This window comes from Lycium barbarum, chromosome 7 (genome assembly GCF_019175385.1).
Source record: "Lycium barbarum isolate Lr01 chromosome 7, ASM1917538v2, whole genome shotgun sequence".
Taxonomy (NCBI): Eukaryota; Viridiplantae; Streptophyta; class Magnoliopsida; order Solanales; family Solanaceae; genus Lycium; species Lycium barbarum.
This window is the reverse complement of record NC_083343.1, coordinates 11,059,661-11,131,749: the sequence shown is the minus strand read 5'-3', so window position 1 is coordinate 11,131,749 and position 72,089 is coordinate 11,059,661. Positions and strand designations below refer to the sequence as shown.

Below are 72,089 nucleotides of genomic sequence, written 5' to 3'. Positions count from 1 at the left end.
ATGGTCCAAGGACCTCAACCTTGGTCCTCGAATATCTAGTGGGGTGACTTGCCCTATATCTGACGGCCACAATTTGTTTTCTTATTTATTATTTAATATGAAAATTTTCCTATAATTACCTTATAATATATGTGATTTTATAAATTCAATATTTGATCACCTTGATTTATTTAATTTTTTTTTAAAAATTAACCTAATAGTCGCCTTCCTAACCGCTTAAACTAAACATAGCCGGCATTGAATATACCATATATTGAATTTGGCCCGCTATTTATGTATAAATTCCTTTAATTTTTACTCATTGATCACCATAAATCTTCTAGATAATTTGAAATTTGGGAATACATTTTTAAAAGGTGGCCCACAGTAATATAAAACGATTCAAGGTAATGTGTACGTGAAGTGAACCATCACGAAAAGATAGATCACCAGTGAATCCAAAAGTAATACTAAATGAATGACAGCAAAAAAAGAACAAATTCTATGTTCTCATGGCTTATAAATCAAATCGTTTGTGACTAATTGACATAATGTTCATAGTTTCCAAACAAAAGGTAAATTTTTCTTTTCTTAATAAGTATGGTGTCAATGTCAGTTTGCACACACTTCGATTGATTTTACGAAATATACGCTATCTCCCACCAACACATGGATCGAATAACTCTGTCTTTAAAGGCTTCGACAAATGAAAAGATATCACATAATATTTTTGTCTCTGTTGAGATTTGAACTTGAGACCTTATAATTCTTAACTTATTTTTTTGACCACTACGTCACACTTTGGGTGCATGTAACTCTGAGCTTCTGGAATTCAACATGATAAATTACACAATTAGTAGAATCTAAATTAAGTTGTCAGCACTCACATAAATGTAAACGGTATCTAAAAATGCTCAACCACATAGACCTAGATTTTCTGTGAACACCTAGACAATGACTAGGAAATCAAAAAACAAGGGGTAGAAAAGTTACACTGCTGTGTTTGTTCCTTTGATTTGGAGAGATTTTCTCCTTTAAAAGTGTTGACTATTGAGAGATGCTGTGGATGCTTAATTCATCAGCTAATGAAATAGGGACTGACAATATTAAAATTGAGATTAAAGCCTAATAAACGAAATGGAATACAAGACTGTGCAACTCAACAATATCTAATAATATCGAACCAACATGATGCTTACACCAACTCATCATACCGAACACAAGCAACAATAACAAATACAGATAGACAATCAGAGCATTCTATTACATAGACAGATGACAAATTTCATATTATCCATCATGTAAGTGCTAACTGAAATGCCATGTTCAATTCATCAAATCAGATATAAATCATGTTGTGATATCTTAAAACTATCATGCCAAAGACAATAGAAGCATGTAATACAGGCTTAAAGAAGATATACTCAAAAAGCATAAAATTTAATTAACAAAACAGTAAACAAATTATAACACGCGCTCGCTCTACAAATATTAAGTAGTTTAAAGGCAATTATGCAAGTTCCAAATCATGCTTTTAAAAAATTAAGCACTCGAGAGGTTAAATGTCTCACTTACCTTAGAACCGACAAGTTTCCTAATTCCGAATGTCAAGTTTACCTCTTAATTGAGCTCCAATAGCCTCAATCTTTGCAAAATATCAATTAACGACATCAATTATACTAGTCGAAGTCAATCTCATATTTTTAAGCAAATTCAAAGTCAACGGGAAGTCAACTCTTTCTCAAACTAATCAAAGCTCAGAATAAATTATAGATTTGTATATCCATAAGCTCCCGATCCGAAATCTACAATAAAATTTCGGTTTTGTCTTAGATTGTTAGATCAAATTCTTAGTTTTCAATTCAAAAACTATGAAAATTTTAGACACTTAAATCTCACAATTCTATGGTTCAAATCTAACCAAAATCAAGTTTATTCATAAAACAATGTTATAGAATTGTTACCGTATATTTGTAGGTCAAATTCACTCCATTATAAATTAGCCACGAGCTCTACTTTTAAAAAAATCAAGTATGATTTTGTTATTGTCAGATTGTATGTTGTCCAGGTAACTAGTGATTTTGTTATTGTCAGATTGTATATTGTTTAGGTAACTGGCGTGATCACAGTCATTCATGGGTCGGGCCTTAAGCACGATTGCGACGCCAACGCTATCGCAATGTTGGGCCTGCCGAGCCAACTGTGTCATGGTTCCTCTATCGCTATCATTTTTTTAGTTATAGGGTGGAGAGAGGGAAACAACTGAAACATAATCGAATTTATGGTTTTTCCTCTTCTTTTGATAAGTTTTTTGTAGTTGTTGTACCCCTGTAAAGGAATTCACTTTTGAGATTGGGAGACTCCGTGGATGCATATGACCTTTTCAAGGTTGAAAGAAGAAGTAAGTGCAATTATGGGACTTCTTTGTGGCATATGACCGTAGTAGCAAAGAAAGACGTTGCTTACTTTGCTTTAGAAAATGGAGCAGTGAGAAAGGTGTGACTATCATGATCCTAGTCAACTTTGACCTTGACCATGATCGCGATCCTCTAGGCTAAAATAACCGTAAAATAATAAAAAAAAAACTTAATCAATAGTAGTAAACTTAATTGCAAATTAAAATAAATTTTACTCAATAAAACCTAATTGAAAGTTTGAATATTAAAACATACTTAAAAGGACAAAGGGTTAAATTTATCCCTGAACTATGATAATTAAATTGAACCGATTTATCCTCCGTTAATAGTTGGGATCAAAAATCAATTCATTAATGATATTGTCTGTTTTGGACCTGTGCACTATAACCTTAAAACGTGTCACTAGAGATTAATAGTTGCTTTGTTAGATTACCCAATATCTTCGTCGTGCTTTACTAATGTGAGATTGCTCTAAGCTCAATTAAACACTAAGGTTTATCCTACCATTGACCAATACTGCACCCAGGGTAACTCTTATGCCATGTAAAAGTCTGATTCATTAATGATATTGTCCCAACTTCGACTCATCAAATTTTTAACGCGTCATAAGATCTAATACTCTCTCCGTTCGTTTTTACTTATCCACTATACTAAAAATAAACTTTCACTTTTATTTGTCTAGTTAAAAAACTAAGACTTAATTTATCGCTTAGTTTCTTGTTTACTCTTATTATTAACTATAGCCATTTCTCAATGCGTTTCCCAACGACATTAAATTTATTAAATTCAAAAGGTGAAATAGTAAAACTGTCATTTTATTTATTAGTACTCCTTAAGGGGTGTTTCAAGTCAATACTGGACAAGTAAAAATGGATGGAGGGAGTGCTTAATTTCTTATGCACCCAATATCATGTGTTGTCTATTAAATTTGCTTAGAGTAATACACTTCGGGGTGGTTTGGTACGCGGATAAAATTATCCCGGTATTATAATGTCAGGATTATGGATTATAATCCTAAGAGATGGGGGATAAATTAGTTGTTGTTATAGATGAAATGTTGTTATACAGAAGTAAAATATAACATAGAAAATCGGGTTCAAAAAAACTTGGTTGTTATAGAGAGGTGTTGTTAAATGCAGATGCCGTTATATAGAGGTCTACTGTATTTCCTATGTGATAAAAATATCTACATTTTCCTAGTTAAATATTACTCTATGTTTTTACATACTTTCTCCCTTTTCACGTAGTTATTACTCCATTTATTAACAGGATATATAGATGCTCAATGTGAAGAAGAAAAAAAAAAGAAATTAGCAAGAAATTACTGAAACTTAAACTTATAAAAATATCAATTTAGTTAGCGTCTTTTGATAACTAAATTGTTCTTATCAAAACATTATATTCCCAACTCTTAAATTTGGTAAAATATTGAAAAAATTGCTTAAACATTTACTTTTCTTTTGGCTTTTTATTTGGCAGACTGGTCCAAGATTTACCTAGATTATCTATTCATCTCCTCATTTCGGTGACTTTTCCTTTTAGAATATATATATATATATATTTTAAATGTAATCACTAGTATTTCCTAATATGGTCCAAGGACCTCAACCACGGTCCTTGAATATCTAGTGGGGTGACTTGCCCTATATCTGACGGCCACAATTTTTCTTAAGTTGTATATACTGCTCGTGAGAATATTGTTTATGCTATCAGTACAATTTAATTTGTAATAGCGAGTTAGTTATTATTTTTTCAGGTTATTTATTAATTTTAATATGAAAATTTTCCTATAATTACCTTATAATATATGTGATTTTATAAATTCAATATTTGATCACCTTGATTTATTTAATTTTTAAAAAAAAATTAACCTAAATAGTCACCTACCTAACCGCTTAAACTTAACATAGCCGGCATTGAATATACCATATATTGAATTCGGCCCGCTATTTATGTATAAATTCTTTGAATTTTACTTGTTGATCACCATATATCTTCTAGATAATTTGAAATCTGGGAATTTTTCAGGTTATTTATTAATTTTAATATGAAAATTTTCCTATAATTACCTTATAATATAGGTGAATTCAATATTTGATCACCTTGGTTTATTTATTTTTTAAGAAGAATTAACCTAAATAGTCACCTACCTAACCGCTTAAACTTAACATAGCCGGCATTGAATATACCATATATTGAATTCGGCCCGCTATTTATGTATAAATTCTTCGAATTTTACTTGTTGATCACCATATATCTTCTAGATAATTTGAAATCTGGGAATACATTTTTAAAAGGTGGCCCATAGTAATATAATAGAGTATAAAACGATTCAAGGTATGTGTACGGGAAGTGAAATATCACGAAAAGATGACCAATCAATCCAAAATTAATACTAAATGAATGACAGCAAAAAAAGAACAAATTCTATGTTCTCATGGCATTATAAATCAAATCGTTTGTGACTAATTGACATAATGTTCAAAGTTTCCAAACAAAAGGTAAATTTTTCTTTTCTTAACAAGTATGGTGTTAATGTCAGTTTGCACACAGTTCGATTGATTTTACGAAATATACGTTATCTCCCACCAACACATGGATCGAATAACTCTGTCTTTAAAGGCTTCGACAAATGGAAAGATATCACATAATATTTTTGTCTCTGTTGAGATTTGAACTTGAGATCTTATAATTCTTAACTTATTTTTTTGACCACTACGTCACACTTTGGGTGCATGTAACTCTGAGCTTCTGGAATTCAACATGATAAATTACACAATTAGTAGAATCTAAATTAAGTTGTCAGCACTCACATAAATGTAAACGGTATCTAAAAATGCTCAACCACATAGACCTAGATTTTCTGTGAACACCTAGACAATGACTAGGAAATCAAAAAACAAGGGGTATAAAAGTTACACGGCTGTGTTTGTTCCTTTGATTTGGAGAGATTTTCTCCCTAAGTGTTGACTATTGAGAGATTCTGTGGATGCTTAATTCATCAGCTAATGAAATAGGGACTGACAATATTAAAATTGAGATTAAAGCCTAATAAGCGAAATGGAATACAAGACTGTGCAACTCAACAATATCTAATAATATCGAACCAACATGATGCTAACACCAACTCATCATACCGAACACAAGCAACAATAACAAATACAGATAGACAATCAGAGCATTCTATTACATAGACAGATGACAAATTTCATATTATCCATCATGTAAGTGTTAACTGAAATGCCATGTTCAGTTTATCAAATCAGATATAAATCAAGTTGTGATATCTTAAAACTATCATGCCAAAGACAATAGAAGCATGTAATACAGTCTTAAAAGAAGATTTACTCAAAAGCATAAAATTTGATTAAAAAAACAGCATACAAATTGTAGCACGTGCTCGCTCTACAACATGTTAAGTATTTTGAAGGCAATTATGCAAGTTCCAAATCAGGCTTTTAAAAAATTAAGCATTCGAGAAGTTAAATGTCTCACTTACCTCAGAACCGACAAGTTTTCTAATTCGGAATGTCAAGTTTACCTCTTAATTGAGCTCCAATAGCCTCAATCTTTGCAAAATATCAATTAACAACATCAATTATACTAGTCGAAGTCAATCTCATACTTGTAGGTCAAATTCACTACATTATAAATTGGCCACGAGGTCTACTTTTCAAAAATCAAGTAAGATTTTGTTACTGTCAGATTGTATATTGTTTAGGTAACTAGCGTGATCACAGTCATTCATGGGTCGGGCCTTAAGCACGGTTGCAACGCCAACACGATCGCATTGTTGGGCCTGCCGAGCCAACTGTGCTATTATGGTTCCTCTATCGCTATCATTTTTTTAGTTATAGGGTGGAGAGAGTGAAACAACTAAAAACGTAATCGAGTTTATGGTTTTTCCTCTTCTTTTGACAAGGTTTTTTGTAGTTGTTGTACCTGTAACATCCCGTAAATTCGAGGTACGTGTGAATGTATGAAACTAGTATAAAGATGATATTTTAGCTATATGAATCCATTTGGGATGAATTCGGGTGATAAACAGTCGTTTTGAAGTCAAACCAAAAAGTGAAGTTCTTAAGGCCTTCTAAATCCGTCTAAGTCAGAGATAGTCTGTACTTATGTCCGGTTTTAGGGTATTTGCGATAGGAATTTGAGGAGACTCAAAACATGAAAGTTGTAGGTATTTGAAATACCTTTTCAACCATATATTATGGATCTCAAACGGAGCTCTGTGCTAGAAGTTATGCCCATTTTACTGGACACTACGCAGTCTGTGCGAAGTGCCTTTCAGGTGCGCGATCGCGCACCAAAGGTAATGTTACTGCCTTCGCTGCATGATCATCTATGTGAACTGGGCCTCCAGATACACGGTCGTGCACTGAACACGACATTTTAAAAGCCTAACTTCGTTATATTCATTCCCACTTCGTTTTAAACCAATTTTCTAAAGAAAAGAACCTTAAAGAAGTCTCTCAAGCTCTAAGGACGAAGCTCTTCTCTCCCAGCCTCCAAGATACTTTAAGGTAAGCCTATTCCAAGCCTGTTAACGTGGTGGTTATATGTCCGTTATACTAATACTCTCCCTCAAATAGTTTTAATCATGTTATATATAGGTATGTATTCATGTCCTTGCTCATGACCAGGTTTCAGTTTCAGCTCTTAACATATTATTTCATGTGCCATGCTTACTTCATTCAGTTGCTTTACATACCAGTACATTTAATGTGCTGACGTCCCCTTTCTATTGATCGGGGGCCTGCATTTCACGATGCAGGTACAGATTTACAGGACGACGCATCTGCTTAGTAGGATTTGCTCGTATTAGCTTGTTGGTGAGCCCCATCTCATTCGGGGTGTTATTTTTATTTAAATTCATGTCATGTTTAGCAAGTTATGGTATGGTGGGGGATTTGTCCTAGCAAGTATGTTTTATAGTTCAGATTCATGATAGAGGTTTCATAGACTAGTCAGTTAGCTATGTCAATACTCAGAGTTGTGTAGCCATCTTTAGCTCCACATTCACGTTTTATACAAGTACTTTGTTAAGTATTATGACGTCTCATGTTCTATTAAGGCTCATCATGTTTCATGTTATATTCCGCTCATGTTATGCCTCATGATGATTAAGCAAGCCATGTGGTTTGCTCGGTCACATGCAGTAAGGCACCGAGTGCCGTGTTACGTCCAAACCATGGTTCGGGGCATGACAGTACCCCTATAAAGGAATTCACGTCTGAGATTGAGAGAATCCTTGGATGCATATGACCTTTTCAAGGTTGAAAGAAGAAGTAAGTGCAATTATGGGACTTCTTTGTGGCATATGACCGTAGTAGCAAAGAAAGACGTTGCTCACTTTGCTTTACCGAGAAAATGGAGCAGTGACAAAGGTGTGACTATCATGATCCTAGTCAACTTTGACCTCGACCATGATTGCGATCCTCTAGGCTAAAAAAAAATAAAAATAATCAATAGTAGTAAACCTAATTGCAATTTGAAATAAATTTTACTCAATAAAACCTGATCGAAAGTTTGAATATTAAAACATACTTAAAAGGACAAAAGGTTAAATTTGTTCCTGAACTATGATAATTAAATTGAACCGATTTGCCCTACATTAATAGTTGAGGTCAAAATTCAATTCATTGATGATATTGTCTGTTTTGGACCTATACACTGTAACCTTAAAACGTGTCATTAAAGATTAATGGTTGCTTTATTATATTACCCAATATCTTCTTCGTGCTTTACTAATGTGAGATTTCTCTAAGCACAATTGAACATTAAAGTTTATCCTGCCATTGACCAATACTGCACCCAGGGTAACTCTTATGCCATGTAAAAGTCCGATTCATTTGTGATATAGTCCGAACTTCAACTCATCAATTTTTAAAACGCGTCATAAGATCTAATACTATCTTCGTTCGCTTTTACATATCCACTATGCTAAAAATAAATATTAACTTTTATTTGTTTAGTTTAAAAAATTAAGACATGATTTGTCGCTTAAGTTTCTTGTTTACTCGTATTATTAACTATAACCATTTCTCAATGCGTTTCCCAAAGACATTAAATTTATTAAATTCAAAAGGCGAAATAGTAAAACTGTCATTTTATTTACTAGTACTTCTTAAGAGGTGTTTCAAGTCAATACTGGACAAGTAAAAATGGATGGAGGGAGTGCTTAATTTCTTATGCACCCAATATCATGTGTTGTCTATTAAATGTGCTTAGAGTAATACACTTCGGGGAGGTTTGGTACGCGGATAAAATTATCCTGGTATTATAATGTCAGGATTATGGATTATAATCCTGGAACTAATTTATCCCCATCTAAGAGATGAGATAAATAATCCCAAGGTTCATGGGATAAGGTGGGATATTTCATTTCAAGTATGGGCTTCATTTTATCATTTGTTTGGTAGGAGACATAAATTTATACTATTTACTAAACATGATATAAAATTAATCTCAAAATTAGTGCTGAGATATCCACCTTATACCGTTTACCAAACGACCCCTTACGGACCTGAAATTCTAACTTTGCCTTTAGAGTTGGATCTGATGGTTAAATTAAACCGCGTACCAACCGCCAAGACACTCACCAAACTCAAATCTCCAATTTATTAAAATTATATATAGACTCACCAAATTGGCAAATCTAAAAAAATAATTGAATGTGCTGTCCCCTTGTCTTGGCAATCATATAACAACAGCAAAATTAAGAAGGTGAGTGAGATCTCGAGAGAAAGTAGCTGAGAATTATGGATCAACAATAATTATAGTGAAATATAAGTATTTTTTCATTCTTACTCGTACAATCTCGAATTTAACCCCTATATCATACGAAGTTATCTTTGCTAGAGAGTGGTTTACCTTGAATGTTACACTTCTCGATGTGGACTCAATTTTAACCGGGCCCAATTTGCATATCGAACAACAGATGAAGACCAATATTAAAAAGAAAGAAAAAAATTACTTAAAATTATGGAGTGTGGACAGTGAGTGGGGATTAAACAAAAAGGTCCAGATCAGCAACAGATGGGCATATGGGACCCAAGCAATTAGCTAACTATGACTAGTGACCAGCCATTGATTACCACATGCCTAACCTTCTCACGCACTCACCCAAATAGTCTAATGTCCTTTCCTTCAACATATGAATGTGACGACAAAACCACACAACAACATACAATATTCATATTCATCTACAACTTCATGCTTGTTCAAATCTGGAAAATAAAAAAGAGAGATTTTTTTATAGCCGAGATGTTCAGATCAGCTTATAGTACTTCGGTTGATTTTATGAGATATTTGCTATCTTGAATCGGTACAGATACTGGGAATTCAATCCGTTAATGCTTTGACAGATGGGGAAAAGTAAAATCATGTAATTTTTTACCTCAGGTGAGTTTTGACCCTGAGACCTCACAGTACTCAAACCACTTCATTGACCACTAGGTCATACACTTAAATGCATAAAAAAAAATTGTGGGTCGATGAAGTGTGCGAACATCATGGGAAATTAGGACTGAAGTCTTAACAGAGACAAAAAAATGCTAGACGATTTCTTTCTATCTGTCTAAGCTTTAACGAGCAGTGATATGTGATATTGATGTACAGTGGCGGGTACTTAAGACTGAAAGGATGACCAGTTGAACACCCTTAGTTAAAGAATTATATTATATATATATATATAGAAAGTAATATTGTGTGTATATGTCAAAAGATATCTTTTATAAATATATAATAAATCTTGAATATTTTTAACGAAATGCTTGGCTTTGCTGATGTGACAATGTTGGTAGGAGAGCAGCTATTCGATAAAACTATCGAGATACGCGTAAGTTGACCAGACACCGCAATTGTGAGAAAATAAAGAAGAAATATATTGTTACTGAATTAGACTATTATCCAGTTAGGAGGTTTGCACACCTCTAGTTGGACTCATCAAATGTTAGCAGCCTCTCAAATTAACAAATTATCTCTATGACATCCTAATTCTCCAACCCCCCCCCCCCCCCCGCCCCACCGTTCCCCCAAATTTATCTCATTGACATCCTAATTCTTCAAATTTCAGAAAGTTTTTTTTTTTTCCAATTATAATGAACCTAATAAATATAATTGTAGTACTGTCACTAAGTTGAGGTGAGATTTTTTTTTCGCATTTGTTATCAAATACTTGTCTCACTGCTCAAAATTAAAGCTAGGGAAGAACTTGTGGATATATATTATTAACATATACTGTCGGGGGCGGAGCTAGGTAGGCTCCAGGAGGTTCATCCGAACTCCCACTACAAAAAAAAGGATAATTTACGGAGGTTGAAAGTTACAATTCGTGGGGGTTTTAGTCTCCACTAATTGCTTGAGGAGGCTAAAACTCCCGCGAATTACAACTTTAACCTCCGCAAATTACCCATTTTTTTATAGTGCCCCTCGGCAAAAAATTATACTGTATATATAAGGTTAAAATTATTTACTTATGTATATATAGTAAATGTTGAACCTCCTGACTTCTTCGTATATTTACTTATTCATATTTTTGAGCCTCTAGGTAAATATACTGGCTCCGTCACTGTAATGTGTATAGTTGTAAATAGTGAAGAATATGCTGATTCCTAAAATAGTTGTCATGTCACCTATTGTCCGTACTACTGCATTTAAACTTGGTGGCCATATTTGTTTCTTGCTCCAATCGAGTACATCAGATACTAATTTAGAGGCCATTAAAAATAAGAAATTTACAAGTTAAAAGAAACTAAAATAAAGTAAGACGGACCGCTAAACAATGTGGTAGGATAGCTAATATTCCCCGACACTTAATGAAAACTTTTTGTCAAAAAGCGTTTTACCTCCTTTATATTAGATGTCCATACAAAGTTTCACTTTTATAGGTGAAAAAAAGAAACAAAAGTACATATGCTCCTAGGATCTGTTTAGTTGAAGAGATTAGGTAGGTTATTCTGATATAAATTTTGAGATTTAATTTATCCCATATTTAGTTGGAGGTATTAACTAAATCAGTATTATTTTTAAATTACGATCCTGGTAAAACTTATCTCATATAAAATATGAGATTGATTATCCAGGTTATAATCTCAGAATGTAGTCCTAGGATATCCTGATTTTGAACCAAACTACTCTTGGCCTTTTGAAAAGATTGTGTGAATTTGGCCCGGAACGGATAATATCACACTATTATGTTAAGATTATCTTTCAGTTATTTTAGGGTAACAACTGGTATAAAAGCCAATGTTCAGTAAGATGAATATGAAGAAGGCGGGTTGACGTGGGGTTCGACTGGGTGTCTTAACCCGTTTATGATCCGATTTACTATCTTTACCCCTAGCCTCGGAGATGCATATGTATGACACACATTTATTCTCTAGATAAGCTTATAAGGTGATGGGTCATGAAGAACTTAGTTCACGATATGTCATGTTGTCAACCTAGGCATTGTATCTAACTCACACCCTAAAAGCTACCTCAAAGGGAGGAGGCTTGCCCAAGCCTTATAAGGAGCTCAGGGTTCTCATTCGTCACTGATGTGGTATATTCTCTTCACCCCCCTCACGTCCAAATCCGGCCATTCTTTTTATATGGGATCCACTGTCTGGTCTAGAGCGTGCACATTCATGGACTGGGGGCATTTTCATCCCATCAATTCGGGATCTGTCAATTGGTCTGGGGTAGAGCTGGGCATAAACACAGAAAATTGAAAAGTCAGACCGAACTGAATTAATTTGGTTTTTCGGTGTTTCAGTTTGTTTTCGATTTTTTTTATAACAAATTCGGTGTTCGGTTCCGGGTCAACGGTTCTTCGATATTTCGGTTTAACCGAAGATTTTTTTTTAATTTTTTTTTTAAAGATTTACTATATGAATACAATTTTTTTTACAACACTCAGTCCACTCTCTCAGGCCCAAATTAATTTATCCAAGCCCATCCCTATAGAGTATAGACCCACCCTAATTTCATTCACTTAACCTAAGCGCTAACTTCATTTCCTCAGTTCCTCTCCTCCGTCCTCAGTTTAATGAACTGACGAATTGCAGTCAGTTTAATGATCAGCTCGACATCCATAATACAAAAGATTACATCACGAATTCAAATTTTTCAGTATTCATTCCTAAATGTGATGTCTGTCCCGAATATATCTAATATTGGTACATCTTCAGTTGTTTGGTTTATGTATATCAGAAGTTCAGAACCTTTGGTAGCTGTTCTTCATGTTGGCCTTTGATAGGCTCTGTTCATGATCCATTTTCTTGTTGCTTCTTAGCTGCTTAATTTTATTTTCTGTTTGATATCAACTTCTATGTCCTCTTAGGTGTTTTAAGTTATGTAACAAAACAACGTGGTATTGGAAGTTAACATAGAAGTCAATATTTTGGTGATGATGTTTACTTATCTATAGGACTTCGTCATTTAAATGAAGCATCTCATTTTGAAACAATCAATAAACATTCAATAATCAGTACTCTACAGTCTGCACAGAGCCACCAAATTAAATTGACCTTGCTCGATAAAACAATTATTAACTGATAAAAACGTCCACCCCTAATTTTACAAGCAGAAATTAGCCCATTTCAGGTCCATGCTAAAAAAAATCAAATTAGAAAAGCCGAAACCGTACTTAACTGAACTTAAAAAAACAGAACTGAACCGAACTAATTTGGTGTCCACTTTCAAAAACTGAAACCGAACTTTGTTAAAACCGAAACCAAAAAACCGAACTGAACTTTGAAAAAATTGAATCGAAGAACCAAAAGCCCACTCCTAGTCTGGGGGCATTCTGCCCCCTCTTTTTTTTCGGGGGCCCACATTGTACTGGGCCTGACTCTGATACCATGTCAAATTAGACATTGCACCTAACTCACACCCCAAAAGCTAGCTCAAAGAAAGGAGGATTGCCCAAGCGTTATAAGGAGTCAGGGTTCTCGTCCGTCACCAATGTTGTATATTCTCTTCACATGTGAAACTTAGTTTGAGAAGAAGATTATTGGGTCGAAAAAAGTCTCACATAGGTGATGAAAGAAAAAAAACAAACGTATAAAGGGTAGAGATACTCTTAATGGTGTGAGACATTTTGAGAAAATCGTGTGGACTGCTCAAATCGGACAATATCATATCATAGAGTATTTTGGATTGTTTTTAACCTTTTAAATTAATTGAATCGTGAATTTTAAATAGCAAATATTTTAGTAAGGGGGGGGGGGGGGGGGGGGGACCAACATGTCCTTCTCGATACGTTTGAGATATTAAGGAGTCGTTTAGACATGGTTTGAAACCATGTTTGGACATGTAACTTGAATATCTTAAGTTGTATTTTCTCTTATAGACATAAAAACCCCACAAATTGTGAAAACTATCAAAACATTCTCAATTCTTATACAATCTTACCTAATGAGCAAGTCATAGTTCATAATAAAATTAATACGATAATAGAAGGCCTTTCTGAAAAATGCAACATCAATTGATCAAACTTTAGTTCAATAAAAACGAAAACTTAACCTGAATAGTAATGTAACTACTCTTTAATATAATCCTCCACATGGTAGACATAAATAAAGGTTGGTGGAAGTTAATGAGGTTGGTAAATGGTTGGTGGGAGTAATTGTTAAAAATAATTTACCAATTTATGGGTCTTTTTTTATAAAATATAAACTTATAGATCAAATTTTATATTTAAAAATTTTGAAACCATGGTTTGAAACCATGAGATGAAATGCATGTCTAAACGTTGATTTCATCTCATGATTTCAAACAGCATGTCCAAATGCCTACTAAGTTAGAAAAAGAAAGTTGTGATGTTAATAGCAGAATATCATAATATATTAAGTAGTAAAATTTTAAACAGAAAAAGAAGGAATGTCATAACAAAGCCAAAATTACTCTCTGTGTATTTTCCTTTTCCCTATTTCTAGAGGTTGAATTAGAGCCCGTTTGGATTGGCTTACAGCTTAAAGCTGTTTGCAGCTTATAAGCTGAAAAAAATAAGTTGGGGTAGTCCAACTTATTTTTTTTGGCTTATAAGTTGTTTTCAGCTTATAAGCTGTTTTAGATAAACTAAGTCAAATGGGTTCAATTATTTTTTTGAGCTTATTTTAAGCATAAAATGACTTTAAGCTGGCCAGCCAAACACTCAAAAAAGCTGAAAACAGCTTATAAGCCAACTTATAAGCCAATCCAAACGGGCTCTTAATGTGAAAACCCATGTTCATATATAGCCATAGTGATGAATTCAAATTTGGAATGAGGCTATGCGGATTATAATAGCGTCATATGGAAAAGTATTTGTTACCAAAAGAAAAATAAAATATCTTTTTTTTTTTTTTACTCGAAGTCAAATGTAGATAAATAACTATAAACTAATATCTGTGTAAACATGGGACTTGACTTGGTCTTTGGTTTATTAATCTAAATGACACGTTTAACTAAGAAGTCGACGTGCATAGTTGATTAATACTGACACTAATTAATTACTCCTTCCACTTGGGATAGAAGGTAGATAAATTATACAGATTTTTTTTTTTTTTGACAAGATACAAAATGGGAAAGACAGAAAAAGAATATATCATCTGAGTGGATTATCTTAATTAAGTTCACAATTAAGTTGGACGGTCCATGTGAATTGTGCTATTCGATTACGTAAAGGAGTGGGATTCATATTAATTAATAATTACACAGTTATGTAAAAATTTACTACGCCGAATCATATCATATAAATTTACTGTTATTAATTGACAAATTAAGATGATATATATTATTTAGGCAGAATACATTGACAACCCTTTAAATTTGTTAGAAAATTTTATTTAAACACTCAAACTATAACATGATCCCATTAAGCACACGAACATATAATAGGGTGTTCTTATTAGACACTTTCAACTCAAAACTTTGAAAAGCTTTTGCATGTATTTTGAAGCGCTTATTACATAGATAAATTAATCACCTAAATGTGTAACATCCTTTGATTATACGCATTAACCTCAATAAGTCGTAAAACCTCATGTATGTTCCAAACTTCCAATTATATATATAAAGGAGTAGACGTATTTTATGTTATTAACTTATCTACGTAATTGTCGCTTGTAAATACAGATGGAAACTTTTCCAAAATATGAATCAAAGGTGTTTAATAAGAACACTTTATCATGTATGCAGGCGCTCAATTAAAAGACATCATATTAATTTCTTTATATGTGAGTAAATTTTTTCCTTTCATTTCACCTTCAAATAGTGTATTTTTCAAATTATTTTCGAACGAATAATACGGTGAAATTCTCAAGACCTACTCGTCAATCAAATCTCTCAAACCATACACTGCTTCATTAGATTGAGCACTTACTTAACAAGATTACGATTCCTTTCACTTTTCCTATCTCCAAATGAATGGCATTATTTAGTTAAACACTGTTTTTTTTTTCTCTAAAATATGTATAAAGAAATATTTTTTTCATCAATTTATATATTTAATTTAAAATTTAGGAAATTTGATGCCCGAATCACAACATCTATATGTTTCATTAATAGGAACTAATTTTTCAGAGGATACAGATTAATTTATTAGAACTGTTGTAAATTTATTAGCACTGTTGTATATTTGTATCCCTACCAAATATTCTTTGAATCGGAGTGGTTGGTGCACATTATTCGCATATATAGTAGCTATATTCTTGTTTTACGAATTTTTACGTGCCAAATTTTATTTTGTAGATTACCATATCAAGCGTAAATGCATAATATGACAAGTCACCTGTAATTGTACGTCAATTTTACTTGATAATGTAAAAATTACGCACAATTAACGCACATAACCTAAACTCTTTTTATAGGAACAAATTATCTAGCTAATACTTACCATTTGAATTTTTTTCTCGCGTGTGCGTAACAGTGAGAACTTAGTTATACCAAATGTTTATTCCAAGTCAATGAATATAAGACATATGTCTTGCATATGCATTGATTAAGTGATTTGCATTTTCACTTTGGCTTGTTAATTCTTAAGATTAATTGTTTATTAGGTGTAAACACTTGTTGTTACTTGTGTGTAACCTAATATAATCACTTCTAGCTAAAGGTAGTATTTCTAAACATGGTTTTCTTCCTGAGTCTAGGTTCTATGCAATGATAGTATAATTTTTTTTAAAATAATTAAATTATTTATTAGTAATCACATATAAACACTTGTTATAATATTAATTAGTTACCTAATAAAAACAAAAGTAGCATGATATAATAAATTAAATCACATTAGTAATGCAAAAAGATTAAGTTGCCGATGTATATAATTTAAATCTTTTATTTATGTTGAATGTGAAGTGAAAATTGTGAATAACCAAACTATGAATCTGCTATCTATGATTAGCACATTCAAGAAGCCAATTTCATCATAGAGAACAATATTATCATAACCTTCATCAGAGTGATGTTCCCCTCACAACCAACTCATTCTATATTTTGGCCAAACCTTAATTACGTGAATTAGTTACACTTTAAGTTTATGCAATATAACAATGATAACATTCACATCCACCAACAAGACTTGATTAATTGAAAGAAGTGGACAATAATGAGGCAGAAATTTTAAAGGTAAAAGCAACGTCCTTAGTTTTGAGAAAGATTATTTATGATATGACGAGACTGTAATCTAACAAAGATGTAATTTTATTAGCTTTTTGTTACATATTTTTTTTAAAAAGAATAGAGATGTCTTTTAACTCAGTAAAGAAGTTTAGACACTAAATAAGTTTGAAAATTAAACATACAATCAACTATGGTGGAAATATTAATATTTTTTCCCGGTAATCGAATCAATTTATGTGCAGCTTGGCTAATCGATCAAGTACCAGCCATCTTCTGGCCAACAATATAAGTATTGAGTAACCCTGCCTCTTAAAATTTAGACAAATGAAAAGAAATTATCAACCGTTTACCAATTAAAATTTAGGCAAATGAAAAGAAATTATCAACCGTTTTTTTTTATTGCCTGTATTTAAAATTTATTACCTTATCTCCTATAATCCATTTTAGCTTTATTTATCTCTAGGCCACATGCTTTCATGCAAAGCAAATATCAGATGTACATTACCCCAATTATGACTAAGTATTCTTTTACTATGTCACGTATTGTTCGTTTTGGCTCGTTTAGATCTTATGGGTCTATCTCTTGAGGGAAAATAGCCAAAAAAGTTTCTCGTAGAACGTGAGCATTGAGACTTTCATCGAAACTAAGAGAGAGGAGCGGAAAGCCTTTTGACTATAAGAAGAATCATCAAGCTCAAAAGTGTGTGTATCATGTGAATTTGTATCACGACTTATAAAACTTCTCACTTTCATGTCTCATTCAATGTTGGATTCATCTTAGGTGTATCACACTATCATGAATCATGTGCACTCATTCTTCAAAAAAACTTTCTAACTTTGAAATTCGTAAGTCCTTCTCTTTAATCCGTCCTTGTTGGTCCATCCTCCATCACGGACACACCAATTAATACATGATTCTACAACAAAAAATATATATGCTATTTATACAAATTTTATATGTTATGCTGTACTAATCTCTTACGAAAAAAGTCATATGGCTAAACTAATAACTGTAATTGACTACAAAATCAGATCTCTCTTGCTAACTCACACAACATCCCATAATTCTTTAAAGAGAAGAGAAGATAAAATTTTGCTTGATATGCCTCATCATTCCACATTTGTCAAAAGCTTGCCAGATTCATGTGGTTTCCATAATTTATGCTTTTTCTAACTTCTAAAGTTATGAGAATAAGAATCAGATCCAAGAATTTTCCTACAATTTTTTTTTTTTGCTTTTAATCACCCCACCCCACCCCCCACACGCACAAATTTGAATTTATGTCCTTTAAAAAAGAAGAAGAAAAAAAGAGGGGGTAAAAAAGAGAATAATAAAAGGGAAAAAGGAAACACGAAAAAGTGGTTAAAGAAGGTTAAAATTCAGGAAAAGGGTCAAAATGCCCCTCTACTTTGAGAAAAGAGCTAAAAATATCCTCCGAACTAATTTTGGATAAAAAAATACCCCTCCCGTCATTAAAATTTTCAAATATACCCCCGTCTTAACGGACATCAGCAACATAACCCTATTTCATTTTAAAACTCGCTCCATTTAAAACCGACCCAACTAAATAAAAAACGCATATGGGTTGCCCACTCCCGTGCCTAGTGGCTCCAGATGTAGGACTCGGGAACAAGTTGGTCGCATATGAATTTTTTATGTAGTTGGGTCGGTTTTAAATGGAGCGGATTTAAAAATAAAATCAGGTTATGTTGTAGATTTCCGTTAAGACAGGGGTATATTTGAAAACTTTAATGATGGGAGGGGTATTTTTGACCCAAAATTAATTTGGAGGATATTTTTAGCCCTTTTCCCAAATTAGAGGGGTATTTTTTACCCTTTTCCCTTAAAATTCTGTTAAAAGGAAGAAATATTTCTGTCTTTCTTTGTTTCTTTACATAATTAATACTCCGTATGTATGTAGGAAATGCTTCAATTTGTCTATAATGCCACTTGCAATAAAATGTAAGTAGTTATGCAAGTAATATTTTTTCGATATTGAACTTGATTGTTTTTCTTTAAATTTCTTAGATCAAATGGAGAAAAGGAAGGTTAAATGATACCTAAATGACAATGTGAATCAAACTAACACATATTGTACGATACCCGAAAGTCCTACGTCGATATTATTACATTATTTAAGTTTTGGCAGTTTAATTGTGAGTGTTTATGTGCAGAGGCGGATCCAGGATTTGAAGTTTTCGGGTGTCATGCGTCATTCAATTAATTTGGGCTTCGGGTCGGATTATTCGTCTTTTCGGGCTTTGATTCGGGTTATTCGTCTTTTCCGATGAAACATTTATTTATAGCAATATACATAAGAGAAAAACATAAAACTTCCAATAATATTACTAATATCATAAATATCCATCATTCATTTACAATTGTCCTCGACAAGGTTTCATCTTTTAAAAATGATCAATGATGACATCATTACTTACATTTGTAAATACATCACGCTCTATGTAACAAACTAAACAATCATTCAAATATTGATCACCAATGCTATTCCGCACTTCATTTTGGATCCGCTTCATGGATGAGAATGCTCTCTCCACAGTTGCGGTAGCAACAGATAAGATCAGAGTTAATTTCACAAGTAAATAAACAAGTGAATAAGTATCCACACGATTTGCCTCAACCAATGCTTTTGCCAAATCACGAATTCCTTGCATGTTGGAGAACTTGGGATTACCACTTCGCATATGAAATATGAAAGTATCGAGTTGGTAACTCAAATCTCTAATCTGTACTTCATGAAGAGGGTTTGTTTATTTGATGAGAATTGAGAAGAGAGGGTTTGTTTCTTTGATGAGAATTGAGAAGAGAGAGAGTTTTTTTATTTTTTATTTTTTTTGATGAGAAGGAAGAGAGGGAAACTTATGTTTTCAACTTTAAGAAATAAAAAAGTCAAATATTAAAAAATTAAATTAAGTCAACAACAATTATAGAAATAAGAAAAGAGAATATAAAGTTAATGGGAAATTGGGAATTGTTTTGTACTCACTGCCCAGTCACATTGCTGACTGCTTAACAGCCAGCAAGGTAAAAATAAAAATAAAGTGCAGCGTGCAGCCGCTGGGATTCAATCCTGCGACCAGACAGAAGAAAACAGAGCCCTTCGCCACTGGCACCAACGGGTCATTTTGTAGTGAGGGTGCCACTTTAAATATTTGTATATAGTTTCTGTATATATACATATATATACATAGGGTTTCGGGCGAAGCTTGCGGGTGGCGTGACACTCTCACGATCCTTAATGGATCCGCCCCTGTTTATGTGACTATAAAATAGGTAAGAGTTTATCCGAATATGCAACCTTTTCCTTAGAAACAGATATCCTCCTCCCATTTTAAATTATTGGTCGTGATTTTCAAGATAGTTATCTAAATTATTTATTGTTTTAGAAGTTTAAAATAAAATTAATTATGTTTTTCCCATTTCACTCGTAGTACTTATTGTTCTTGAATATTACAAACACATCAATTATGAGGGTGATGTTATGATCATTCAAATATCTATGAATAATAAAATAATTAAATACTCTTATTAATTAATAGTTCTTAAGGGACATGTAAAGAAAAATAACGACAGGTAATTTGAGACACAGAGAGTAGTGTTGCAGTCAAGAATTTATTACTAAAACTTTTAAAGATTAATATTTCTCTCTCGACGCATGATAAACGCGTGCTAACGTGCACCTTGCCGAAAAATGGGGAGGGGACGACCCAGGAAGGACAAAATTACGCCACAGGAACAAGTCCAACAAGCAATGGCACAAGTATTAGGGATGACGACTAAGGATTTGCAGATCGGTGTCGCCGCCGCAAACCCTAAAACACCGATAGGAGAGGGATCTACAAATAGGGGTAAGGAAAAGATGGATTCACCGGGAAACTGGCCAGCACTACCAGCGAGCACAACAAACACAGGAGGAAAGGGTATTGGAAATGGGAACATGAATGCTAGTAGCTCACAACAGGTAGTAACTGAGACGAGTCCACAAACAAACAATACAAACACAGAGGAAGCTGTGGGAACCCAGAGGAGATTGCAGATGGAGACGATGAAGGTAGGAGACAGACCATGGGAGAATCTATTCGAAACAAAAAAATTAGGAAGGAGAGGTGTGTCGCTTACTTTCATTCCTCCGAAATTTACTAAAGGGGAGAAGATTGTAAAACTTATACAAGATGATGTAATGTGTGAGACAATGAAATGGAAAGCTGCTGCTGTAGTGCATGTGGCGGGTGGTTCCCCAACAATTGGGGCTATGGAGAGATTCATTATGGCGCAGGGGCAATTAGATAACAAATCTAAAGTGTACTACCATAACGATGGCTATTTCGTAGTAAGATTTGCTAAGGAGGAAGAGAGAGAATTGGTAATGTGTGCTGGCCCTCATATGCTCAATAACAGACCTGTAATCATGAAACCATGGACTGAGGATTTTAATTTAATAATGAGATCCTCACAATAATTTCATTATGGATTAAATTGCCAAATTTGCCATTGAATTGCTGGGGATACACGGCTCTAAGTAAGATAGGAAGTAGCTTGGGCAAACCCCTTTATGCAGATGCATGTACAACCTTGAATAGTCGAATCACTTTTGCTAGAATACTGGTGGAGATGGACATAACAAGACCTTTACCTGATAAAGTTAAAGTTCAGGATACTAAAGGGTAGATGTATGATCAGAGAGTATGGTATGACTGGAAACCAAGTTACTGCTCCACATGTTTACAAGTAGGACATGATTGTGCAATGAAGCAAAACCACAAGCAACCAGTTGAGCCAAATAATGCCCCCCAACCAGAGCAGAAAGATAAAGTTGTCACAAAGCCCACATACCACAAACAAAGACAAGAATGGAAACCACAAGAGAACATTAATGCAAAACACCAAGAGACACATGGGAAGGGAGGCGATACAGATGTAGGAGGAACCTCTTCCACCTTAACACAACAAAATCTAATAAACCAGGAGGAGAATAACTAGCAAGTGGTAGAGGGAAAATTAGCTCAGAGAAAAAGGCAGCAACAAAGCAAGTCTGAGCAAACTAGTAAGCAAGTAGCAGGAGTGAAGGGGCCACAAGATCATACTACAGAAACAAATACTATATCAAATACACAAGGAGCTGTCAAAGCACCTAATGTAAACCAAGCAACGGTGGCACAAGATGGTAGAAACAAAGTGGGCCAGGTGGAGAAATAGGATGGGCTCCAAACCTCTCCAAACACTTAGAATGATAGTGACATGGAATTTAAGGTGGTTCAATAAAGTGGTTAAACATTAGGAGATGAAGGAGTTCATTAAGAGGAATAAAGTCAGTCATATAGATATTATAGAACATAGAGTGAAGGATAGCAATGCTGCAAGGGTACTAAATAAAGCTGCACTAGGGTGGTCTTGGTGCATAAAGGCTACTCATACAATAAGAGGAAGAATATGGGTATTATGGGACCCAAATGTTGTCCAGTTTAATATGTTGGAAAGTCACCTTCAATTCATATATGGCACTATTAACAGTCATAGAAGTGATAAAACTTTTAAGTTTATAACTGTTTATGGTCTACACACAGTGCCTGATAGAGGGGCATTATGGGAGAGGTTAAAAGAGATAAAAGGAACCACTAGTGAGCAGTGGCTGATCATGGGTGATTTTAACACAATACTTGACCAAGATGATAGGATGAATGGAAGTGAAGTACAAGAGTATGAAACAAGAGACTTCAGAAACTTCATGGAAGAATGTAACATGGTAGAATTGCCAACTATGGGAAGAACATACACATGGATAAACAATCATGTCTATTGCAGAATAGATAGGGCAATAGTCAACTCCCACTGGCTACTAAACATGCTCCCTTTGCAAGTACATATACTAGACAATGCTTTCTCAGATCACTCTCCTTTGGGACTAACAGTAGAAGCAGCAATGGAAAGTGGTTACAAGCCCTTCAGATACTACAATTGTCTAGCAGATCATCTAGACTTCTAGAGGAGGGTGCAAGAAAGTTGGACAACACATACAGGAGAGATAAGAGCAATATGGCAAAATCTCAAGAAAGTCAACTAACAACGAGAGAATTAAACAAAGCAGAGTTTATGGGAGTTACAGAGAAGGTAAAAACACTTAGAAATGAGCTGAAAGATATCTAGAGCCACATGAAGACCCCTAACACACTTGGGAGCATATTTGAAGAAGAGAAACACATCAGAGGGCAATTGACAAAATGAAGCAACATAGAAGAGAGCATTTATAAAAAAAAAAAAAAAAAACAAGGATGCAGTGGCTTAAACTGGGAGATGCAAACACTAGCTACTTTTTTGCTAGCATGAGAGGGAGGAAATCACATAACCAAGACTCACTTCTATAACTGAGAATGTAATAAGAACCACTGAGGGAATAAAAGCAGGGGTGATGGAGTACTACAAACAATAACTGGGCACTACCAATAACACAGTACCAACTATTGACTCAGCAATCATAATGAATGGGCCCAGACTGAATAGGCAGCAACAATTGCAACTTATCCAACCCTTCACCAAAGATGATGTACTTCAGGCTCTCAAGGGAATAGATGATCTAAAAGCTCAAGTGACTGATGGATTTAACTCCCACTTCTTCAAGAATACTTGGACACATATTGGGGATGAGGTCAGTACTACTGTACTCAATTTCTTTGAGGATAGCAATATGTATGCTCCTATTAATACAACTCTAGTGACACTGATCCCTAAAGTAAAACACCCTGCCACCATTAAAGAATTTAAAACTATCTCTTGCTGCACCACTTTATATAAGACCGTATCCAAAATGCTCACACTTAGGCTAAAACCAGTAATTGAAGCTTTAGTAGATACTGGGCAAACAACATTTGTACCTGGAAGAACGTTGAATGACAATGTGATTATGAGCCATGAGCTGGTAAAAGGGTATAATAGAAAGGGCACTTCTCCTAGGTGTATGATAAAGATAGACATGCAGAAAGCCTATGACTCTTTAGAGTAGGACTTTCTGGAACAAGTACTCCAAGGACTAAACTTTCCTGCTAAATTTGTCATCTGGGTAATGACATTTGTGAGGACAGTTTCTTATTCTATACTAGTCAATGGATCCCCCACTGTCCCTTTTAGTGCAAAGAGATGAGTAAGGCAAAGAGATGCACTCTCCCCTTATTTGTTTGTTTTAGCAATGGAATGCCTCACTAGACTGCTTAAGCTGCTGAAAGACAATCCAGAATTCCAGTACCACCCCAAGTGTAAGAAACTAAACATCATCCAACTCTGCTTTGCAGATGACTTACTACTATTCTGCGAAGGAGAAGTAAGATCAACTGAATAACTATACCAGACTTTCCAACAATTCTCCAATGCATCTGGGCTAGTAGCAAATCAGAGTAAAAGCTATATCTATTTTGGTGGAGTGCCTGAGAATGTACAGAATAAAATCTTACAAGTGCTTGGCTTTATTGTGGGTCAGCTGCCTTTTAGATACCTTGGAGTACCCTTAAGCTCCAAGAGATTATCTATAGCACAATGCCAACCACTGCTAGATAAAATGCTAGGCAGAGTGATTACTTGGACCACTAAATTTCTATCCTATGCAGGAAGGCTCCAACTGCTCAAGAGTGTTCTGACAACAATATAAGCCTTCTGGTCACAAATGTTTCCAATTCCAAAGAAGATCATCCAGAAAATAGAGACTATATGCAAAAGGTTTCTTTGGGTAGGTGAAGTAGAAGCAAAGAAGAAGGCACTTGTAGCATGGGAAACTCATTGTTGGCCAAAAACAACAAGGAGAATGAACAATACTGATTTATATGTGTGGATTAAGGTGGCAATTTTGAAATAGTTATGGTGCCTGAGCAAGAAAAAGGACACTCTATGGATACAATGGGTGCACACTTACTATTTAAAAGAGCAAGACCGTTGGAGTGTGAATGCTAAGCAAGCTTCTTGGATAATACGAAAAATCCTCAAAGCCTCAAAGTGCATCACTAATACACATATGAATGTAGAAAAGATTCTTACAGCTGAAAAGTACTCTATTAGAGATATGTATAATCAAATCAGAGGTGATTATCCCAAAGTGGAATGGAGCAGAATGGTGTGTATTAATCAAGGCTGTCCAAAATGGATCTTCATCACATATTTAACTATCAAACAAAGGCTATACACCAGAGATAGATTGGATAAATGGGGGATCCATACTAGCTTACTTTGCCCTTAATGTGAATTGGAGGATGAGGGACACCAGCTGTCACGACCCGACTAGGGGCCGTGACGGGTACTCGGGGCTAACCACCCAGCACTACTCATCCTGTTACTCATCATCGTCGTTATGCACTTCTTTACTACTCATATTCTCATAATCATAGGAAAAACCATTTTCATTTGGAAACATAATTACCTTATATACATAAGCCTTCTGGCTATCAAAATAATATGTACATACGAGGAGAACCCGTGAGACCATACTACCCACACATACGTATCTACGTGCCTCTACTAGAGTACTAGACATATGGACGGGACAAGACCCCGTCGTGCCCAAAATACATACATACACATATATATATATATACAAAAGGATAAACCAAATAGCACCTCCGGAGTAATGGAGTGCTCCTGTAAATCGGCTGATAACTTCTACGAGTCTGGATCACCTCCCTGTCTACCTGTAGGCATAAACACAGGGTCCAAAGAAAACGGACGTCAGTACGAATATTGTACTGAGTATGTAAACATAATAGAGAAATCATAAGTCATAAGGTGAAGATACAACCTGCATAACCCTTAAGGGTGGATACATTTCATACATATATCATATACATAATCATAGTACATGTGTCATTATAGCGCGTACATCATCGTATCGTATAAATCATCATCGTTAACCCGCGTTCGGGTAACCATCATATGCCGCCCACTAGTGGTGATCGTGTCTAGCCTTCTAGGCGCGGTGGAATCATAACCAGCCCGCCTTAGCGGTGACATGTCCGGCCAACTAGGCACGGTGGAATCACAAGCAGCCCGCCTTAGCGGTGACATGTCCGGCCAACTAGGAACGGTGGAATCGTATCGTCATATAATCAATCATAAGCTTAACATTTTTACACATCTCATAGGCATATCATAAACTTACATTATTATACTTCTCATAGACATATCATGACTTAGCATCATTATACATTTATCATCAAAATATCCACTAGAACTTGAAGGCTACTATGGCTATGTCGGGGTGACATAAGGTCGTGGACCCCCGATTATATTATGGAGTAATCATCAACATCATATCTCACCTTGAAGGGACTAACATTTTAAGGTGAGTGTACACAAGGAAAAGCATCAATGGAACCATACTTAAGATCATTAGCCTCTTGGACATCGTATGTTACTCTAGGATTCTTCATATCTATATTCATCATCATCATTATCATGCTCGTATCGTATCTCTTTTCTTTATCATATGCGTATATAGCTCTCTACTAAGATTGACTAATAATTTTTTTTGGGATGTAAGAAAGTCATGAAGAGATAGGGAATATCATGTCATAAGAATCATGCCTTAGAAAGAAGGGACTAGCCTTACATACCTCTTTGCTTGCTACTTTATCGCTTGATCGTTCTCCTTCAACGCTCACATCTCTACCTTCAAAGGAATTCGCTTCAACATTAGCTACTTGATTATATAAACGTGCTTACTAATGCTAGAGAAAATTGGGTAGCATTTCCTTTGTTTATACAACTTTCCTCATTTTACATATCAACTCCCAACATCCATCACAATATTCACAATATTATACCCAAAAATCATCATTCATTTACATTATCCGCATTTCACAATTTCACTTCAATTTCTCCATCATTGTGGTTATAGTATACTAGTACGTTTTCTCACATATATTGCTTATCCTATGTCCTTAATATCATTTATAACATACCATATCACAACACATCAAGAATCATGACTCAATTCAAGCTATCACTCAAAATGACACTATTCCCACATTCATGACCCATTTTTCTATGTTCTTCTACAATCCAAGTGTTTCAACTTCCAAATACCTTGAACAATATGAAAATACCATGAAACTTACCTTAGATGGTGTGGGAATAAGCCTTGAGTTGAAATACTTCTCTTGCACCAAAACCCTAGTTCACTTCCATTGATATTCTTTGGCTTGGATGAACTTTAATGTGTTTCTTACACTTGATTCACTTAGATTGATGTAGTTGATCACTAATATTTCTTGGATTCTTGTGGGAGAGATGTTCTAGAGAGTTCTAGAGAGAAGGGGGTGAAAAGGGAAATGAAATGAAATGAACTTGGTCCCTTATTAAATACACAAAATTCTGTCCCGACACATTTATACGGACACACATACGGTCCGTACAATTTATACGGTCCGTATGTGTGACCGTATAATGGTTCCAGCAGAGGCTCTTCTCTGGACAGGTTATATCCATACTTACGGCCCGTATCTTTTGTACGGTCCGTATAATGGACCGTACAATCCACAGTTTTCCGAAACTCATTCTCGTCGACTCGTTTGATCTCCAATCCTTATGGAACCTTCTTGACACTTGTTTAACACCTCATTAACAATCTAAGGGACGTTATAACTCTTCTCCCAAGCATCATTAAATCATCATTAACTCTTTACTCATAAATCCTTCTCAATACATAGCGTATACCTTGTCTTTCTTGGCAACTTTCTTCTCTTACTTCGAATGTCTTTGAGAGCTCATTTAGAATCATCAAATGCTATTTCTTACTTATTGAAACATCGCATACTTCGTTCCCCTCGTTAGTCTATCCACTGTGCATTAACGAGAATTTTTCTGAGGTGTAACACCAGCATCTGTTTTTCCAATGCTCGTACTCAGCTCAGGTGTGGCAGCAATTATTAGCATGGCAGGGATGTCCAAGAGGAGCAAGAGGATGGTCTGAGGAGATTGATTGGGTGGTTGGAAATGTAAAAAGAAGAAGCAGCAAAGCAGCCCTATACAGAATGGTACTAGCAGTAGCTAGATATCATCTATAGTTGGAAAGAAACTTGAGGATTTTTCAGCAGAAACAGAGGACCACAAAGGTGTTAATAAGGAAGATCATACAAGACATACATTGTCGAGGAGCTATGTGTCCAAGGCTAACTAATCTGAATTTTTACCCTTAACGCAGCTAAGTATTAGTTGTAAGTAGTAAGCTAGATTAATATATGCACTTGGTCTGAAGGTGGGGAATCTCCACTTCATAGGCTAAAAATACTTTGTACATCTTTGCTATTGGTAATAGAAACTTTCAGTTATCAAAAAAAAATAAAAAAAATTAATTTTTAGAGCTTAAGTCTTGGATCATCCCTACATTTCTTGGATGAATCTTCTTCTATACAAAAATGAATTTAGAATTTAAAGTTTATGAGTTTCGACAACAACCTCAAATTAATATAATAATAATTATTAGATCATTACCCTTATGTGTTGCTCCATTTGTTGGTATCTTGATATATTGTTGTCTTATTTCTCTTGCAATCATACATTGACTTTGTTTCTTTTGAGTCAAGAGTCTATCGGAAACGGCCTCTGTACCCATAAAGGTGGAGGTAAGATCTGCGTACATCCTAACCTCCCAACTGTACTTGTGAGATTACACTGAATATGTTGATATTGTTGTTGTATTCAAATAAAAATATTAAATTCATGTTAACTCGTAAACGAGCCTCCATATGCACCTGCTTCTCTGTCCGTTTAATTTAAGACAGATATTTTCAGAGGGTCGTTAAGACTTTTTAATTTTATTTATGTGTTAATTAATGACTACTTTCCTTTTTTACAATATATTCGGTTGAAGCTAATCTCTTTATCTTTCTCATCTCTGACGTGGATGCCTCATTTATAGTTATCCTCTACTGGCTATATTACTCGGCGTGCTATTCACACAATCTTAAATTTTTCTTACCTTTTTTTGCACCTTGCATCTTACTTAAAACAAAAAAACATTATTTGCTTGGATAATATAGTAATTGGCTTTTTGTTTTTATCTTCTATCTTCTATTCTCAATAAGATAAAAATTACAGAAAATTGAGTAAAGAAAAGTTTCATTAATCATTTAAATAATAATAGAGTCATATAAGATAAATTAAGAAAATATCTTCACCATCAACAAAGATCGTTGTCGAATGGATAGAGTCCCTTCTAAAGGCGGATTCATTGCATGATATGTGGCTTTACAGGAATAGGTAACCTTTGTCTAGATATGTATATTAATAAATTTACTAAATATTTAATTACGAACCCAATTATTATTATTGTTATATATAAATTTGAAGTTGATGTAATTAAGAATCCATAAACATGGATCCATTTTTATTTTCACCCTAAATCGAAGGTCTCAAGTTTGAGCTGTGGGTATGAAAAAAAATCATGTTACGAGGCTTCCTTCCTTAAATGGACTTTTAGCATCACGAGTTCGAATTAATCGAAGCCCCAATATAGATACTAACACTGCGAGTAAATAAAAAAAAAAGAGAATGTTTTCTTTTCTCCCTGTCTTGTTCTTTTTGTCTTTGAGCGCAATATTTTAACTAAAAGTGACCTAATGAAAAAACTTAAAAACTCCGAAAATTAGCAATTCAAAGCAAGATCAACTTTTTTTTTCTTTCAATAAATCATTATCAAAATTAGTTTTAATTGAGAATAAAACTCTAAATCTAAATAAAAAGTTACTCCATTAGACGAAAAAGTATGCACATAACTAACAAACTAATCAATATTTACCATTCTTAACTTCTTTTTTTCATGTAAAAAGATAATTGGATAAAACTTTTCATAATAAATAATCCCAAAGTTCTACCAAGTTAGTTCCTCAACTCTCTCTAGATCTATATAACCATATTCTCAACTATCAATTAAGTAGGTAAGACTCGAGATTAAAATATAACAAATTAATTATTTTAGTGTTAATTATTTTTTCTAGACGAAACTCAAGACTATAAGCTTTGTGTGTTTTTGTGTGTTTGAAGTTTACCAAAGCTGAATTTGCCATCTCAATTTTTGAATTTTGAAAAAAAGAAGTTAATTTGACTTTCTTTGTCGAAAGAAAAAGAAGTTACCTTACTTTTTTAGATTTTTCAAAACTTTCAAAAATTCAGAAGGGGTTATTTTTAATATTTGATCAATTGATTTTAAAATTGTTTAAGAGAAACTCAAATAAGACTTTTCTTGAAGAAGTCAAAAAGTGGAAAAAGCTCAAGTTTCGAGAAATTTTAAACAAACGCCCCTGACTTAAATTTCTTTACTTCCTGTACGAAAAGTAAATATCACTTTTTATTATTCAATTTGAAAAACAAGGACAATACTAATCACAATAACAACAACAACATACCCAGTGAAATCCCACAGTGTGGGATCTGAGGGGGTAAAATGTACGCAGACCTTACCTCCATCTCGAAAGATAGAGAGACTGTTTTCGGAAGATCCTCGGCTCAAGAGAAAACATGATGAGAAAAGGTCAGATAAGTAGAAACAGTTCAAAGCAATACGTAAATGAAACTAACGAAAGCGAAAAAGTCATGATAAAGCAGTATGAGAAAACAGAAACAGTAGCTACCACAGATAAATACGATAATTGTGGTACACAGACCAACATATAGTTGCATGAATCAAAGGACAAGAAAATGAAGATCCAAATTGTGACTACTAGTACGACGAGATACGTGCGACTACCTACTAGCCTTCTACCCTAATCTGAGTCCTCCAAAGCCTCCTATCTAAGGTCATGTCCTCGGTAAGCTGGAACTGCGCCATGTCTTGTCTAAGCAACTCTCCCCAATACTTTTTCGGCCTACCTCTACTTCTTCTGAAACCGTCCATAGCCAACCTTTCACACATCCGCACCGGGGCATCTCTGTCTCTCCTCCTCACATGCCCAAACCATCTCAGCCACGCTTCCCGCATCTTGTCCTCCACTGATGCCACTCCCACCTTATCTCGGATATCTTCATTCCTAATCCTATCTTTCTTGTTGTGCCCACACATCCATCGCAACATTCTCATTTCCGCAACTTTCATCTTCTGGACGTGCGAGTTCTTGACTGCCCAGCACTCCGTCCCGTACAACAAAGTCGGTCTCACTACCACTTTGTAGAACTTGCCTTTAAGCTTTGGTGGCACCTTCTTATCACACAGCACTTCTGAAGCGAGCCTCCATTTCATCCACCCTGCACCAATACGATGTGTGACATCATCGTCAATATCCCCATCTCCTTGTACAATAGACCCAAGATACTTAAAACTTCCTTTCTTTTGGATGGCCTGGGTACCCAGCCTCACTTCTACGCCAGCCTCATGTGTCTCGTCACTAAACTTGCACTCCATGTACTCTGTCTTGGTCCTACTCAACTTGAACCCTTTAGACTCCAGAGTTTGTCTCCAAATCTCCAGCTTAGTATTCACTCCGTTGCGGGTCTCATCAATCAGGACTATGTCATCCGCGAATAACATGCACCATGACACCTCACCTTGAATTTGCCGCGTCAAACCATCCATCACCAAGGCAAATAAAAACGGGCTAAGAGCTGATCCCTGATACAACCCCATCTCCACTGGGAAGTGTTCCGAGTCCCCTCTCACTGTTCTAACCCTGGTCTTGGCTCCCTCATACATGTCTTTGATTGCCTTAATGTACGCCACAGGTATACCTCTAACCTCCAAGCATCTCCATAAGACCTCTCTTGACACTTTATCGTAAGCCTTTTCTAGGTCGATGAAAACCATGTGTAAGTCTCTCCTCCTCTCCCTATACTGCTCCACCAGTCTCCTCACATGATGAATGGCTTCTGTAGTTGAGCGCCCCGCATCAATCCGAACAGATTCTCTGAAATGGACACGCCTCTCCTCACCCTCATCTCCACCTCCATTCCTCGGGCATCTTCGTCGTCTTAAAAATGACATTAAACAACCCAGTCAGCCACTCCAAACCTGCCCTGCCTGCACTCTTCAAAAACTCCCTAGGAATCTCGTCAGGCCCGGTCACTCTTCCTCTACGCATCCTACGAACAACTCCCTTAACCTCCTCTACTTTTATACTCCTACAATACCCAAAATCGCGACACCCCTCAGAGACTCCAAATCTCCTAACACAATGTCTCTGTCACCTTCTTCGTTCAAGAGTTTATGGAAGTATGACTGTCATCTCCGTCTAATGAGAGCATCCTCCACCAATACTTTGCCATCCTCGTCCTTGATGCACTTTACTTGATCCAGATCCTGTGCCTTCCTCTCCCTTACCTTGGCTAGCCTGAATAACTTCTTATCCCTACATTTATCCTCTAGTTCTGCATATAGGCATTCAAAAGCTGCCGTTTTTGCCGCCGAAACTGCCAACTTCGCTTCCTTTCTCGCAATCTTATACCTTTCCCTATTCGTCCGCTTTTCCTCCTCGTCTTTGCTATCTATCAACTTCGCATACGCCACTTTTTTTGCTTCCACCTTCCTCTGGACTTTTCCATTCCACCACCAGTCCCCTCGATGCCCACCACGATGACCTCTCGAGACCCCTAGTACATCTCTAGCTGCTTCCCTAATACAGTTGGCCGTCCTCTCGCACATACTGCTCGCGTCCCCCCTACTCTCCCAAGCCTCCATATTCATCAACTTCTCCCCCATCTCCTGGGCACTAGATAAAGTCAGACTCCCTTACCTGATCCTTTGCCGGCCATCCACGACCCTTTTTTTCTTCTTTCTCTTAATCTCCAAATCCATCACTAAGAGCTTATGCTGGGTCGTAAGGTTCTCACTCGAAATGACCTTGCAGTTTTTACAAAGACCTTTATCATCCTTCCTAAGGAGCAAAAAGTCTATCTGCGTCGCAGCCGTCGAACTACAGGAGGTTATCAGGTGCTGCTCCCGCTTCAGAAAACTCGAGTTGGCTACCACCAATCCAAAAGCTTTTGCAAAATCCAGGAGTGCGACCCCTTCTCCGTTTCTGCCCCCAAAGCCAAAACCGCCATACTCATCGTTATAGCCCCCCGAAGATGACCCAATATGTCCATTGAAATCTCCTCCAATGAATAACTTCTTGGTGATCGGTATACCTCCCACCACTTTATCCAAATCCTCCGAAAAACGCCTCTTCTCTTCCTCGTCCAAGCCTGCCTGTGGCGCGTAAGCACTAATAATATTCAATGTAAACCCTCCCACGACCAACTTAATCGCCATCATCCGATCATTGACTCTCCTAACCTCTACCACCTGGTCCCTTAGCTCACTATCTACTAAAATGCCTACCCCATTCCTATGCATCGACTTACCCGAGAACCATAACTTATACCCGTCCACCTCTTTAGCTTTAGATCCTACCCATTTGGTCTCTTGGACGCAAGCTATATTATTCCTCTTCTTCTTAAGAATCTTAACTAGCTCTATGGACTTCCCCGTTAAAGTCCAAATGTTCCAGGACCCTACTCTCAATCTAGACGCTCCCTGAGCCCACTTACCACCCCCAACCCTAGCCTCCGTCCCCGACCGAGAACATGACCCTAGTCTACCATCGCTCGCTAAAGCCACTAAGGCAAAATAAGTAGCTCAAAAATTTATCTAAAACAAATAGGAATAAACACTAAAGCAAAAGTTAGTAAGAAACTATAGGCAAGTCGGGCCACTACACCAAGAATGATAGCACTATAAGTGAGAGGAATAAAGGGAAGAATGCAAGTCAAAAGGCAAAGAGCAGCAGGCACAAAAATTCAAGGTTAAAGGACAGAATTTTTATGGGCCACTGGAGGTACCAACTCCAGCTGAAAAAAACCGTTCGCAGCAAAAAATTGTTGTTCACCGCCGAAATCACTGTTCACCCCGAGGTTACTGTTCACGCCGGAATCTGCCGAAAAAATTGGGTACCTGTGCTGAACAGACTGGAAACCTACTGGGTAGGGGTTTCCGGTTGCAGATACGAAAAAAGAAGCAAAAAAGCAAAGAGAAGAGAAGAGGGGAGGGGAGAGATCTGGCCGGAAAACCTGCTGCCGGTGCTCGTCGGTCAAAAAGAGGGGGGGGGGGGAGAGACAGGTACCTGGTCAGTAATGCCGTTAGGGGGGAGAGAGGGGGTGGGGTGGGGGTGGGGTGGGGTGGGGTAGGATGGAAATTACCGTTAGGGAGAAGGGGTACATAATTCCTAATTTATCCTTCTTATTAACTACAACAATTCCTTGTAGTTTGGCTCTTTCCCAGATTCCGCGCATAGCGAAAGCTTAATGCACTGGACTACCCTTTATTAACTATAATTGATTCCTCAATGTATTTTTCAAATTATTAAATTTATTATATTCAAAGGGTAATAGTAAATTTATCATTTTAATAATTACATACTTCTTAAAGAGTGTGCCAAATCAAATATGAACAATAAAATTGGACGAAGGGGGTAATAAATTCGCAGTAGTCAATAGAATAATAAAAGAAATAATGGTCAAAACACACCTCAAGTATCACATTTTTGTGAGTTTCCTACCTGAACTGTCAGAGATTTGCGTTTAATACCTGAACTACCACTAACCATTTATCAAAACACACCTGACCGATCAAGTGTTTGCGTTTCCTATCGAAACTATAACCGATTATTTGTCAAAACACATCTCGACTATTATTTATCAAAACACATTTCGACTAGAATCTTTAGATGTGTTTTTGACCAATTCAATTAATTTCTTTGATTATGGGCATGGAGTGTCATTTGCACCATTTTTAAACAAACAACAAAAAAGAATGTACCCCATGCATTATCAGATACTTGTCAAGTGTGTTTTAATAAGTAGTCGGTGATAATTTATGTAGGAAACGAAAATACCAAATAGTTCAAAATAAAGAATAAGGGACTGACTTCTTTCTTGCCGAAAACTCAAAAAAAAAAAAAAAAAGATACTTGACATGTATATTGACTATTATATCATAGTAGAATTAATAAAATAGAAATCCCATAGTTTTGATTTTTACAACCTAACGGAAATCCATTTAAAAGAAAAAACAGAAATTTTGATTTTTACAACCTACTAGAAACTCATTTAAAAAAATAAAACAAAAATCGATTCTATATAGGGAAAAGGGTCAAATATACGATTTTACTTTAGTTTATTAGTCAATTTTATCCTCCGTTAGCAAAAGTAGTCAACTATATCGCTCCGTTAGTCAAAGTGTACACATATACCCTTAAGTGGATAAAAATTTTCAATTTAGCCAAAATTAACCATTTAACTAAAAATACCCATGCCGCAATAGTTGATCTGCACCGACCCATCACCAAGTAAATTCACCCCACCCAAATATACCCCTCAACTTTCCCATTTATTAACTTACACTTAATCATTTCTATAATCGATTATTTATCAAAACACGATTAGAATCTTCAGATGTGTTTTTGACCGTTATTTCTTATTTTTTTTTCCAATTAATTTCTTTAATTATGGGCGTGGAGTATCATTTGGCACCATTTAAACAAACAAAAAAAGAATGTACATCACGCATCATCATATACTAGTCAAATGTGTTTTAATAAGTATTCTGTGATAAATAAGGGACTGACTTCTTTCTCGTAGAAAACTCTCCAAAAAAGATACTTGACCTGTATTTTGACTATTATATCATAATAAAATTTAAAAAATAGAAATCCCATAGTTTTGATTTTTACAACCCAACAGAAATCCATTTAAAACAACAAACAGAAAATTTGATTTTTACAACCTAACAGAAAACCCATTTAAAAATAAAAACAAAATAGAAATCGATTTATCTATATATACACCTGACTGGCTTAGCTTTACACTATAAATACACAAACACATCTATCTTTTTATCACTTCACACATTTCTATCTCTCTACTATTTCCTTCATTTATTCGCCGGAGAGCTCCGTTAATCTGCCCGTCGGAGTAAAATAAAAAAATGGGAGTGACAATTTTAACAGATCTGGGAACGGATATTTTGATTCCGTTATGTGCTGTCATAGGCATAGCTTTCTCCCTTTTCCAGTGGTTTCTCGTTTCAAAAGTTAAGGTTAGTATTGATAATAAGGAGGTTAGTGGTGGTGATGATAAGAATGGTTATGCTGAATCTTTAATTGAAGAAGAAGAAGGGATTAATGACCAAAATATTGTTCAAAAATGCGCTGAGATTCAAAACGCCATTTCTGAAGGTAATTAATATAATTACCATTTAGCCCCCCTTTGCTTTTAGTGTTAGTTAAATACGCGACGATGACGGTGTATTGTAAGTTGCAGTGTGGCCTTGCTTCCAAGATCTACTGAGATTCAGCAAATAAATTTTTACCACAGCGTCCTTGCTTTTTACTGTTTTTAAAAAAATATTTCAAACTCTTTTATGCTGTTCTGTTATAATGAATGAGAATGAGATCTAAACGTTATATAACAACATCTCACTATAGTAATCATGAATTTTTTTTTCCAGCTGTTCGGCAAAAAAAATAGATTCAAATTAAAGGCAAAATGTACATAACTTTTGCCTTTAATTTGAATCTTTTTTTTTTGCTGAACAACTGAAAATTTCATGGTCGCTATAATGAGTTGTTGTTATATATGTGATGTTTAGATCTCGTTTAGTTGTTATAAACAAAAAATAAATAAATCGTGTACTTTTTATTTTTATAAATGAAAATAAAATACTTGTTAAATTTAAAAGCTCAATTGATTTTCATGTTTCATTAATTAGAAAAGTAAATTTCTTTGTAATTTTGTTAATTTAATTGTTCGCTGTGAGTTTACTGGTTCTGTATGAATATGCTGATTTATGTTTAACATTAGTACTCCCTCCGTTTTGTTTCAAAATAAGTAGTGTCTGCTTTAATTTTTTGCTTTCAATTTTACCCCTTATTTAAATCAATGAAATTTACATAATCATTAAAGATCTACTCCCTTCATCCCAATTCTAAGTGTCTTAGTTTGACGGGTCGCAAAATTTAAGAAATAACAAGAGATTTTTAAATTTTGTGTTCTTAAATTATAGATCTGCGTAATGTATTAAAATATCAAGTTTTAATTTAAATTGTCCAATTTATTAAATATAAAAAGAGTCAGCCCGAAAAGAAAAGTTAGGCAATTAAATTAGAATAGAGTGAGTACCTTTTTTCTAAGTCATATGATTAAGGGTACTTAAAGTTGAGGGAGTCGTAAGTATTTTCTTTGCTGATTGATAAAGATCTAGCTTCTTCGTTCATTACGTGTTGTTATCATTATTAAATTAATGTTATTCTTTCTTGCTTTTCTGACACGTTTTTGTAGAGACTTAGACTTTACTGTTGGTCTTCAATTATTGTGGAAATTTCTCAGTTGTGTGATTATGAAGGGAATAATTAATTCCAAATTAGGTACTATTCCAAATTAGGTACTATTCCAAGCAACCTTTATTACCTAAATAAATAATTCCTAGTTGCTCTTAAACACTTGCTTGTCGGTGTTAAATAGATCTAAGTTGCCGTGTTAGGTTGGTAAGCAGTTATCATCACTTTCACGTGTCACCTCTATAATATTGTTGAAGGCTACCTAAATTTCAAGACTGTTGATTTTGAGATACTTTAATGCTTAAATTCTTTTTGCTAATTATACATTAAGATTAAAAATAATAATTCTTTTTTGATTATCCTATGGAGTTAAGTATTACCCGTCTCAGGTCATGTGATATATATTTTTTTTTAGTTTGTCCCAAAAAGAATCATACAACTTGAAACTTTTCCTTGCATCCTTAATTAAATGATTTGCAGCCACACAAATATCTATGATTTGTTTTAAACCAGAAGTTTCTAAAGTCTTTTTTTTCTTTTTTAAAATCCGTACCTAGTCAAACTATATCACATAATTAGGACCGAGGGAGTAGATTTGAGCATTGTCTGATACTCCCTCTGTTTTAATTTGTTTGTATGGTTTTTACTTGGCACGAAGTTTAAGACAGTAAATAATACTTTTGAATGTTGCGGTCATAAACTAAAGATATGTAGAATGTACCAAAATGCTCATTCAAGAGTTGCCAAAAAAGAAAAGAGACATTTTTTTAAAACGGACTAAAAAGGAAAGTATAGACAAATTGAAACGGAGGGAGTAACTTCATAGGAAAAGGTAAATATTGTGTTCGGAGGGATCAAAATGCACTGATTGATGGCCATTTCAGAATATTAAATCAACAAAGAAAAGATATTAGAGGGGTTTTAATATCTCAAATCAGAGAGATCTGTAATGGGACTGCATTCCTTTTGCTGTTTCATTTTTGTGGACAAGCCATTGCTTCCCTTACTAATGTGGAAAGAAAAATGGACAAAAAAACTTATTAAAAAAAAAAGAATGAAAAAGAACAAAAAATGAAGTGAAAAAAGGGGAAAATCTGGTTTCATTTGCTAGATTTTGTAAAAGGTTGAACAGTTACTTGTTTCACTTGCTAAATTTTTGTTTTAAGTTTCATTTATTTTTTAACTTTTGTAATTTGTTTTCCGGACCATTTATTTGGACCATATTTGATGGGAAACTGCAAAGCTAGATACTTATTGGTAAGTTATTTTGCCTGATTAGTTAGCGTAGATGAGGAACTATTACCTGACTATTAACTTGTGCAATGGATTCTTCGTGACCTTAACTCTTGAATCTATTTATACCACAGGATCAACCTCATTTCTCTTTACAATGTACCAGTATGTTGGTATTTTCATGGTTGCTTTTGCAATCTTGATCTTTGTTTTCCTCGGCTCTGTTGAGGGTTTCAGCACAAAGGACCAGCCTTGTACATATGACATCACCAAAACTTGCAAGCCAGCTCTTGCCACTGCTGCCTTCAGCACCGTATCCTTCTTGCTTGGTGCTGTTACCTCTGTGGTGTCCGGGTTCCTTGGAATGAAAATTGCTACATATGCAAATGCCAGAACTACCTTGGAGGCTAGAAAAGGTGTCAGCAAAGCTTTTATTGTTGCATTCAGATCTGGTGCTGTGATGGGTTTCCTTCTTGCTGCAAACGGTCTTTTGGTTTTGTTCATAACCATCCTTCTATTTAAGATGTACTACGGTGACGACTGGGAAGGTCTATTTGAGGCTATAACTGGTTATGGTCTTGGTGGATCTTCAATGGCTCTCTTTGGTAGAGTTGGTGGAGGAATTTATACCAAGGCAGCTGATGTTGGAGCTGATCTTGTGGGCAAGGTGGAGAGGAACATCCCTGAAGATGATCCTAGAAACCCAGCGGTATGGTTATTTATCTATTAGAATGTAAAGATCTACGTAGAACTGATTTTCTAGTTAGCCTTATTAAAAAGCTTCTTTTCTTGTTAGTTCTAAAGTGTAAATTGTCTCAGGTGATTGCTGACAATGTTGGTGACAATGTCGGAGATATTGCTGGTATGGGATCAGATCTGTTTGGATCATATGCAGAATCATCCTGTGCAGCTCTTGTTGTTGCTTCAATCTCCTCCTTCGGTGTCAATCATGAGTTCACAGCTATGCTATATCCCCTTCTCATCAGCTCTGTTGGCATCCTCGTATGTTTGCTTACCACCTTATTTGCTACCGATTTCTTTGAAGTCAAGGCTGTTAAGGAAATTGAGCCAGCATTGAAGAAGCAACTCGTTATCTCAACTGTCCTCATGACGATTGGAATTGCTATTGTTAGTTGGGTCGCTCTTCCATCGACCTTCACAATATTCAATTTCGGAGTTCAGAAAGAAGTACAAAGCTGGTAAGTCTAAACTTGGTCATGTGACACCTCGTGCATTGTTATATATTGGTTCGCATTATTTGGGATTTGGTTGTGAAAGAATGGAAGTTGTAAGCACTTGAATGGATAATTAAGCTGCTGTTTTGAGCTTCCTTTCCCTGTCTTTTAAAATATTTAATACTGAGGCTCACAGGTATCCAATCTGATTTTGAACTTGCAGGCAGTTGTTCTTGTGTGTCGCAGTTGGTTTGTGGGCCGGACTTGTTATTGGGTTTGTCACTGAGTACTATACCAGCAATGCGTACAGGTGGGTACCTGGTTTTTGTAGTCACTTTGTTACATTCTTTGGCTCTTGTATATCAGAAATTGAAGTTTTGTTCTTTTTCTCCTTCCCCAGCCCTGTGCAAGATGTTGCTGATTCATGCCGCACTGGTGCTGCCACTAATGTTATTTTTGGCCTTGCCTTGGGTTACAAATCAGTTATCATCCCCATTTTTGCCATTGCAATCAGTATCTTTGTTAGCTTCAGCTTTGCTGCAATGTACGGCATTGCAGTTGCTGCCCTTGGAATGCTGAGCACTATCGCCACTGGTTTGGCAATTGATGCATATGGTCCCATTAGTGACAATGCAGGAGGCATTGCTGAGATGGCTGGAATGAGCCACAGAATCAGAGAGAGAACTGATGCACTTGATGCTGCAGGAAACACTACTGCTGCTATTGGAAAGGTAAATTAAATTCACTTCTACTCTACACTAAGCATTGTGAGGTTTAGTTGGAAGTCGCTATATTACCTTGAAATGACAAACTTCCTTTGTACATATAATGATAACAGGGATTTGCCATTGGTTCTGCTGCTCTCGTATCTCTGGCCCTCTTTGGGGCATTTGTCAGCCGGGCAGCAATTTCCACTGTAGATGTCTTGACACCTAAAGTATTTATTGGTTTGCTAGTCGGTGCTATGCTTCCTTATTGGTTCTCCGCCATGACAATGAAGAGTGTTGGAAGCGCTGCTCTTAAGATGGTTGAGGAAGTGCGCAGGCAATTCAACACCATCCCTGGTCTCATGGAAGGAACAGCCAAGCCCGACTATGCCACCTGTGTCAAGATCTCCACAGATGCATCAATCAAGGAGATGATCCCACCTGGTTGTCTTGTCATGCTCACTCCATTGATTGTTGGGATCTTGTTTGGTGTCGAAACACTGTCTGGTGTGCTCGCAGGATCTCTCGTCTCCGGTGTACAGGTAAACATATCGAAAATTGAGAATGTGCTTTTAAATAACTTCAAATGGTCTAAATCTCTAATCCTGGCTGAACTTTGTTCTTGTAGATTGCCATCTCTGCATCTAACACTGGTGGTGCCTGGGATAATGCTAAGAAGTACATTGAGGTAAAATACTTTTGTTGGACCTTTCACTTGGACTGTGCTATAGAAATTATGATTCAACTCTTAGGGGTCGTTTAATACTATTCTAATACACGCTATTCAGTACTATTTGGAAAATATGCAATGCATGTTAGTTAATGCAACAAACCAATCAGTCGGTAAAAAATAATGCCAACATAACTAATCCTAGCATTACTAATACATGCTTGTGCACCCTACTAAACGACCCCTTGATGATTTTGATCTTTGAATGATAGGCTGGAGCCTCAGAACATGCAAGAACTCTTGGCCCCAAGGGATCTGATGCACACAAAGCTGCTGTTATTGGTGACACTGTTGGTGACCCTCTCAAGGACACATCTGGACCATCATTGAACATTCTTATCAAGCTGATGGCTGTCGAGTCCCTCGTGTTCGCTCCATTCTTCGCCACCCACGGTGGTCTCCTCTTCAAGTTGTTTTAAGACGAATGCAACTCCTTTTGTCACATGACTGTATCACGAATCTATCGTTCCTCTCTTTCTCTCTCCCTTTATTTCGTTCAAACTTCCTTTCAAGCAATTTTTCGTGTTTTTAATAGCTAGAATGTTGGGAATTAGCATATGATGTAGGCTATGGAGGAAGATATTCGCGAAAATGCGCGTCGATGATAATGGTGATGATGGTAAGGGTGAAATGTTTTTTGCAGAGTTCAGAAGAAACATCAATGTTCTTTCCTAGAGTAATTGTACCAGTCTTTTTTTGTCAAAAAAACCTTCTTGTCTTGCCCTTTGTGGGTGTTAAATTTTTGAATACTTCGAGTTTTATGCGCATTTATCTTTTCTTCACCACAATCTACAAGTAACATGAGGGAGAGGCACCATTCAAATCTCTAGATTCTCAATAAGTCTATTGAAAAAAAAAATCTTGTCGTATTCTATTTGAACACCACTACATAATATGTACTCTTTTTAAAAATTAATCAGCTTATACCCAGTTTTTGCAAACATGAAACGAAATACGCTTTATCTCTTCTCCCTATGAAAAAGTTGTTTAATGAAGTGGGTGTGATTGGAAAAGTTCGAAAATATTGGCAAATCATCATCATCGTTAATGAGTTTGTTATATTTGTTATTGTTTTGACAAATTGACGATTGAAGTTTTTTGTGGAATAGACTTAGGCGTTGAACCGTATGAATGGTTGGACTTCGAAGAACAAGTTGACAAAATATCTCCTTCAGATGTCGTCTATCTTTGTTAAAAAATGAGCTGACTTGTAAAATTTTATAAACTTAGACATGACTTAACTAGTAATTCGAAACTTCAAATGTGGCCGCAAAATCAATTCATTTAATTTGGACTGATTTTTAATTTTTGTCCTTCAAATGGGCTGGTTTTTAGTTTTTACCTTTCAAATAACTTATGCTTAGCGGGACATCATTCTTTAAGGGTGTGGGACATAACTTGTGAGATACCATGATGCGAAAATATAAACATATGCCCTGCGAAAAAGTAGTATTTGTTATGATAGACAAAATTAAAGACCCACACAAAATAGGGAGGAAGTGCAAATGACCAAATCAATTATGTCCCCAATCTTCCTCCCTTCATGGCCCAAGGTTTCTAATGCATTGGGCCAAGTTACTCCAATGCAAAAAGATACTATTTCATTTGAAAAAGAATCACTTATTTTAGAAAATGAATGTGATTTCTTATGATGAAGAAATAAGTATTTTTAAATAGTAAGTTGTTTTAAACTTTAAGCATAAGTTGAAAAAAGTAATTTTCCAAAATGAAGTGTGATTTTTCTAGGACAAGACATTTCTTAAAATCACTATTCTTATAAGATTTACCAAATCCAAATTACTAATCTTCCAAATTACTTTTGATAAAAAAAGAAATACTTTTCAAAATAAGTTGATTTCACTGCTTGGCCGAACATGCTTCAAAAGAATGATATCGCGTTGAATCAATAAAATATTTTAATATAAAGAGAACTCTATTTCTTGAATCAATTCATCTCTATTCACTATAAATGTATTCAACGCTATTTATGTAAAGCAAGGGGTAAAACTTCTTATTAACAAAGAAAAAAGGTACAGAGTTTAGATTCTGATATATGATAAGAGTGATTCTGGTTAATATTTAATATATAATTCATGTTCTCCATTTTAATGTATTTTAATCAATATCAGAATATCTTTTCTGCAAACGTTAAAGAAATAGAAATCACCTTATCAAATAGCGGCAGTCCACTCCGTCCAGTTGATATGGCTTATTTTTAAATTCTGGATTTGTGGACGTGAAACTCGGTCGCTGAAAACTAATCAAGCATTTTTAAATATTTTTTGCTGTGAAGATTTGTGAATCTTCTGTTTCAATTTTTTGAGATTAGAACATAAATAGAAATTGAATCAATTCCACAGTGAAAATAGATGTATAGACTAGTAACTCGAATCCTACTATTCTTTTTTGGAACAAAAATAGAAACCAGCCCATATATTACTCCCTCCGGTTCTGTCCACATATTAGTAATTTTATGGGGGAAAAAACACAATTAACCGCCCATTACCCCCTGTTTGGATGATGGTTTCCAGTAGTTTATTAATTTATGGTTTTGTATGAAATCATGTTTGTTTACATTGTTTTTAAAATTATGTGGTATGGTGTTGTAAACTCGTGATTCATCCCATGGTTATATAACTATGAAAAGTCCCAATTTTTGTAACCACGAATTTGGTGATTTTTCCGTGGTTATGTATTTCATTTTTCCATTATACCCCGCCCTCCACCATCCACCTCACCCCACCCCCACCCTACCACTCACCCCCACCCACCCTTGCTCCACTCTCCACCATCCACCCCACTCCCACCCCCACCCTACCACTCACCCCCACCCCACCCTACCACCCACCCCCACCCTTATCCCACAACCACCCACCTCACACCACTCCACCCCACAACCACTCACCCCACCCTACCACCCACTATCCCCATCCTCATCCCACAACCACCCACCTCACATCACCCACCCCTCCACCACCTACTACCCCTCACCACCACCCAACCGCACCCCCACAACCACTCACCCCCACCCTACCACCCACTACCCCTGCCCTCATCCCACAACCACCCACCCCTTCACCACTCCCGCTCACTACCTACTTATTTTTTAAAGTTCCTATTTTATTTTTTATCTGAATTTTATTAATATATATTGTCTAATTTCTAATTAAGAGTTAAGGGTATTTTGTAAACTTATAAGTTATTATACAGTACCATACAGTTAAACCAAACAATACAAATATTATTAAACCACAACAAACGATACAGTCTATCCAAACATTGTGTTCATTAATACAGTACAATACAATACAACACCATACTGTACCATATCATACTGTACATTAATGAACCATGGGAAACAACCATCCAAAGAGAGGGTTAGTGTTTCTTTCTCAGCTTAGCCATAAACTCTCATTCTAATAACCTTACACTTTTCTAGACCGATAAAAAGCGCCGCTATATTGTTCTTTACTACCACTTAACCACATCTTCAATTTAGGTGGACAAAGTAATCCATGTCTTCACAAAATTTACCTCCAGTTCCTTTGACCTTAACACCATACCAGCTTTTCATCATTTTCTCCCTCCTTGTTTTTATAAAATTAAAAAAAGAAGAATTAATCTTTCACTTCTCACATCTTTCTTTCCGGATCTTATCTTCATTTTTCTGTTTGAAATTCACCAAAAGAAAAAGAAAATACATCACCATCCTTTAGCACCCATTACATTCATATCGTCATTTAAGTGTATAATTATATACTCACTATATAAACAGCGTATAAAGATATTTATACACTGTTTATATAATATATAAAGGTATTTATACACTGTTATATTGTTGGGTTTTTAAAAGGTGCGAATGGGAAATGGAAGAGGTACCTTGAGGATTGCACCTCTTCGTCACCCTTTCACTTCTTATAAATTCAGAGGTTTGCCTAAAATTCTAAAATTTTCCCTCTTCTCTGCATTGTTTTTCCAAACCAAAATGTAACAGAGTCGTGTGATTTGCTGCCGTAATTTGAGTTCACTGAAGTTCTGCAATTTGCATTGCCGCTATCGCAGAATAGATTTCCGTTCTATTCCGGGAGGAATTAATCCACTAGCCTTGGCAACTGTGAGGGGATTAGATTTCTTAAGGACACACAAGAAACTGGTGGGCTCGGAAATTTTTTTGTTTCATCTAACTTCTGTCTTTACGTTTTTGGTTTTCAAAAATAGAAACTGGTTTTCGTAAATTACTGGAAAGATATTGATTTTAGTAAATCACCGGTTTTAGTAAAGCGACGAGCTGATTGATCAGAAAGAAAAGAAACAAAATTATTATTGAGATTCATGTGATCTAGTATCACATTTGCTGTATCCTTTTTAAGAATCTGCTTGAATCATTTGTATCTTGAAAATAATATTTCATTGAGTAAATTGCCGTTGGTTTTACTCTAAAGATTCGTTAAATGATTAATCCAAATGGATCGTTGCTCGAAGTCTGTGTAAAAAGAATTGGCGAATCAACCAATTACGGTCTTGCTATTACTTTCATGGTTTTGAGGATGGCGCGAATAAAGCAAAAATTGGAATGGAAGAGATACAAGGTTTCACTGCAATGGAGACATCTTAAGAGGAGTAATGATTTGGTCCAAATAGATATGAGATCAAAATTATTCCATTCATAATTATTCTGGGACATTCTTTTTCCTTGGAAAATTAGCGAAATGTGTGTATGAAGGATTGCTGATTTGCTTTAGTGGTTCCATTCGTGTGGACAACATGTATTTAGTGATTTTGGCAAGAAATCTGCAAATCGCACAAAGATTGAATTGGTTCTTTAGAAGGAATTATCAAAGCCATTATTAGTTGTAGGAAAAAAAATGGGAACGGATGCTTTCACGTATAACTCAGTGTTACAAATGAGAAGACTTTGAATCACATGGAAATTCATGGCTTCGTACGTTGGAAAGGATATTTCTTTCCAGGAAAGGGAAAAAATGATTGAACACATAATTTTTCACAATTATATGTGAAAGGATGCAAAATGAAAGGGTTGTGCCTCTTCAGAAGATCAGAAACGATTGACACGAAGAAAGCATCAAAATTCGGGTTCTACTTTCTTTACTCTGGTGTTTACCCTTTATGATTTCAGTTATTATAAAAGTTAGGGTAGACTTCTATTGATTGATAATCTCAAAGTATATTCTATTTGCGTGCCATAAAATTAATTAGTTGCTATATAATATGGTAGCATGCATGAAATATGTGAAATATTATTTTCAATGTAGTAAGACATGTATTAGACTTACATTAATACTTGAAATTTTTTCTTGAGATCAGAAAAATAATATGTATATATATCATTTTAGGTCAAAATGAATTTCTGTGAAAAACCTTTGTAAAACAAATTATTTTTGTTTTTGGGTGTATGCTAAATTTTTGAAATCAATCCAGAACTATTCGTTAAGATGGAAAAAAAAAAAGCATCTTCTTTGATTCCTAGAAAGTCACTACCTTTGGGTTATTGCGAATGTATCTATTGACAGAATATTTCATCACATTTAAAGAGAGTGATAAGTGATTGACGGAAGTTGAATTTGTCTGACAAAATTGCAGCGCCAATTAACAGTGAAATGAACAATATGCATTTTCTTCCATACTTATGTTAAGGCTAATTTATTTTCCATCTCTATTAAGTATATTGATAGTGGGTAATATTTTTTACCCGTACCGAATGTGTTTGGTGTGAAGGGTATTTTGACCATGAAGAATGGAAAATATTCAATGGACTTTTTAGCAAAATTTTTTACTTTAACAAGTTTCTACCTTACTTTTATCTGGGTAATCGGTAATACAAGAGTTTTCTTGAAGCCAATTGATAAAATAGAAATGTTGAATCCTAATCGGCAGAACCATAAAAAATGATGGCATGCTGCCTTTAGTAACTAATTTGTCAAGATGTTGTTTTGAACATTTGTATTGGAGAACTCAGTCACGTTATTCTTGCATATCATCTAGCAAATGAAATCAATCACGAGATAATGACACTTCAAAGGAATTGTTAAAATCACAAGCCACGTTTACAAATAAGAAGATCAGAAACGATTGACATGAAGAAAGCATCAAAATTTGGGTTCTACTTTCTTTACTCTGGTGTTTTAATGTTACTACCCTTTATGATTTCAATTATTATAAAAGTTAGGGTAGACGTCTATTGGTTGATAATCTCAAAGTATATTCTATTTGCGTGCCATAAAATTAATTAGTTGCTATATAATATGGCATCATGCATGAAATATGTGAAATATTATTTTCAATGTAGTAAGACATGTATTAGACTTACATTAATACTTGAAATTTTTTCTTGAGATCAGAAAAATAATATGTATATATATCATTTTGGGTCAAAATGAATTTCTGTGAAAAAACTTTGTAAAACAAATTATTTTTGTTTTTGGGTGTATGCTAAATTTTTGAAATCAATCCAGAACTATTCGTTAAGATGGGAAAAAAAAAAAACATCTTCTTTGATTCCTAGAAAGTCACTACCTTTGGGTTATTGCGAATGTATCTATTGACAGAATATTTTTATCACATTTAAAGAGAGTGATAAGTGATTGACAAAAGTTGAATTTGTCTGACAAAATTGCAGCGCCAATTAAAAGTGAAATGAACAATATGCATTTTCTTCCATACTTATGTTAAGGCTAATTTATTTTCCATCTCTATTAAGTATATTGATAGTGGGTAATATTTTTTACCCGTACCGAATGTGTTTGGTGTGAAGGGTATTTTGACCATGAAGAATGGAAAATATTCAATGGACTTTTTAGCAAAAATTTTTACTTTAACAAGTTTCTGCCTTACTTTTATCTGGGTAGTCGGTAATACAAGAATTTTCTTGAAGCCAATTGATAAAATAGAAATGTTGAATCCTAATTGGCAGAACCATAAAAAATGATGGCATGCTGCCTTTAGTAACTAATTTGTCAAGATGTTGTTTTGAACATTTGATATTGGAGAACTCAGTCACGTTATTCTTGCATATCATCTAGCAAATGAAATCAATCACGGGATAAAGACACTTCAAAGGAATTGCTAAAATCACAAGCCACGTTTACAAATAAGAAAATCGGTTAGTGTTGTACTTTGTGTCGTATCATTGCAGGATAACTAAAGTGGCTTGATGGAAATAGAAGTTTGGTGTTTTGTGAGGCTTTATGCAAAAATATTGACCCTAGTTAAGAATGATTGCTTAGCATGAAGTTTTGGCTAATAAGATTCTAACGTCAAAATGCTTGAGGGAATATTCTTTTTATTGTCTGATGACTTAGGTATTAATGTATTTGATTTGATGTTATGAAGAGAAATTCTTCATATGCCTTTCAATTTTGAGTTGCCCAAGAACAGGTAATGTGGGGGCTTTCTGGCTTATGGTGAAGTCAATATTAGACTTAGTGTTTAATTTGGAATAACAAAAGATATGAAAACTAATGGCATTCTTTTATTACGCCAAACCCACAAAATTTTTAATGGATATTTGATATAATGGTCGTTGACATTAACTAGTATACCAAATTGATAATTGGTTATATACTTGTTCACAAGAGTCACGTTCTTTCATAAAATGGTGTCATTAGAAAACTCTTGACTTTTAATGAAAAGACATGTCTATTAAAATATAATTATCTGTATTGACATGGATGTTGGTGCAAGGCTGCCGGATGTTATTGGTTGATAAATATGACGATCAATTAATCATTAATACTAATGAATGTCTTGTTTCCAAGTTCTGTTTACCCTAGAACTTGTGGAAGAAGCTATCCTTATGTGTCACGATCCAATTTCATAAGTCGTGAAGACATTAACTCCCACCGAGTTAGTAAGCCATCCACAATCCGCTAGAACAATTTAATAAAGGAATTAAAGCAGAAAAAGAAATCATTCAAATTATTTCAAATACTAGTTGTCCTTATTTTCATAAAACAGAATAATAGAGGTACAACCATCTCCGAATCTGGTGTCACTAGTACAAGAACTACTAAATGAAGTATAGGTCTAGGCATACATCCGAAAAGTACACATCAATAAAGATAATTGAAGAAGATCTGGTGTCGTGGATCAACTGATGGCTCATCCTAAATCGTCCAGATGACCATCACAGTGGTCGGCAGCGTCTCGAGATCCACTCGTTCCGAAAATGAAATCTGCACACGAAAAGAGTGCAACAAGTGTAGCGTGAGTACGGGGAATAATGTGTACTCAACAACATCGTCGACCAACCCTAACAAAAACGGAGACGAGGGCTGGCCTACAATTGCTACTTCCACACTTAACCGCTATTAGTTCACAATAATAATATGAATACATCAAGCCATAATAATCTCAGTTTAAGCCTATGTGAAATTCGTAATCCATAAGCACATCAGGTAACCAAATAAGCAACTAAGTCATTGGTCTATCAAGAAATCAAATAAGCACCCAAGTCCTTAAGCCGTCAATCATCCCAAGTCGAAAAAGGCTATCCAAACCACAATCAAGGCATAATAGATAATCAACTTACCCGAATCACAAGAAATCAAATAAGCACCGCTATATTGTTCTTCACTACCGCTTAACCATATCTTCAATTTAGGTGGACAAAGAAACCCATGTCTTCACAAAATTTACCTCCATTTCCTCTGACCCTAAAACCATACCTGCTTTTCATTATTTTCTCCCTCCTTGTTTTTATAAAATTAAAAAAGAAGAATAAATCTTTCACTTCTCACATCTTTCTTTCCACATCTTATCTTCATTTTTCCGTTTGAAATTCACCAAAAGAAAAAGAAAATACATCACTGTCCTTTAGAACCCATTACATTCATATCGCCATTTAAGTGTATAATTATATACACACTATATAAACAGTGTATAAAGATATTTATACACTGTTTATACAAGGTATAAAGGTATTTATACACTGTTATACAGTGTTTATATAGATGTTATACACTGTATAACAATGTATACATCTATGAACTCTTCTAAATCGCCATTTAAAGTCCTAGCCTTTATACAGTACTATACAAGGTGTATAACAACATGCATAACACGGTTATACAATACATATACAATTGTTATAAACATCTACCATTACATACCAACAGCCATTACACCTCAATCACAGTACTGAAAGCTTTTTTATTTCGATTCAAGATTTGAAAGTCTCATTTTCCTATGAGATGGGCTTACAAAACACCATACAACCGCCATTATACCATGAATAGAGAGAGAGAGAGAGGTGAAATGGTGTTAGTTTTTACTTGTTTGTTGGCTGCCATGGAGCTGTTGGAGAGGTGAAAAGGGAGCCAAAAAGGGGTGTTAGTTTTGGGATGATAAATTAAATGAAAGAGACCTGACAGGCTATTACTTGTAAGTAAAAAAGAACAGGGTTATTTTAAGTTTATTGCTATAATGGACTGTTAATTGGGTTAATTATTCAATTTTTATTTTGGTTCAAAAGTAAGTGTCCACTTACATAATCAAGAAGGAATTAATTATATTTTTTCAGATTTTTACTCTTATTAAGTATTAAGTGATCAGATTTCAATGTGTCAAGTTAATAATAATATGCAAATTTAAACCAGGGTAGTTTAGTCAATTGAGGCCATTTATGTAATAGCCCTTAATAGTTACTATAAATAGCTAAGGAGAAAAGGCCATAAATAGTCTCTTATCTATAGGAGTAGGTCTAAAATACTCTTTTAACTATATACTTACCGGTTTTAGTCCTTTAACTATCCAAAAATTTATCAAATTTGGTCTCCATTTATTTTTTTATACAAACAGCGTACAAACTCATAAACCTTCTTGAGATTAATTATTAAACCATTCCTGAGACCTATATTTCTCTCTCCCTGCTTCTTTTTCCTCAAGTTCCTCTTGTTAAAAAAAAAAAAAAAAGAGCATCCTGACACTGGTGTCCCTCTCGAGTCTCTAAAATTCGAAAAGACAAATTCAGGCACAAAATTTCTGTAACAATTCTTTTCAAACACTACTAAAAAATTGGTAAAAACCGACGGAAAAAAACCGATGGAAAAAACCGACGGAAAGATCGACAGATTCTGTCGGTTTTTTCAATAATTTTTTTAAATCTTTTTTTTAAGAAAATCGACGGACTGAGTCGATTATTTTTTGCACAAAAATGCCCAAAAAAATATAATTATTTGTTATATTATTTTCTAAAATAAACCGATGGAGTCCGTCGATTTTTTTTTATTATTTTTTTTATAAAATCCGACGGAGTCGGAGTCCGTCGGTTTTTAGAGCGAAAAAATAATATAAATTAAATCAATGTAAGTATATGAACAAAAAATAATAGTGGTCTAGTGGTGAAGCCCTTTAATGCCAAGGAACATACCCGGGTTTGACTCCAAGTTCCTACATTTCATTCTTTAATTTTCAAAAAAAACAAAACCGTCGTGAGACCGTTAGTTTTTTTTTTTTTTTTTAGCAAAACGACTGACTGGGTCAGTTTTAACCGACGCAGTCCGTCGGTTACGAAACGCGAGAGAGAACTTGAGGAAAAAAATTGAGGTTAAAGAATGAACTTGAGGAAAAAGAAGCAGGGAGAGAGAAATATAGGTCTGAGGAATGGTTTAACAATTAATCTCACGAAGGTTTATGAGTTTGTACGCTGTTTGTATAAAAAAATAGATGGAGACCAAATTTGATAAGTTTTTGGATAGTTAAAGGACTAAAATCGGTAAGTATATAGTTAAGGGACCATTTTAGACCTACTCCCATAGATAAGGGACTATTTATGGCCTTTTCTCAATAGCTAAGTGTAGGTTTATTTCTACTAAATTGTTTATGTTATTGAGTATGAACTCCTCTGTGAGGATATGAAATCCTTTATTTGTGTTTAAACTTCTAAAGGTGAAATTTTAAGAGGATTACTTTCCCTCAAGGGTTGTTCATATAAGTTTGGTCAATTAAATTTTAAATTGATACGGTGTTTTTGCTTGATTCAAGCATTTTCTTCAATTTTCTTAATTGATTCTCTACTAAATCTCTATCTTTTCTATCCTTTAGTTTATGTTCTCGTTATTTTCTACTAAATTTCTCCAATATGCATGGAACTTAAAACTATTCTAACATCCTTCTTAATTTACACATAAGTTTGAAGATATTGTTATTTTTTTCTAATATTTTTCTCTCCCAACTGATCATGATGTCATGCCTACATTGCGTCTTATAAAGATCAAGTTTGGTAAAGAAATTTAACATCAATCTCCAACCATTCTTGACTTTTCAACTCTATCTTTTTTTCAACTTTGTATTTTTGTGGGGTTGATTACATAATCTGATTTTTCATGTCATACTTAATATAAGTCAAAACGTGATCAACCCACCAAAGATAAGATAGGTATACATATATATAATTGGTATATACTAACACGTGTACTAAGAAGAGCCGTAAGGTATTAATTGAAGTTTGGAAAAAGTTTTCTCAAGTAGGAAAACTGGAAATATTGGCAAAGGTGTTTTGAGTCCTTGAGGGTTCACTAAATTTCAACTAATAGATTAGTTGTCTCCATTCCAACTCAATGACCTTTTAGATCGCTATTTTTGGATTGCGTTTAACTTATGTAATCGACATTATAAAGAAAGTTTTATATGATCAGATCAATCAAAAGATATTTATTAGGTTAACTTTTTCTCATATGAGGTGTTTTTGTCAAACTAATTAATAAATGAGATGTGTTTGTGCATACACTTTTTATCACTTAATCATAGTTAATTAATACGTATTTTTTTTATTAAATCAATTCACCATGATAAGTTAAAATGGTTAGTATAAATACGCGGTGCATAAGAAATCTTCCCTCTTTGTCTTCAATTACATCAGAAAATGACTTGTAAACTTCATTATGACCGTCGCTCATTGTTTGTCCCCGAATTCCATTATCAAGAAGTGTATTCACAGCTTCTTGTACTACTTTCTCCCAACACATTATTAATTCTCCTGACGTAGACCCAGCTCCTACGTAAGTTAGGAGTTAGATAGAATAGAATAACGATGTATAAACAAGAACCAATCCAAAAGCTAGAACTCTTCATAAAAAGTGTAATTTGCAGGATTAAAAATAAGATAAGTTACCTGCTACAGGTATAAAGATGATATGAAAATATATGATAGCTTTTCTCACTATTAGTGTATAGTATAAGTTAAATTATGTGCAACTATATATACATTCCGTACTTCTTTATTAACTATGTAAAAACAAAAAAGAAAAAGTTCAGTTGTCTTACTCTTAAGCTTGTTTGGCCAGACTTTCAAAAACTACTTATTTGAAAGATGCTTTTGTTAAAAGTATTTTCAAAAAAGTAATTCTGGAGAATAGCAATTTGTTTAGCTAATCATTTTAAAAGGCGTTTTGGTCAATTTTTACAACAACAATTGGTACTTGACCATAATTTCAAAAGTGCTTCCTGGAAAAAACTATTTTTTCAGCTTCTCACAACAACTTCTGCTACTACTCAAAGACATTTATTTTTTCCTCTAAAATCTCGATTAAACACCTTATCAATATTGAAGATCAGGGGAACAGAGTCATTTCTTATTCTGGGAAAACTACAACTTTTCAATAACAAAATGCCAAAATAGTTTCAGATGTAAATACTTTAGTTCGATTACTAAAAACGATAGCAATAAAGGACAGACAAATTTCAAAAATAAAATAAAATTGTTGCTAATTCTTTTTAGGGATGAATTAACAACATATTATAAAAAAAAATTAATAACTACGAGCAACATAGCGACAAATAAACGATGAAGTTCGTAACTAATTTTAATTTTTTTTATAGTGATAATTTCCTGCCTTACTTTGAGTAGCCTATTTCAATTTAAAGTCTAAGGCCAATTCGGTTTTGAGTACTCTATGTACCATAACCTTTTAGTCATGTAGTAGGCTACTATATAATATAAGGCCAAATACATGGAGGGCCCTTAAACTTGTCTCAAATTTTCATTTAAGACCTTAACTAGGACTTGTTCCTATTGAACACTGTAACTTCATTTAAACACTTTTGGCTGACGCGGCATAATATGTGTTTTGCACACTTTTTCAGCACGTGAGAGGTCTCTTTTCTTTCTTGCCGTGTACTGTCATAACTCATAAGACCTCCTTTAAATGCACCGGCGACTTTATTAATCTTTCCGGCTAGCACCTTCTCCTCATTCTTATTATTTTACATGGCAGAATTTCTATGGGTCTGTAAGTCCTTGGTCCAGTTGGATATTAGCAATCGAACACTGAAAAAGTTACAACTCATTTCTTCCATTTTTGCTTTTTCTGAAAAACGTTCATAGATGAAACCATGTTCGAGCATTAATATTCTAATCGCTAATTAGAAGGCATAAAGAAAACCCAGATGTGAACATTAATACTCAAATCTAACCATAAAGAAATATTAAATCTCGTCATTATTTGTTTAGAATGGAAGGGGTGGGAGGTTTTTTCTTTTTTCCCGACTCAATTCTATTTGGTCAATTAACCCAAAATCCAGCTGGCGTTTTGTCATTAGTTAATTTTGCCACATCACCGTGTTTGAAGTGCACGCACCATGTTATTTTTAGTGGCTAGTCAATTGGTACACTTTAAATGAAATTAGAGTGTTCAATGATGACAAGTCCTAATTGAGGTGCTAAAATGGAAATTTAAGCCAACTTTAAGGGACTCTCTATTATTTGGCCTATAATATATGTGTATGAAACTAAGTAGGCGTTTGGCCATAGATATTAAAAACAAATTTACTTTTTTGGGAATTTTTGAAGTTGAAGTTGGAGTTGGAGTCGGAGTTGTGTTTAGCCATAGTTTTTGAAATTGTAGTTTTTGGTGAAATGTAATTGTAAAAAGGTGAACAAAGTAAAAAAAAATTGAAAAATAAGTGGGCGTTTGGCCATAAAAATTATTCACTTTTTCCCGGAAATTTTTTTCACTTTTTTTTACTTTTAGCGTTTGGCCATAAAAATTATTCACTCTTTTCCGGAGTTGTAAAAACAAGAAAAAGTTGTTTTTCAAAAAAATTCAACTTTTTTCACTTTTTTACACTACATTTCACCAAAAACTACAATTTCAAAAACTATGGCCGAACGCAACTCCAACTCCAACTTCAAAAATTCCAAAAAAGTGAAAAAGTTTTTGATATTTATGGCCAAACGGGCCCTTAAGTTTTTTGAGTTTTTGGTATTCTGAAATACAACTTCAAGTTGTATTCTGAAATACAACTTCAAGTTGTATTCGGAATATTTATGGTCAAACGCCCAAAAGTGAAAAAAGTGGAAAAAAAAATCCAGAAAAAAGTGAATAATTTTTATGGTCAAACGGCACCTTAAATAAATTAATTAAAAAATCGTACAGCTGAAAAAATATGTTTATGATGAATGAGTTGAAACATCTACACCTCCCACTTGAAGGTGGGGTTCAAGTGACCAAATTCCTATTGTGCGTTATAAATATACAATATTTGAAGACTTGGAGAGATCTAATATAGTTTAAGAAATTATATAGACCTCTTTAAAAATCAAAGAACAAAACAGTATATTCTTTATTATGCCGTGTGTGTTTGTTGGATAAATGATATGATTAGTGTAGAATCTCTAGATTTTATATTAAACGAAATACAATAAACTCGCAGGAAGCAACTAAAGTAAAGGTGGAGAAGAGAAGTCAATAGTTTACAATGAAAAATTGACATGTTTTTAATGAAGTTTATGAAGAAGTCATGGAAGATTTAGGAAGCAAACTAGAAATCAAAAACATAAACTATTTGCAACTTGATTCTCAGATACTTTGAATTTGGGATATAAGCCAAAGGCAAATTGTAATATAAACAAAACTTGGCATAACAATGTCGATTAGCTGATTACTGACCAAATATATTGAATATAGATACATGCACCATCGTTTTTGCATATAATTCTATGCTCAATATTTTTTTATAAATATTGTTCATATAATGAATACGGACTAGAGGGACAGAGCTTCAAGTGCAGAAGCTAAGGATAAACTCCTATGCTGGAAAATTACATCGTATATAAAAAGTCAATTTGTTTTATGTGTATATATATAAATTAAATTGGATTCCATGGAGGAATTTTTTCTTTTTCTATCTAGTCAAAATGTTTTTTTCCCTTAAATAGCTTGATAAGTAAGTTTTGGAAGATTAAAAAAAATACTTCGAAGCTACTTAATTAAGAGAAGCATGTGAAACTAGAGATTACATATGTGCCACTTGTTTTTTTTTTTTTTTCCTCGAGGAATCTTGTATGGTTAAGAAACATACCTAAAATCTAAGGCAGCTTGTGTGTTATATAAAGGCTAATTTAATACTTCCTTCTGTACCATTTTTTTTTTGTACTTCCAAGATTGTCAAATGCTTTTGAGGAAATGATTTCTTACGATCAGTTACAAATTGAATAAATTAATCTTACACTTCTTACACTTTACCAGTACGTCTCCCATAAGAAAATCCATTTGATTAATTTAAGCAAAGCATAATATGTAATACTCGTTTTTTCTCAATTTATATGAAATAGTTTGATTAGAAATGAAATTTTAAAAATAAAATAAAATTGAAACTTGTAATCTTAACTTTTTATATGTCAAAATATTTATATATGTTGCATGCTATAAGACTTTTGATACTTATAGTCTTAAATATTTCATAATAATTTCATGACTTTAAAAACTTGTCGTAAAAATTAACATAGAAAGTCAAAGTTAAATAATGTAGCTCTTTTTTGAAACGGAGGGATTACTGATGCTAATGTTTTGACCATCGAAGAAAGTTGGTGATAGGACCCTTCCATTAAACTTTCTTTTGTTTCTTATCTCTAATTAATTTGGGAGTTGGTGGATTGCGATTTCCAAACGTGCATTTCGTGCATTGTCTTATGAATGGGTCTAGAGTTAGTAACAATCACCTACAAGAGTTGTACTTTCCTTAATCAGAGGTCTCGAATTTGAGTTTATTCGTTGATAGGAAGACACCTTTGTTAGGGAGCACTTTGCCCCTTAATGTGAGACTTTCCGGTTCGAATCCAAATTTAATCAGGCCCTAATGCGAGTGTCAAACACAGAATAAGAAATAAAAAATGTTAATTTAACAACCGTATACATTTAATCTAAACGTCAAAAAAGGGAAGTCATGAGAAAAATAGAGAAAAAGAAAGAATATACTACATTTTAACAGCCCAAAAATTGCTTCATAGGCTACCATCATTTACACCATCACTATCAACAAAGGAATTTGGGAGTTGGTAGACTGCGATTTCCAAACTTGCATTTCGTGCATTGTCTTATGAATGGTCTAGAGGTGGCTTTATTTGTTTTCATTAGAATCTGAATGCACATCTGAATGATTAAGACTGTTTGTTTTTTCAATATCTGAATGTGCATAATGTATTTATCTAAACATAATAAATATACAAGTCAAATTAAAAAGTAACTAAATAGTAGAAAATAAATACAAATTTAATAAAAAATATATTATTTGATAAAAAAAAAAAAGGAAACATTTATGTTCACTAGTAAAGGTGGAGATGTTTTGTAGTCGTGGTGGGTGGTAGGGGGGTGGACGGGTGAGTGGGTGGTAAGTGGTTGGGGTGAGGGGTGGGAGGTAGTGGGGGCAGGGTTGGTGGGGAGTGGGGTTGGTGGGGATGGGGTTAATGGTGGGGAGTGGGGGTGGGTGGTGTGGGATTGAGGTTGGTGGCGGGTTTAGCGTGGTAGGGAGTGGGGGGTTGGAGTGAAGGGTGGGTGGGTGGTGGGGTGGGGTTGGAGTGGAGAGTGGGTAGGGGTGGGGGTGGGGTTGACGTGGAGGATTGGCGTTGGGGTTGGAGATGGTGATAAAAAAGTTCCATACAAAAATACCTCTTAATGATATTATGACTTAATTTAAGATGTTAATGATTAAGACTTATTCAGACTAATAAGTGCTTAGATCTTAATGCATACAAATGCATTTAATGGCTTAAGATCTGAACCATTCAGATTCAGACATCCAATAAGTGCAAACAAATGAGGCCTAGTAACTATCACCGACAAAAGTTGCAGTGGAGTGACAAGTACTCCTCCATCCTTAATCAGGGGTCTCGATTTCGAGTTTCGTTGGATAGGAAGACACCTTTGTTACACTACTAAAAAACTGGCAAAATTCGACGGACAAAAAATCGACGGACTGCGTCGCTTTGAAAAACCGACTCAGTGTGTCGGTTTTGTGTATTTCTAATTTTTATTTATTTTTTTAATTAAAAAACCGACGGACAACGTCGGTTTTTTCCGCAAAATTTTGAAATTATATATCCACAAAAAAAACTGATGTCCCACGTCGGTTTTATTAAAAAAAAAAAATAATAATAATAATATAAAACCGACGGACGACGTCGGTTTTATTTTTAAAAATATTTTAGATAATATGCAATTCAATTTTTTTTTAGGAAACCGACGGACAGGGTCGGTTTCCTTTTTTTTTTTTTTTTTAATTTTTGAGTCAAATCTGGTCAAACGTGCGGGAAAAACCGGCGGACAGGGTCGGTTTTATCCGTCGGTTTTTCTTTAAAAACATTCCAGATGGGTTTTCATACCCATTTCTTCTCCTCTTCCCAATTAAACTCCCATTCCCCTCAAACCCTAGCTACCCGCCGCCCCCCTCCCCTCCGCCCAGCCCCGCCGCCCAGCGCCCCCGCCTACGCAGCCCGTCCCCACCAACCCCAGACCCGTTTTGAGGTTAATTAATTGAGGTTAGTTTCTCTTAAATTAGGGCTTTTAAAATTCTTTCAATTTTAGTTTTATTTGTAGATTTTAGGCCTAATGCTAATCTATTTAGCTTTGTTAAACATCATTTGCAATGTTATTAATGTTGAATTTGTGAAAAAAATGTAAACTTTATTTGACTAGTTTAGTTGTCATTTTTTTTTTTGGCTTGAGATTGTGCTATATTTCATGTTCTTTGTCAGTGTATTTGTGTTAGCTTAGTTATCATTCTTTGTAATATTATTGATGTTGAATATGTGCAAAAATGTATACTTTAATTATTTGACTAGTTTTTTTTTTTGTTGTTGTTGGATTGTGCTTTTTGTTAGAATTCCATAAGTTATTAGAATTGTTATTGATCATTCCAAATTAGAATTGGTTGAGATTGTGCTTTTCAAAGTTAGAATTGTTAAGTTATAGTATTTATATAACCTCAATACTAAAATGTAGATTTTATTTCTCTAGATTTACTTTTTAATTTTTATAATTGGTTGGAATTGTGCTTTTCAAAGTTATAATTATTAAGTTATGTTAGAATTATTAAGTTATAATATTTCTATAACCTCAAAACTAAAATGTAGACTTTATTTGACTAGATTTACTTTTCAATTTTTAGAATTAAAGTTAGAATCCATAAGTTATTAAAGTTAGAATTGTTATTGAGAATTCAAAGTTAGAATTGGTTGAGATTGTGCTTTTCAAAGTTAAAATTGTTAAGTTATAGTATTTCTATAACCTCAATACTAACATGTAGATTTTATTTTACTTTTCAATTTTTAGAATTGGTTGTCGGTGAAAGTAGTGTGTCGCAGCCTCGCAGGAATATAGTCATGTCCAGTATGATAGAGTTAATGATATGGTTAATGATGTTTTTGGCGTACAGTCTGGGTTTGAACCTGGGCAAAATTTTGAGGAACCTCCTAATGAAGAAGCAATGCGCTTCTATCAAGAATTAGAAGGGGCTAGTCGTCCACTTTAGGTAGGAAGTCAGCATTTTAAGTTGTCTGTTGCAGTTAGAATGATTAACACCAAATCAGACTGGACTGTTGCTGAAGCTGCTATGGACTCAATGATTAAGCTTGTAGGGGAACTAGTTAGTCCGGAATTCGACATACCTAAGAGTTACTATGAAGCAAAGAGATTGTGTTAAAACTAGTTAATGGTACTTTTAGTTGGACATTTAAATATGAACTTTGAAGGTCTATTTAGATCGTATTTGATGTGTTTAGATAGTGTTTGATGTGTTTTATTATTACTTAGGGTGATTTTATGTGTTGTAGCTCTTTTAGAATTGATTTGGAGCATTTTACTGCTAGTTTTGAGCTGCTTTTGGTACTGATTTCTGTGCAGGTGTGGCTGCAGAAAATGCAGGAATTGAATGCAGGAAATTTTCCAGAAAACCGACGAAAAACCGACGCAGTCCGTCGGTTTTCTGGAAATTAATTTTGGAAATTTTCCAGAAAACCGACGGAAAACTGACTCAGTCCGTCGGTTTTCTGGAAAATAATTCTGAAATTTTATGAAAAAACTGACGCACTGTGTCGGTTTTGTATTTAAAATAAAAAAAATTAAATAAATAAAATATATATTGTTTTTATATAACATAATAAATCAGAAATTAAAAAAGCCGACTTTGTCCGTCGGTTTTTTTTATTTTTTAAAATTATTGTATAAAACCCGACGGACCACGTAACCGACGGACTCGTAACCGACGCAATCCGTCGGTTTTCAAAAAGCGAGGCTATGTAAACCGACGGACCGTAAAGGGTCGGTTTCCCGTCGGTTTCATTGAAAAAGCCGACACAGTCCTTCGATTTTCCCCCTTTTTTTAGTAGTGTTAGGGTGCACTTTGCCCCTCAATGTGAGATTTTTTAGTTCGAATTCAAATTTAGTCGGGCTCTAATGCGAGTGCTGAACTTTTACCTTAATGGTGAGTATTCGAATTCGCACGTTGTAATCCGCTCCCCCATTTCCCCTTCCCCTACCCCCTATATAATAATTTTTTTTTCAAAAAAAAAAAAAAAAAAAGAGTGCCGAACACAGAGTGAGAAACAGAAAAAAGTTAATTTAACAACAGTGTATATTTAATCTCAACAGAAAAAAAAAAGCCATCAGAAAAACAGAGAAAAAGAAAGAATATATTACATTTTACAGCCCAAAAAGTACTGCATAGGCTACCATCATTTACCATCACTATCAACAAAGGAGTTTAAATTTGGATCACTCATATAGATTACCGATCCATGCCTATAGTATTCACAAAAAAAAGGAAGGCAATTTTTTATAAACGTTGCATCGATCTATTCAAATTATAAGAAAGTTTTCGTGATATATTTATTTTCTTGAGATATTTACTTTTGTATTCTTCCTAACACTAGAGGAGAAAAAACTTTTCTTTTGTGTAATATTCCTAAAAAAAGTGAAAGCACTCATCTGCTCACATTCATGCAAATATGTCATAACACTTGCATAGCTAAGTGTTACTGAGTCGCAGGTTAAAATTTGTGCATTAACAAAACAAAACAATTAAGAAATTGTGACTTTTCAATTACTCATTTACCAACACATAAACATTATGTCAGTGTTAGCTTTGCTTAGTTCCGAGCTTGAATAATAAACAAAGAGAGTTGCGACAAACTGAGAGTGTCAACGTAAAATAGGACACTCGAAAGATATGAATAATCAACTATATATATATATATATATATATATATATATATAATAAAAAGATTTCTTGCATTCATTAAACTGATCCCTATTGACAATTGTTTAATGAGCGCGTAGGTGTTTGCACATGAATGGTTAATATTTGAAAAGAAAAAGAATAACTCAAAAAGTTTTTGCAAATTGAAATTATATTTGAACATGAATGCAGTTGAAGTTTTACGAGTAACAATTTTAAAAACTCCTAAACCTTATTTTTCAAAGTTCAAATTCCATATTTACTGGTACTTTTTTGTTTTGGAATAATAGCACTTTTGATCCCTATGTTATTGGTAAGTTCTACTTTTTAGTGCTGTGATATATGGGTCAACATATTTAACCTTTAGTTAGTTAAAATGTGTGTTTTGTATCCTTCTATATAAAAAATATGTTATATGTGATCATTTATAGAACTATAATATCGTTAAAATATGAAGTAATAATGCAAATTAACACATTACATGAGTAATTAAGTGATAGAATGAAAATAATAACTCTCTAAATATTCACAACTTAAGGAAAAACAATGCACAATTCAATTATTAAGGGTATAATTTGCTTAATCAAATATCATAGGGATTAAAATAACAATTTATCAATAACTAAGGGAGCAAATATACGATTACTCTTTTTTTTTGAATAATAATTGCGGTATTCACATACGTACACTTCAATTAATTCAACAGCTACTCTCTACCTCCAATCACCAAATACCTACAACTATATCCACTAAAGTATGAATAATAGTCTTATTTAAATATTTTTTTAATGTTAGTATTTTAAATTTCTGAAACAATACTTATAGGCAAACTGGTCCAAAAACAATAATTTTAATAGAACACAAAAAACGAATCTCACCGGACACCTTTATAACCTAAAATGATGTCACTGTAGAACTAGTCGTATGCTTTCTTTTTTTCACCAAACTTGAGTCCTAGAGCCGACACGTCGACCTATAGACCACAGGCCTCCATTTTGGATCTCTTTTCTTCATTCAAACTTCATATGTACTCCGATGTTAATTTACGTGACAGTGTTTGATCAATTGTTAAATTTAAAATATGTGATTTATAATAGCTGTATTTGTATGATTATAAGTCCTCTTATTGTGAAAAATTTAAAGTTTATTTTATCTGAAAAAAAATGATCCGTGTAATAGCACGCGTATCATATAGGAGAAGTAAATCACACTAAGTAAGTCCAGTGCGATGAGCTTGATCAAAAATGTATATAGGAGTTTTGAATTTGAAAAATTCCATTTGAAAGATCACCTGCTCAACAAACTCAGTCACCCTTTTAACGCGAATTCAAATTTAATCTAGCTTTAATGCAATCATCAGATGAACTTTTGACAACGGCATCCGCAACCCTACCTTCGGGGGTACTCAAGGTAAACCAAGCACTATATAGTAGAGCACACACAATGTAAACCCACACCAATGCAATAGCACTCAAATCACGCAAGAGAGGAAAATTGTACTAGACAAGTCAAACTTAATCGAGCTTTAATACAATACTCATATACAAAAAAATAAAAAAAGAATTCAGCAGTCTTAATTTATTCTTGAACCACCTACTCCCACCCTAACCCCCCCGCGACCCCAACCCAAACAAAAAAGTAGTCCACCACACTACGTTTTCAATATTTCCAAGTTTTCAACCTTCCAATCTCTTTCTCAACTTGTCCATTTCTTCTTCACCTTCCCCCATTTCCCCAACCATATCAATCCCTCACCTTTTCCCCTTCTCCCATTACACCGCAATTCTCCCCTTCCCTCAAAAATCTTCTAAACCCCATTTCACATTTCAACAACCAAGAATCAACGACCCAAAAACCAAGAACCAAAAATCAAGATTCAAGAACCAAAAAACCAAGAATCAAGAACCAAGAAACCAAGACTCAAGAACCAAGAAAAGGTAGTCCCCTCAAACCCCCCACTCCAACCCAAACAAAAAAGTAGTCCACCTCGCCACGTTTTCATATATTTCCAAGTTTTCAACCTTTCAATCTCTGTGTCAACTTGTCCATTTCATCATTTCTTCTTCACCTTCCCCCATTTCCCCTCCCCATATAAATCCCTTACCTTTTTCCCTTCTCCCATTACACCCCAATTCTCCCCTTCCCTCAAAAAATCTTCTAAACCCCATTTCACATTTCAACAACCAAGAATCAACAACCCAAAAACCAAAAACCAAGAACCCAAAAACCAAGAATCAAAACAATCAAGAATCCTTGTGTGTATTAGACAACATTGTATTACAAACGATACCATGTTGTCTTTCACCCCGCATCTATCTAAGCCAACACCACCCACCCCCACCACCCTTTGGTCTCACCCCACCCACCCTCACCCCACCTACCCCACTAAACGCCACCACTTCTCACAACTCACCAACAACCGCAAACTTAGCATTACTGCCATTGATGCAGCACAACCATTTGATTATGAAGCAATAGTTTCAAATCAATTATTTCAATCAAACAAACTCAAAATAGCCATAGTTGGTTTTGGTAATTTTGGTCAGTTTTTAGCTAAAGCATTTAAGCGTCAAAATCATATTGTTTTTGCACATTCAAGAACTGATTATTCACATATTGCAAATTCATTAGGTGTTTCTTTTTTCCAAGATCCAAATGATTTATGTGAACAACATCCTGATGTTATTGTTCTTTGTACTTCAATTATATCAACTGAACCTGTACTTAGATCATTACCAATTCAAAGGTTAAGAAGAAACACATTGTTTGTTGATGTTTTGTCTGTTAAAGAATTCCCAAAGAACATTTTTTTACAAGTTTTACCTACCCATTTTGATGTACTTTGTACTCATCCTATGTTTGGACCTGAAAGTGGTAAAGACAGTTGGAAAGGTTTAGGTTTTGTGTTTGATAAAGTTAGAATTGGTGAAGGTGAATCAAGAAAAGCGAGGGTCGATAAGTTTCTTGATATATTTGAGAAAGAAGGTTGTAGAATGGTACCAATGACATGTGCTGAACATGATAGATATGCTGCCGGTTCGCAGTTTATAACGCATACAATGGGTAGGGTGCTGGAGAAATTGGATTTGGAAACAACTCCTATTAATACTAAAGGGTATGAGACTTTGTTGAATTTGGTTGAGAATACTTCTAGTGATAGTTTTGACTTGTACTATGGATTGTTTATGTACAATAAAAATGCTATGGAGCAGTTGGAAAGACTTGATTTAGCTTTTGAGTCTTTGAAGAAAGAGTTATTTGGTCATTTACATGAAGTTTTGAGGAGGCAATTGTTTGGGAAAGTTGAGGAAGCAGGACAAAGGCGTGTGTTATCGAAATTGCCCAAGAATGGGTATGCGTTGCCAGCTCCTTCATCGGACGCAGTTAAATCGCAGAACAATTGAGGGAATTCTGAATCTTTGGTATGTCTGCATTTGGATGTTTATTAATAGCATCTTTGTAACAATTCAATGTTAGCAATGTAACTATGCTTACAAGGACATGCTCATTGTGTTGTTTAATGTGAAGACTAAGGAGAAGCACTAAATCAACCTTCTTTTTCCATTTGGAGTTGGGATTAGGTGTTGAGTTGTAAAATCATCAAAAAAAAAAAAAAACATAAATATTTTGGCCTGTAATGTCAGCTGTTGTTTAGGAACATTTGTGGTAGGAGAGTATCTTTTGATGTAGTTTAGGGGTCGACAAGGCAGTTAACATTTGTTTGTTTGTTACTGGATAGGATATTCTGTATCTCATGTATTTATGATTGAATAGAAGAGTTATGTGTTTGCTTATTTCTTCTGAAGAGAGTTACATTTCTAAGACATAGTCTGTGAACATGAATTTCTTATGTTTTAGCATGAACTTTTTTCTGTTAGTCATGAATACTTGATGTATGATGCTTGATTACCAAGATGTTCTCTTATATCGTACGAGTTTCCGTATGGAGTTGTTTTCTGCATATACTCGTCAACTTTAAGGAGACGAGCTAGTCTGAAGCACTATTTGGTAATTCAACATCCTTATGAAGGCACGAGAACATGTTGGACGAAATAGTTAACAATGATAAACCATTGTTATAATGTCCAAGCTCATTGATATATCATAAAGTGGAAAGGGAAAAGGAGAATTCACATTTTGCATCCTCATCTTTGTTAGTCAAATGATTTAGTCTTTGGGGGAGAAAAGAGAAGAGAAAATATGTATCAATTTCTTTATTATTTGATGCATACAAATGAGGTTTCTGGTTCAAATTCCAGCGGACTAGGTTATTTTTTCCCTGTCTGCCTAAGCCTTGAATTAGTCTAGGTGCACGTAAGCTGACTGGGATACCACTATCATAAAAAAATTTGATGCATACAATTGCAACAACTGATTTATATGTGTCAAATACAATACACATGCATTTTTCAAATATGGTATCTAAAGTAGGAACTTTACCACATCTAACATTAACACTTAACACACAATTTTAATCGTTCTATGCATTCCCCATGTGATATCTTTCTCAACTAAGTTTGTTGATTTGTTCCTAAACTATTTATTTTCGAAGGTACTCTTTGCAGCAAGCATCTCATATATTTATCATTTCTTTCCTAATAAGAGCAGAGTGGAAAAACTGATCAACTCGATCAACTCTTGTTCCAGGGGTTTCCCTTTCTTTCTCAACTGAAAAAATGATGTGAAAACTAAAAGATTTTTGATTCATATTGGCTGCAAGCCATTGAGATAGTATGCTTGTTGTAGTTGCTGGATGATGTTTTGTTGCTTCATTTGTTGGTTTATCAATAAATAGATCAGAAGGTGATTATATGAAATAGTTGTCTATCTTTTTGTCTTACACATATATAGTCCATTTCCTTTTTAAGCTGCCAGATTACCTTTGTCGTCTTCAAATTCTCAGAGGCAACCTTATGATACTTGTCAATGATCTAGCAGATGATACTGATATCTATTGCATGATTTACAGTTAAGTAGCCTCTCTAAGAGTTATCTCTAGGAATCTAGTTATACTTTGTGTGATAGTCGAGATTTGAGAACATCACATCCGAGTAAATTGCATAACCTGGCTGACGGTTGTGACAATCTAAGTTGCTTGGACTTGGGTGCGGGTCTCCAATACAGGTACGGATCCGAGTATCGGATTTGGCAAAATCTAAATTTTAAGATTCGGGAGTGTGAATCCAGGTATGGATACGGATGCTGGGATTCAGCTAACAAAATTCAAAATTATATAAAAAAGAAATAGAGCTCTAAAGATATTCTATGAATACTTACATGTATATTGTAGAATTCAATCTTTCATTCTCCAAGATGGGCATTCTATTTCCCATATCTTAAATCTGTTTTATCTTTTATTTTAGAAATCAAAATCTCAATTTTCCCTCCAAATTTATCCATGGACTCCGGTCAAAGTATCCAAAGTTGGTTGACCGTATCCCTCCCCCCCCCCCCCCCCCCCCCCCCCCGGCTCCCAGTCTCGTGTCGAGACCGGTTCGGCATCAAAACGAAGAGTCCGCACAACTTAGGTGACAATATTGTCAAAATCTCATCTCCTGTTGATAATCCTTTTGATGTTGAATAATTTTCAAATAAGTAATAGCTCTATTAGGAAAGGGAGAATGCAGGCTGCACATGCTCCTTTATCAATTTTTGGCTACTGATGTATTGGTGAAAGAGGGTTAAATTTTTTAGATAGTATCACTATTAATATATATCTCATTTGATTGTCATACTTGCCATTTGGCAAATTCAAGTGCTGTTAATATTTTGCGGAGCTGTCTTTGCAACGTTTGAGATGTTGAAGGGTTCCATACAATGTGGGAAACTTGCGTTTTAGAAACCTTCATTAATGAATCTTGATGATTTTTTACCAACAACAACAACGACATACCCAGTGTAATCCCACAAGTGGGAGCTTTATCTGTAGAGAAAAAGGGCCTGTCATGTTAGACTTCGGAATTAACTAGACAAATGTTTGAGGCCTATTTTATATATTCATAAAGGATACTGGGTTTGAGTATTCTTTTACTTGCCATTTTATTTCTACTCCAAAAACGTCGGGCTAGAGATTTGCAGCTTATTAGCAGCACATGGTAGTTTTTTCCAACTAGATGTCATTACTTAATGAATGCTCTCATCTTGGTTTTACTTAATTTATTATGTATACATCAGCCATGAGACATTTGGTCAAAGTCACAATAGTCTCTTTAATTTAATTGATATTTCTCCATGATTTTACTGTAGCTTTTGAGATGGAATCAAATATTTGGTCAAGTTGTATATAGTAGTGATTAGTGTAAGGAAATGTTGCAACTATTGCATGTGACTTGGAACTGGCACATGTTTCAGATTGGAAGCTCTACCAGAACACTCACCCCAAAATACATGTTCGTCTTTTATTTTTCTCATCTTAAATCACATACTTGTAAAGAACAAGGTGATGAAACTTAAGATGAATTGTATTTTGTTGTCTCGTTATTGGTTAACGAAAGCTCTGTACATGATACATAACCTTTACTTGACATTATAGACTCCTTGTAAGGTAGAACAAGGCTACAATGTCTGGTTCCTTTTGAATTGTAAATATGGCTTATGCACAGCCTTATGTGGTTCAATTTATTTTGCTGTTTGTTTATTTTGTCTTAGATTGAGTTTCTTTTATACTTGGAAGTACTCTGCTTTTGACTCTGTCTATTTTGGGTTTTAAGATGCTTTATCTTGCAAGAGGACATCTGATGATGAAGGAATTCTGGATGTGTAATCATATAGACCTGTTTTATTTAGGGACTGGTATCCCACAGTTTTGTTGATTTCAGATTTTAGAGACCTTCTCCATCACTAGTAATCTTCCATGATCAGGGGCCACATAGCCTAGTTTATAAGAAAATAGGCTATGTGACCTAGAGGTCAATGAAGTGGGGATGAAAGCCATGTGAGACTAGAGTTCAAATCCCTATAAGGCAAAAGACACTGTGATTTATTTCCCGCTGCTTAAGCTGTGGTGGGCAGAGTTAGACAGTACTTGTGCTAGTGGGAGGTTTCCATTGGAATAGTCGAGGTGTGTGCTAGTTGGTTTTGACACTGCCGTTATGGAAAAAAGAAGTAAGTTAATCTCTAGACTAATTTCAAGGGATCTAGTTTCTCATTCAGCATGAAGCGAGATTGGTGAATTTTGGTTTCTATCACTTCTGTATTGACCTATTAAGCTAGGCAGCCAAGTTCTTTCTAAAGCCTATTTTGTGGACATTTTTCTTTTGACCAGTCTTTAGATTTCAAGATGCATGGGTGAGGACAGGTAACTTATCTTGACCTTGGATGCTGCATGTATTTGTGACAGAGCAGATGTGCAGACTGTGACACCTACATAATAAAATTTGCTGATCTTAGTGATTAGTTTCATCCTTAATCCACTAACATGCATGGTTTTGTGTTAATCATCTGTAAATAAAATTTCTATCCGATTGCGTGTTGCTTTGCTTTCGAGGTCTTGATAACCCACATTATAAGAACTGGGTTAAAAAAAAAATTGTATTAGTGATTTCTCAGATGCCTTTTTGTTTTTGCCTCTTTAATGTTGCGTTAGCTGTCTATATACTTCATTTTGTGGATTGAGCCCATAAATTCATGCCCCATATTGACTGCACCGGATAAAAATAGTCCAGTTCATAGATATCGTATTAAAGTTTATTGAGCTCTTCTTTCCTAGTAGGGTTTGTGATGAAGCGGCTAAGATCTGAACCCGGAGAACATTCAAAAGGGGAGAAGATGTAACTGTTTATCTGTGTATGAATATACCTTTCTGGCACTTGATTACTGTTCTTGAGTTCTTGAACTAGCTCCTATTCTAGCAGAAGGGAGAGTTTCAGCAACAGCACTTGATTACTGTTGTTTACTCATTTTTAACTTTTTGTGTCTTTTCCAAGGGAAAAACCACAGGGATAAACAGAACTGGATTGTTTTCATTTTCTTTGTCAAGCCTTGAATTTTATTAATATCTGGATATTGTTAGTCCATTAGCTATCATAATCAGATCGTATTACTCTCTCCTTTTTAACCTTAATATAGAGATTGTGGTCAAACGTTGACAAGATGTTAATAACGATGCATCTTTAACAAGAAACGTTCAACATTGGAAGATAGACACTTAAATATAGTTGAAGATTTGTTCGTTACTCTAGTTTGGAGGGTGCTAGACAATTAAACTTTATTTTCGATGATTTTCTTATTTCTTGGTATTAAGTCTTAACTACTTCGTCAAGAGCAATGATCCGTGAGTAGTACTAGATTTGGCTAGATTTTCACAGCATCAATTGGTCTCTTTCCTTCTTGGTAGTATTGGAAGTAAGTTGCAGTATAGTCCTTCACTTTCTTGTATAATCTTGGTCTTTTATCATCAATTAGCTCCTCAACAGGCTCGATGTCTCTTCCGGATTCTGGGCTACAGAACATAGCCACAGTGATCCTCTCCTTCTCCGAGTTTGTCGCAGCTCTGTGCACCGGGCTCTTAAGAAGTCCATTACTCATTATCTGCAAAATAGTAGATATTGTTATCAAGACTAGGAACAGAAGTTGGTTCCATGAGATCTCAGGTTTAAATTCCAGCAGAGACAAAAACATTAGGTGATTTCTATCCTGTGGAATTAGTCGAGGTGCACGCAAGCTGGCCCTGACACCACTATTTAAAAAAAAAAAAAAAAAAAGAGGCTACAGAACAAAAGTTAAATTTGAAGTATATACTTAAAAGATTAGGATCATTTTAGTACCTCTACTTGATCTCCAATGTTGACAAGAAGAGCATAAGGCATGATGGGAACTCGGTACCATTTGTCGTCTTTCAGTACTTGAAGACCTTCAACTTCTTTATCTTGTAAGAGAATGGTAACAGCCGATCCATCCGCATGGGGTTTGAGGCCATGAACAAGCTCAGGCCTCGGACATGGAGGATAAAAGTTAAATCTTGCATACATTACTGGTTTGTCTCCGTATTGTCTCAGAAATCGATCATCCGGTAAGTTCAAAGACCTTGCTATAGACTTGAGGAGTTGCTCTGCTATCAGTTTTAATCTTCTGCTATATTCTTCCAAAATTTCCCTTTGAAAGAAACAGAGATAAGTGCTCAATATTATGAGAAATTGACATAAATAGCCGCTAATCAAAATAATAGCCAACAAACATATTTTTTTTTTTTTTTTTGTATATTAGTGTATAATATACAAAAAAATACACTTTTTAAACACAAATTAGTGTATATTTTGCCCCGACATTATGCATTGAAGTTTAAACATTTGTACTTTGAACATTGTATTAAGTTGCTGTTATTTCCAAAGTGAAGACAGAAATATACCTAAGTGACTTTGGATTTTCAGGCCAATACTTGAGCTTGCGCTCGTCTTCTGGATGAACCAGGAGATACAGTCGGTCACTCCAATCAAGGGTTTGATTTTCGTATAGAACCATGTCATTTCCATATCCGTCGATATCATCTGCTACTCTGCCATATTTTTGCTTCTCTTCCATTGAAAGGTCAAAGAATTCTCTTGAAACTTTATTCACTTCATCGATGAAGGATTCTTCAATTCCATGGTTTATTGCCTGAAAGTTCATGCCTTGTCTTAGAATGCCAAAAGTACTCAAAAGAGCTCTGACTAATGGTGTGTTTAGTATGGAGGAAAACATTCTCATGTTTAGTTGGTCAAAATGTTGTGGAAAATATTTTTTCTAGGAAAACAAGTTTCTTAAAATCGAGGAAAATGACTTCTCTAATGGAAGTAGGAAAAACAAATTGCATAAGTGATATTCCAAGTTTATTATTTCCTCCCAACCCCCCACCCCGAAGTCTTCACCATCCTGCTCCCGCTACCCCCGAACCCCCACTCCCCACTCCATCCTACCCCATAGGCGTTCTGTTAGGTTACAGATAAATGCTCTTGGGATAATATTTTCTTGCTTGCTTACAAAACACTAAAAAATAAGTAAGAAACCCACTTATTTTGCCAAGAAAACATTTTCTAGGAAAGCATTTTCCTTCATGCCAAACACACCCTAAAGATGCATTTTCGCAATATACAAATCTTGTATGCAAAAAGTTTCGTGGTATGGTGAATGAGGTTTCAGTTAAATGCTCAAACCTGAAAGCAACCCCATGAGCTAAGGGCTGATTGAAGTTTTCCAAGTTCCTCTTTCCCACAAGCTGCTGAAGAAGTCAAAGCCTTCAGATCAACGACCGGTATGTCCGTTGTCGGAACATCATCATCTATGGTTCCAAATTGAAAGTCTTTGCATACATATTTATCCGGTATTTCATCTCCATCTTTCACCATATCTTGAACTGGTTTGCAGTCTATATCTGCTGTAATTGGAGATAGTCCAGCCATATCATGTGAATATAGTAAGAGTCTCTGCAGATATATAGGGATAGCGTCTAGCAGTGATATTGATTGTTACTCGGTACCTCTGCTGTTGTGGGGCAGCAGGTACTCCGTGGATT

General features: G+C 34.8%; 3 protein-coding genes and 1 long non-coding RNA gene across 4 annotated transcripts in view; 2 read left to right on the top strand and 2 right to left on the bottom strand.

The window, feature by feature from the left end:
- The first annotated feature begins 35,828 nt into the window (after positions 1-35,828).
- On the top strand, positions 35,829-41,900 carry LOC132603108 (pyrophosphate-energized vacuolar membrane proton pump-like). Its single transcript, XM_060316002.1, has 8 exons — positions 35,829-36,185; positions 38,654-39,228; positions 39,339-39,718; positions 39,918-40,004; positions 40,095-40,425; positions 40,533-40,943; positions 41,030-41,089; positions 41,344-41,900. Exons 1-8 carry the CDS (start codon positions 35,936-35,938, stop codon positions 41,548-41,550), a joined length of 2,301 nt encoding a protein of 766 aa, XP_060171985.1. The 5' UTR covers positions 35,829-35,935; the 3' UTR covers positions 41,551-41,900.
- Positions 41,901-49,039: 7,139 nt separating this feature from the next.
- On the bottom strand, positions 49,040-50,639 carry LOC132602125 (uncharacterized). The gene is made up of 2 exons (XR_009567609.1): positions 50,260-50,639; positions 49,040-49,323 (listed from the first exon to the last, which is right to left on the bottom strand). It is a non-coding gene; the product is annotated as an uncharacterized LOC132602125 (long non-coding RNA).
- Positions 50,640-63,348: 12,709 nt separating this feature from the next.
- LOC132603107 (arogenate dehydrogenase 2, chloroplastic-like) lies at positions 63,349-65,394 on the top strand. Its single transcript, XM_060316000.1, has one exon. It carries the CDS (start codon positions 63,892-63,894, stop codon positions 65,002-65,004), a length of 1,113 nt encoding a protein of 370 aa, XP_060171983.1. The 5' UTR covers positions 63,349-63,891; the 3' UTR covers positions 65,005-65,394.
- A 4,337-nt stretch (positions 65,395-69,731) lies between these two features.
- The window catches only part of LOC132603106 (protein SRG1), a 2,496-nt gene continuing 138 nt past the window's right edge, over positions 69,732-72,089 (bottom strand). The window contains exons 1-4 of the mRNA XM_060315999.1: positions 71,731-72,089; positions 70,947-71,194; positions 70,366-70,693; positions 69,732-70,129 (exon numbers count right to left, since the gene is read on the bottom strand). The exon at positions 71,731-72,089 is cut by the window's right edge and continues 138 nt beyond it. Of these exons, the coding sequence (XP_060171982.1) occupies positions 69,893-70,129; positions 70,366-70,693; positions 70,947-71,194; positions 71,731-71,976 (1,059 nt within the window). The 5' untranslated portion in view covers positions 71,977-72,089 and the 3' untranslated portion in view covers positions 69,732-69,892. The remainder of the gene's footprint in view (positions 70,130-70,365; positions 70,694-70,946; positions 71,195-71,730) is intronic.

Bases quoted from the DNA above. Each gene is read 5' to 3' on its own strand.
- LOC132603108 (XM_060316002.1), top strand. From the start codon at position 35,936: ATGGGAGTGACAATTTTAACAGATCTGGGAACGGATATTTTGATTCCG. The intron at 40,426-40,532 runs GTAAATTAAATT...TAATGATAACAG, and splicing joins CTACTGCTGCTATTGGAAAG to GGATTTGCCATTGGTTCTGC. The intron at 40,944-41,029 runs GTAAACATATCG...TTGTTCTTGTAG, and splicing joins CTCTCGTCTCCGGTGTACAG to ATTGCCATCTCTGCATCTAA.
- LOC132603107 (XM_060316000.1), top strand. From the start codon at position 63,892: ATGTTGTCTTTCACCCCGCATCTATCTAAGCCAACACCACCCACCCCC.